At 35.5% G+C, this 72,089-nt stretch overlaps 1 protein-coding gene across 1 annotated transcript; it reads right to left on the reverse strand.

Moving 5' to 3' along the window:
- Positions 1–21,972: 21,972 nt before the first annotated feature.
- On the reverse strand, positions 21,973–24,332 carry LOC107852277 (thioredoxin-like 1-1, chloroplastic). Its single transcript, XM_016697343.2, has 4 exons — positions 23,630–24,332; positions 23,211–23,387; positions 22,922–23,086; positions 21,973–22,502 (listed from the first exon to the last, which is right to left on the reverse strand). The coding sequence occupies exons 1-4, from the start codon at positions 23,840–23,842 to the stop codon at positions 22,200–22,202; spliced, it is 858 nt and encodes a 285-aa protein (XP_016552829.1). The 5' UTR covers positions 23,843–24,332; the 3' UTR covers positions 21,973–22,199.
- Between the last annotated feature and the right edge of the window lie 47,757 nt (positions 24,333–72,089).

Here is a 72,089-nt window from a genome sequence, read left to right on the forward strand (position 1 = left end):
AAGAGAAAAAGTTAGTAGGGCTGAATGAGGAAGAAAAAGAAAAAGAAGAAAAATTGTAAAAAAAAGTGAAAAAGAAAGAATAAAAGGCCACCCACAACCTGAATGTGTATTAAAGAATAAAAAGGGAGAAATAAGGGTGGAACAAAAGAAAATTGGTTAAAGTGTGGACCCCAAAGTTAGTGTAGTGCGAAAGAGGCTATATATATTTGTATGTACCATACCGACCCCAAGCCTATATTACAAGACGAGAAAAATCCTATAGTGATCCTAGCCTGACGTCCAAAAACTAAGGTAAATAAAATAAGGGCAAGCTTATGGTATTTGATGCACATTGATTGGAGCTTTTCTTCTGAGTGCAAGTGTCTCTTGACTATCCCTACATTGGCATTCATTATTTCATATGAGTGAGTAGGACATCTTTGTTGTAAGGGCACGTGAGTCATATTGCTAGTTTTTTACGTGTTTGGGTATAGCAACTTGTACATATGCATGGTTGTCTATTGCTAATGTAATTTCATACCTTGATCCCATTGAGTCATATTGTTGTGCTTCTTATTTATGCACAGTTAGTTTTGAAAAGTTGAGATAGGAGGGGGTGTTCTGATTTGAGTTTAAACTGTTGATTGACTACCTTGAATAGCTTAGATTCTCCTAATTAAGCATTGAGTTTTGTTTGTTTTATTGTGTTTTGCTTCCTGAGGACATACTAACATTCTAAGTTGAGGGTGTTGATGTGCTATAAAAATATAGCACTTTTGATGATTAAAACAAGGAAAATATGCAAGTTTCTAAGGTTTTTTTGTTAGATATAATGCATTTTGGGTATGTTTTGTAGAAAACTAGGGTTTGGATGTTAAGTTCATGAAAAAAGATGAAAAATGGTGTTTTTGCTACTTATTTTATCAATTATGGGTGTCCGTGAAATTTCCAAATTATTTGTGACCTAACCATATGCCGGAATTGAAGAAGAGATGAAAAAAGACCTTCGGCCCCTACCTAGGTCAATTGTGGGCTGCATGTAGCACATGTAGACTTCATGTGGGCAAAGCATGTGTTAGAAGTCCAAAATCCCAAGATTAAACCTACAGGAATTTTTAGTCTGAGCACATGCGGTAGCCACGAGCGCCCAGCCTCAAGCCAGACTTTTATAAATATGGAGAACTTGTTTCAAAAATAAAATTATAATTTTACCCTTCTTTTTTGAAAACCTATTTCGGGGGTTCACTTGGACCCTGACTCAAAAATACGCAATATGAGTATCGTTCGCTTCGTTTTGATACATAGATTCTACATTTCTATGTTTTAGTTGATTTCGAGTTGGTTCGTGAGGAGTAAGGCTTTCGGTTAAAGACTTTCAAATAGGTTTTTGGAATTTGAGGTGCGTTATGGCTTAACTTTCTTTAGAATGAGTGGGGTAGTTAATGCCAATATAAAAGCATGTTACGGGTGTGGGAACTAATCATGAAAATGAGTATAATTATTCTATTATACCTTTGTGGGGGGCTATATATTATTGTATTTGGTGGTTTTGAAATATTATTTGTTATGGGTGACCATATGGGGTCCTATATGATATTGTTGGTTGTGAATACATAAAACTAATTGTGCCTTGTATAATGAAAAAGCCTAATATGATATCAATGGTGTATTTAATTCTATTTTACTCTCTTGGCATATGGTCTATGTTAGCATTCATGGATTGTTGGAAATATTGAGTGGATTATTGGCTCATTTGGTTGGTATATTGGTTGAATATGGAAATACTCATTCTGGTTGGTTGTAAGCTTTACATACTCATATCATACACATTATGAAACATTCATACCACTGTGGAAATTCTGGAAATACTGGGAACATGAGCTTTTCTGATAGAAATGTGACATCTTTAAAACCCTCTACCGATGGATATGCTGGAGAGGAGTTATGGATAATGGTATTGGATATTGGTGGTATATAGGTTGACGAACCCCCCATGGGTCCTATGTTGGGAGCTTTAGCTCTGTAGGTGTATACAGAGGTTGTGTGACAAGATCGGGCATCATCATCATCATTAACATGATCATCATAATCTCAATTGCATTTGTATTTACCTTGTAAATTCTGTGATATATTAGTTTCCTTAATGTGATACATGTCTATGTGTTTTTCTTCCTTCATATCCATATGTGTGATACATGTATACTTGTAATTCTCTTTCAAATTATTATGATGTATATAAATACTATAGAACTGTTAGTGGAGATGGTGTGGGCTTCCGTTTAGGACATTTTCTAGTTGCAGGCGACGTATCCTTAGTGTGTATTTCGTATGCTTTATTTTATACTTTGCTCTGCTGGCCTATGATACCTACTTAGTACAAGTGGATCGTACTCACCCATATTGTGCCCTTTCGGTGTAGATCCAGGTTTGAGTGTGCCTCGTGGTGGTTGACTTTGGGCGATACTTTGGAGCTATTCTAGGTAGCGGTTGGATTCTTGTGTTACGAACCAATTTCTCAGGTCATGATGGTGCCTACTATAACCAACCAGTAGAAAAGCCAACCCCTGTTCAGAACTACTAGTAATGGACTACCAAGAGAAATGGAGGAAATAATGCAGAATAAATGTAATAAAAGACTAAAATAAATAAGATAGTCCCAAAACCTATGGAATTAGTACAAGAGCTTCTACTGTGAACAAGGGTACAAATGAAATACTAAATGAATATACAGATACAACCATCTCTGAATAAAACATAGAGATCAGTCTAGTATATAAGAGGGAGGAAAGTGATATTCCAAATGATAGAAGCTTATCCTCTGTCTCCAAACCATAGCTGCTCTGCACGACACACAACAACGGCGATAACCCTTACTATGATCTGCAGGCTACAAAAGTGTAGTATGAGTACCAAACACGTGGTACTCAATAGGAAACTGTCAACTGAGCTCCAAAGGTAATGCAGATATAAGTAACATACAAGAAGAAATAGAAACTACACCAAACTATCCAACAAATACATAGTAAAGCTAACGAGTCAATAAGGATAAACTATCCTACTCACTTCTAAGAAACTAACATAGTAAGGCTTAGGAGGTATTAAGGATAAACTATTCTATTCCATCCATGCTCAAGAACCTCAACACTATACCATATACCACTATCTAATAACTAATAATGAGTGAAAAGAGATATATAATAGTATACAGGGTCAAGGAATGGATATACAACATGAATAAATATAGGTAAGAAGGGATATATGGTAATACCATAGCTACATATATATAGATATATATATATATACAAGGTCAAATCAAGGTACAGCCTAAATTATCAGACTAGAATCCTAAGGTCTTATAATTATTATAGGAACTAGTGCTCATATAATCAGGGTCTCTAATCCATATGTTTGAACATGAGATAATTACCATAATAAAGCAACCTTAAGGAATGGAATCCGAGTATCAGGGTCTAAATTCATAATGCCTAACATGTGGATAATTATGAACAATGATACAGCTGCAAGATAAAAGAACCACAATCATACCTCAAATATCAATACTAGATCATTACCAAAGCTATCAAATACTAGCCATAAACATAACACTAGCAATGAAAATACGAGTAATCGGCAAATCCGGGAAAACAATACCTAGCCGGGCCTTTCATAAATCACCACCGACATAGGCTCAAAAGTTTTAATCAATATACAACACACCACAATCCATACTCATCACCTATATCTATGCAACCCCCATAAGGCTGATAGATATTGGTGCATACTGGTAATAGGAAATGCACATGCAAGAATGAATGTCAAGATATAATCCATAATACCATAACGATCCATTACAATAAAGTTACCCAGTGTATATACCTCCTCCAGCTCGGCGACTCACAGAGGTAGTACCTATGGTGACCTCCCTTCTCTAGCATGACGGTGCACAGACGAATGGGTCCCTAAGGGTTCGGGAGTACCCATATACACCGACCTGGTCTAGATCTAGGATTTCCAATCATCATCATCATCAACATCATCAAACTTCTCTATCCATTATCAAAGAGATGTATATACATATATAAGAAATACAAAAACTCAAACCATGGCTAAAAAGAGTGTAAGCCCGTAAATCCATTGCTGGAAGTAAACTCCAGAACTAAATCATTATAGGGGTGTAGAAAAGGTCAGGAATCTCTTGTGATTGAAGTAAATAGTAGTAAAATCATAGATCGGAATGTATCTCGGTCAAATATTTATAATCATTTTCACTCTCACAGATCCATAAGTCATTTATTTAGATGGTAAAATTCCTGTTATGAAGATATCCATTTTGAAGATGAGAAATAGGATTTAATCCATTTTTTGGAAAAATAGAAGAAAAATCATGTTTGGGTTGGAATCGTACCATTTACCATTTTAGTGATCATGAATGTACAGAATCCATACATGTCATCACCAATATTGAAACAATGTAATCATAATGATCAGCACATCTACAAACTACAGGTATGTCCTTTATAAGGATAAACCATTCCACAGAATCCAACAAATATCATATCACGACCTTAGGCCCAATAATACATATACGACATAACCATAACATCATAATCCGAGGAAAAGATCATCACAATCCACTAGGTATCATATTAAACATCATATTATAGGTTCATTAGTTTCAACTATGCCTAACATGCTAACAACCTAGGTAATAGGATCCTAAAAGCATAAAAAGTATTTCACCTTAGCGGGCAATTTACCCCTCTAATCCCCAAACTTCAATATTCTCGACCAAGTCATGGTGTTCTACCAACAATCAACCCTAACATTATAATTTCACATACAATATATAAAACACACCATCTTGTGAAGAAGAGTATACAGAAGCCTACCTCGATGCCAAATCGCAGCTCCCTAAATCACGCCTAAATTGTCTGTTTTCATACCTCGATCTCGAAAGGCCACCATGCTATCAAAATCATAATCAAAAAATCATTAGGAGTAAAACGAGACCAATATTTCTATATCAAGGGTCAGGTCAAATTTTGGGTCAAGAAAGGGTCCACAAGGCCCATAAATGAAATTCAAAATTGAACCCAACACAAGGTCCCTCAAAGGATAAGGAATGTGTGCTCAAAAGTTGGGCACAAACCGAACACAAATCGGGTCTCAAATAAACCCTCAAATTTGGGAATTTAAAGCCCTAATTTCTAAGAATTCCCATGTAAACAAAGGAATCTAACCAGAAATTTGAAGGGAGATCACAAAAGAAATCATTGTCCAAGCTCCCCAAATCACTCACAAGCCTCTATCCCAACATTTTTCAATTTCTAGTGTTTAACACTCTTGTAAATGGTGAAGAATGGGGAAAATGGCCTAAAAAGGGTATTTATACCCTTTCAAGTAAGAGGGAGTCTCATTCATAATTTGTCGATTGCTATTCGTGATACCCAGCTAAAGGATTAGAAGTCCCATTTGCGACATGGCCATTGCTATTAGAAATATGGGCACGCTGGCAAGGGTGCCGCATTCACAACTAAGAATGTCGCATTCGCGACTCTTGCTGGGGCTGCCTCATTACTATTCGCGATTCATGGCTCGCCATTGCTGGTACACCATTTCAAGTCTCCGCTAACCCCTCGAGATTAATCTAGATTCCCATTTATGCAAACAGACCATGATATACTATCAAATTTAACGTTCTATACTCAATAAAATCATCAAAAAATACATCTGAGATCGTTTCGACTGAATATGGGACCCACACCTATAGTTTTATTTTTCACATAATCTGCTCAATTGCGCAAACTAAGTTTAGAAGTCTCGGGACCTGAACCAAGGGTTCCCTATCCTAAAATCAACATTCTAGAGCTAATGTCACTATCAAATTTTTCATTAGACATCATATACTAGAAGTTTTGGTTCGAGACTAAATCCTAAATAGCGAAAGCTCCAAAATAAAGAAATAAGCCTAAAATCGAACCAACTGTTCATTCACCGAACCGATAGTTCTGGCAAGTTATAAATGACCTGTAGCCATTGTGGAAAGTTTCAAAATACTGGAAAAGCATACAAATCAAGGAAATGACCTAGAGGGGAATTACAATATCCACTACTAAAAGGACTTTTGGCCACAAAAGTCAACGGATAGAAAGATTAAAAAAGTTTGATAAGATAAGGTACTGGGACCGCATTCTTTGAATGCGACTTCCTAGATGACCTCTGAGAGGAGAGAACACTTCCAAGGGATTTTGCCACAGATATCCCTTTTTCAACAAACTTCCTCACTTTACTCTTAAACATCCAAAACTCAACCTCAACCACCAACTAGCCTCCAACTAAACTGAGAAAGGTTGATGCACGCAAATCTGAACTTTAATACACTGACACCATACCGACTCTAGCACAACCAAATGAGAAATCATTCAAGACAGAGTCAAATCAAGGCATGAGTTATGCAACTAACTCCAAATCCAAATATAACCTTCTTTTGATATTCCACACTTTCTATCCACTCCAAACCATGAAAAAATCACCTGAGTCTCATCCATGCAATCTCAGCATAGAAAACTCAAGGAACTGAAGTTGATCCACTGAAAGTCCATACGACAAACATGAGAATAAGCCTATACGAAGCTACCTAGGCACACAAATGTAGATAATTAAGTTCTGCAATCTATGCCAATGCTACAACTGGTCTGGATAATCCTCAACATAAAAATTCAAGATTCCGAGGCATAACTGCTTACCACTGAATGATCCACTCTGAGATGTCCCATCAATCAATAATAAAGCAATGTTAAGTCCAACCCAAGCATACTACTGGTCGCTCAATATATCATCCAATAATCTCAATGAAAACTAAAACCCTGAGATCAAAGAAGAATGAACCAATACCATGTCCATGAACTATCATCTGAACACCTATCAACCATAATCCATCCAAACTCAAGTAAAATGAATAGGTAATCGCGGAATAGGCTCAGCCAACCTGTAGATGAAATCCTAACTGAAACAAAACTGAAACGAAGGTTATACTCAAGCTTCACAACTCTAAGCTGAAATCTCAATACCAAGGTAAAACTACAAGATCTCAACTACCTAACCTCATCCTGAAGATGGGTCAGCATTCATATGCTAAGTCTATCATAACTTCCAAATTTTTATTCTAAGGCATTAAATCCAAAACAAAGCTAATAAGTCTAAACTGAGGCTAAATACTCAAATCGACCTTAGTACTCAAATTTGATATATCCCTTCATACCAGAAACAAAATAGAAATGTAGTTGAAGAACAAAATCACCACAGAGGATAAATTACCGGCTGAAAACACAAATAATCGACCCCATATCTGTTGGAAAGCATGAACCACCAAAATATACTCAAAAACACCCTAGGGATGCAAACTGCACTAGTAATAGCAAAAACTTTATCAACTCATAGAAATGCAACTTTAGCTAAAAATAAATAGTCCAATACTCCATCTTTATAATGAATACCCAGGAACATATCACCAAGGAGAAGCACTCCACCAAGTCTCATTAGGCCAAACAAATTCTGAAATAATGATTTCTTGAATCCACCCAAATATGACAATCTTAACCCAATCAACCCATGAATCACCTTGCCGAAGAAGAAAATATCAAGCTCTCCACCAATACCAATGTCAAGATCACTACCAAAAAAGGAACCAAGCAACTCAAGATAAAGAATTTTTTATTTTCCAACTTAGGAAGAGGTCACAAGAAAAATCACTTAACTCAAACTCTCAAAACTCTACTAGAACATAACCATATCATTGCAAGAATAGAGTATGCAACTCTACACCAACACCAAAAGCACGCCATCACAAAGAGACGAACCTGACAATCCTAAAAATAAATCTAAAACCTCTTAAGGTCAACATCAAAACCACTATTGGGCGATGAACTAGCCCAAATCAAAAAATGGACCACAAATTGGCCAACCTCAAAAATGGGCTACATAAAGAGGGATAGCCAATACAATAACCTTCATAACCTAAGAAGTAAATCAAAGAATCCCACACTAAAAAATAGGCAATATAACCTAATTGCAAACTCTAGAACCATAATAGAACCACAGAAGGTCAACTTACCTTCCGCACCATAATTAAATCAAAATTCGGTCTAGCATATCCAACAAAAAAAAATGACCAACCTTACCATGCTAAACTTCTTAAGGTCAACATCAAAACCACTATTAGGCGATGAACTAGGAAAATTAGAAGAACGGACCCCAAACTGGTCAACTTCAAAAATGGGCAACATATAGCCAATGCAAAAAACTTTACAACCCCGGAAGCAAGGTCAAGAATCTCAAACTCAAGAATGGGTAATATAACTAAATTACCAACACTAGAACCATAATAGAACCACAAAAGGTCAACTTATCATCAATACCATAATTCATTCAAAAGACAGTCTAGCACAGCCAACAAAACAGGAAAATGACCAACCTCACCTTGTTATAGAAGAAAAATCATCCAGCCAATCTATAGCTACAAAAATTGACAAATAAGAACTGCATAGAAGGGAAAATTCTAACTAGATACTAACAAACTAGCCATCTACAAAGTGACGAGCAAGTATATCAAATAATGACAACAATAACATTAGAAATATAAATATCAATATAAGGAATAGGCGATACCAAAATGAATATCAATGGCAAGTACAACTCTAGGGCCACAATAAGGCTAGTATGCCAAGCTAAATAGGTTTCGAACCCAAATTTTGCACCCCCAAGAAAATATCAATGTTGATCTAAACCATCCACTAATAAAAGAAATAATCTCTGAGGGTATTCATATAATCATGAACTTTATAACAAGGCATGCAACAACCAATATGTACTTATCAGGCATCTAAGTATCAATGTGTATGAGAACCCTAGTACATATAAATAAAAAGGATAAAAATAAGGAAATAAAAGCATGCCTATCACGAAGAAATATGAAGTCACATGTCGGATGGGTCCAAGAAGGAATAAATATGAATGGGTCCAAACTCGAACCGATCGACTAAATCATCAACTAAGATGCCAAGCACAGTATCTTCAACAGACGGGGCCATAACACTATGAGAATGATCTGAATGACCAATAATACCATGTTGGAGACACTCTCTACACCAGTGATCGATCTGTGTACAATCGTAGAAAACCCCTAAAGCCTAAGCTAGAAAAAAATACAAACTGACCCTAACTTGCTGACTAACTAACGCTGAGAGCACCCTATACTACAATGATAATCCTTCCCATGATTGTAGCCTACCTAAGAAACTCTAGGCTGATGGAGAATACATGCTAACTCTGTGTGAACAACCAACTTGAACCTAAGCACTCTTTAGACCAATGTCCTATCTTGCCACAATATAAATAAGCTTCTAGAATACTCCGAGATGCTGCCCTTATTAATCCAGAATAGTTGTCATAGACTGAAGACCCATACCAATTTCTACATGAGGTCCGATGAGAACTCTACCCATTATGATCACCATGACTATCTTGAGAGACACTCATGGTCTGAAATACTACCTACATAGAATCGATAGGTAGAAAGTAAAGTTGGTCTCTACTGGAAGGATCCTCACCCCTAGATTGAATACTAATAGCACTAAACTGATGACATGGCCTCTTACCGCAACCTCTATAAGTCTCAATATATGTTCTCTCGATGGCCCTAGAATGAAATTAGTACCTGATGGAATTAGTACAAGATCTTTTACTATTAACAAGGGAACAAATGAAGTACTAAATAAATATACAGATACAACCATCCCTGGATACAACATAGAGATCAGTCGAGTACATAAGAAGAAAAAAAGTGATACTTAGAATGCCAGGAGCTCATTTTATACGTTCGAACCATAGCTACTCCGCAATAACAACGATAATAACCCATACTATAATTTGTAAGCTACAGAAGTGTAGTATGGTACCAAACAAATGGTACTTAATAGGCAACTGCCGATTGAGCTCCAATAATAATGCAGATATACATAACATATAAGAAAAAATATAAACTACACCCAAATATCCAAAAACTATATAGTAAAGATAACAAGGCAATAAGGATAAACTATCCTACTTATTTATAAGATACTAACATAGTAATGCTAAGGAGGTATTAAGAATAAACTATCCTATTCCATCCATACTCAGGAACCTCAACACTATATCGTATACCACTATCTAATATACAAATAACGAGTGAAAGAAGAATATATAATAGTATACAAGGTCAAGGAATGGAAATACAACCTGAATAATAAAGGTAAGAAGGGATATACAATAATAGCATAGCTACATATAGATAGATAAACATAAATAAACAAGGTACAACCTAAATCATCAAACTAACATCCTAAGGCCTTATAATAATAGTAGGAACTAGTGCTAATATAATCGGGGTCTTTAATCCATACGTCTAAATATGAGATAATTACCATAATAAAGCATCCATGAAGAAAGAAATCAGAGTATCAGGGTATAAAATCATAATTCCTAACCTGTGGATAATCATGCATAATGTGAGTAATCATAAGATAAAAGAGCCAAAATCATACCTCAAATCTCAATATAGGATCATTACCCAAGCTATCACAAACTAACCATAACAATGATAATGATAATAATAACGATAGCAATAACAATGTGAGTAACCAATAAATTCGGGCAAATAATAAGGCTGAAAAGGTTCAATCAACATACAACATACCACAAGCCATACTTATTACCTATACCTATGCAACCCCCATAAGTTTAATAGATACAGGTGCTTACTAGTAATACGCAATGTGCATGCAAGAATTAATACCTAGACATAATCCATAATACCATAACCAATCCAATACCATAAAGTAACCCAATGTATATACCTCTTCTAGTACGATGGCTCATAAAGGCAGGACCTATGCTGACCTCCCTTCTTCAGCACGATAGCTCACAAATGATCCCTAAGGGGTTTGAGAGTAACCATATACAGCGACCAGGTCCCGATCCAAGATTTCCAATCATCATTATCATCAACATCATCAACCTTCTCCTTCTATTATCCGAGAGAGATATATACAAATATAACAGCTGCACAGACTCAAACCGTAACTAAAAAGAGTACAATGTCGTAAATTAATTACTCGGGGTAAACTCTGGGACTAAATCATCATAGGAGTATTGAAAGGGTTTGGAATCTCTCACTGCTGAAGTAAATAGTAGTAACAAAACTAAGGATCAAAATATAGATTGGTGAAATATTTAAAATAATTTTTAGTCTCACTAGCCCCTGGGTTATTTATTTAGATAGTACGATTCCCGTTATGAAAAAATCCATTGTGAAGGTGAAACGTGGGATTTAATCTTTTTTAGGTAAAATATTAGAAAAATCATATTTGAATTGAAATTATACTATATACAGTTTTAGTGATCATGAATATATTGAATCTATGCATGCCATTACCAATATTCAAACAATGTAATCATAAGCATCAATATATCTACAAACTAAGTCCATGTCCTTTATAAGGATAAGCCATTCCCCAGAATCCAACCAATATCATATCATGTCCTTGGGCCCAATAATACATATACGGCATAACCATAACAACATAATTCGAGAAAATCATCACAATCCACCAATTTTTATATTAAACATCACACAAATGTTTCATTAGTCTCAGCTACACCTAATACTTTAGCAACCTAGAGTAATAGGATCCTAAAAGCATCATAAATATTTCACCTTAATGGAAAATTCACCCATCTAATCCCCAAACTTCAAAATACTAGACTAAATCATGGCGTTTTACCCACACTTAATCCTATCATTCTCATTTCATATCCATCTTCACTCCTCAATCTCAAAATGCCACCACGTTATTAAAATTATAATCTAGGCATCATTAGGAGTAAAATGAGACCCATATTGCTATATTAGGGGTTGGGTTAAATTTTGTATCAAGAATAGGCCCGCGAGGCCCGCAAATGGAATCCAAAATTGAATCCATCATGGGGTCCCTAAAAGGATAAGGAGTGTGTGCTCAAAAGTTGGGCACAACTGGAACACAAATTGGATCTCAAATAAACCCTCAAAGTTTAGGAAATTAAGGCCCTAATTTCAAAGAATTAACCATGAAATCAAAGGAATCTTACCACGAATTCGAAGGGAGATCATGAAAGAAATCATTTTCCAAGCTCCCCAAATCACTCACAAGCTTTAATCCCAAGCTTTCCCAATTTCTAAGTTTTAACTCTCTTATAAATAGATGAAAAGGGGGGGGGGGGGGGGAATATCCTAAAAAGATGTATTTATACCCTTTCCATCTAAGAGGCAGTTGCATTCGCGGTCTATCAATCGCTATTCGTGATACCCGGCTAAAGGACTAGAAGTCACATTTGTGACATAGCTATCGCTATTAGCGATACTATCCACACTAGCAAGGGTTTCACATCTGCAACTAACAATGTCACATTTGTGACTCTAGCTGGGCCTGCCACATCGTTATTCGTAATTCATGGCTCGCAATCAAAGGTGCACCAATACCAGCTGAGTCTTGGAATCTTCAAGTCTCCATTAACCCCTCGCGATTCATCTGGAATCCCATAAAGGAAAATGAACTATGCTACCCAATCAAATTTGACATTTCGAACTCAATAAAACCATCAAAAATTTCATTCGAGATTTTTTAAACTAAATATGGAGCCCACACCCATAGTTTAATTTTTTTACATAATTCGTCCAATAGCCCAATATAAGTTCAAAAGTATCGATTCCTGAACCAAGAGGCCTCTAGCCTAAAATCAACATTCTGAAGCTGATGGAACTTTCAAAATTTTCATCTAAGTCATCTACAATGAGTTTTGGTCCGAGACCAAATCCTAAATAGCAAAAGCTCCGAAATAGAGAAATAAGCCTAAAATCTAAACCAATTGTCCGATATCGAATCGAAAGTTTCGATAAGTCATAAATAACCTGCAGCCACTATGAAAAGGCTCAAAATACCGGAAAATCACACATATTGATAAAATTACTTGGAGGGTCATTACAACTTGCTTTTGAAGTCTACTACTACCTTTCTTTAATTAGACTATATTTTTATTTTGAATTCTGAGATAAAGTTATTCCTATTTTAGATATCTTATATATTTTGATCTGGTGTTGTACTAGTTATTTCTTACACCTGTGAAACCAAATTTTAGGATTATGGTATGATATCTTTGGTTATATTCTTTCATTTTTATTATATAATGTGGTTTAGCTTCGTTCTAGAAGCCTTACTTTGGGCTATTGTTATTGTTTTCCCTTTTTGTATCAGTTTTTGTGATAGGCTTACTTATCAAGGTTGGTCGCGATAGATTCCATCATGACCATTAGTTTTAGGGTCATGACAGAGACATTGGGCCTAATGAAACCCTTGTCTAAGAGATCTTTTAATTGTTCCTTCAACTCCTTAAGCTTGATTGGAGCTATTCTGTTTGGTGGAATTGAAATAGATTGGGTATCTAGAAGGAGATCTATTCTGAAGTCAATTTCCTATTAGGGAGAAAATCTAGGTAGATCTTTAAGGTACACATCTAGAAATTCATTCACCGCAGGAACTGACTCAAGATTTGGGGTCTGAAACTTTGAATCCTTAACCCAAACAAGATGATAGCTATTACCCTTTGGAAAATATTTTTCTTGCCTAAATATAAGGGATGAACGCACCTATAGGCAATAAGGTACTACCCTTCCACTTTATGACTGACTTATTGGGAATTAAAATTAGAATACTCTATTTCCACAGTTAACTGAGGCACAGCAAGAGTGAAGCCAATTTATTCCAAGAATAATATCAAAATATGTCATGTTTAACTCTACAATATCAATTGAGGTGACTTTCTAGGATACTGTGACTGGGCAATTTTTGTATACCCGCCTGGCTATGACTAAATTACCAACTAGAACAGAGATTAAAAAATGGTTCTGAGAGGATTTTGGGACTAACACCAAAGTTTCTCCTATATATGGAGTCACAAAAAAATGTGTCTCAAGGATCTAACAATGCATAAACATAAATATTAACTTATAAGGTATCGATGACCACATCAGGATAACCCTCTTAATCCTATCGAGTCTGTAGAACATAGAACTTATTCTAATGCTATCTGCCAACTGCACTAGATGAGGCATCCTACTGAGTTGGGCAACTTACTAGAGCTGGTAAAGAGATAGCCTAATTATGTCCACCATTATCACCTTTTTGGCTGTTGGATAATCTCAAACCTTGTGATCTAAATTTCCACAACCAAAAAACCTATCCTTACTATCAAACATTATCCAGGATGGTTATCCCTATACTTATTATAGTTAGGAAGGTATGACCACTGGAAGCACTAAATGAGACTTAAAGCCTAGTGCTCTACCTTTTTTATCCTGCCTTGGTCGCAAAGAATGAGCACTGGCAGATGATGGCATTGGGACTAAAGATCTCTATTGAAATTGAGAGAGATTACCACCACCCAACTTCTATTGAGAATAATCAAAGTTCTATATTTTATCTCTCTTATTCATATTCTTTCTTTCTTTTTTGTAACCTTCTCATTCTCAGTCTACACCTTGGCCTCCTTAGCTCAACTGGGAAAAACTTGTCCAAAAATATAGCAAAAAAATTATCCTACTTTATCGATTTTGCATTTGCACCTCTATGATCCTTCTATTTCTTGTACCAAGTGTGATCCCCTCCTTATAACTGATAACAAGCCAAGTCATAACTTTTAGTTAGAGTGACACCTATGATCTCAGGAACTTTCTGAATACTATCCAAGAACTATTGTGGATCCTATTTGAACTTAGACCTAAAGAATACCGAAGGATTCATTTGAGTAAAGTCTCAAACTCTAGCTACTGTCGTGTTCACTACTGGATTGGATGGTGCAATAGCCTATTGGTTATTTTGGGTGGTCATGGATTGCACTAATACTATGAAAGCAGGCCTAAATTTGGCATAGAAGACTTATTCATTCAAAGGGTTTGCTAGAGCTGGTGGTGGTGCTTGTTGATTCTCATTACCATTACTATTTTCAGTTCTCATAGAAGATATATTCTCTAGATATATAGAGCACAAAATAGAAAAGGGTTTTAATAAAGTTCATACTCTATCACATAATATGAACCTGAAAGAAGTGAAACTTTTTCAAAAATATTTCATGGTCTCTCACTCATAAGTGTGGTCACACACACATGAATAAGACTATACTTAACATGGATTTTAGATACCCTAGGACACTTTAAACTTGATGCTCTAATACCAAGTTTGTCATGACTCGAGAGTACCCCCTAGTCATAATAGGGTGTTTAGAGTCACAAGTGATTCCCAAAGCTAACCCATGGCCTGGCATGACACTATGAATATTGTATAAATTGAATAACACTGTGCGGAAGCTAAAGTCTGAATGCTATATAAATAATCAAACTAAATGTCAATGATAAAATAAAAATAAAAATATCTTAACATAACACAAAGTTGGGCCTCCACTGCCTGTCTGAAAACCTTTACTAAGTTGAGTTGTTGGGATAAGATCCGCTAACTCTAACTATCTGAATATGAATACAGAATACAAATGAAATACTAATAACTAGTCCTTGAATTATAAGGACACCAAAACACAGTTGTTGAAGTGATGCTAGATCAAGCTGACTACGATTGGGGTGCTAAATATTTTGACCTATATTATAAGATAATATAGCACAAAGGAAAATATATGATCGGTATTTTGAATATATTAAGCATGTGAGATATACACTACACAATATAAAATGAATATGCCAAAATTGATATGATGACCTTAACATGGGACTGAAACTGTAAACTAATGTTGTGACCATGTAATAATTATGTAACACTAGACGCTATTGAATAGACTGGAGACAAGATCAAAAGATATATCAGACTAATCTGTGGGAGGTTTCTATAACCAACATAGATTATGTGAGCAACATAAAATCCAACCTGTAACTCAAGTTGGGAAGGTGTTCGGTACCTTACCAAGGGTACAAACCATGATTGGCATGAATTCACTCATGAGCCTATTAAGGACAAGGGAGATATTTTCAACTAATGAGGACCCCTTTAACCTATGATGGCACATAGTTTGGGACTTAGGTTATCTGAACCCTTGTCTTCTCAATGCTAAGTACTACTCCCAACCGAAAGTAAACTAATATACTGAAATGCTCAATAATAATGATAGTCTCAAATTAAAGATAATTTTTTATCTGAAAGCACTCTAAATCATGAACACTAAAGAACTAAATATTTAACTGGCAGTGCATGATATCCTACGTCATCAAATGTTCATAATCCACCATCTTTGAAGAACACAATGAATCATGAAAATGTTATAATCTAAACATAATAAGGAATTTCATAACTCAAGCTCAAAATTAAGAATTATCAATATAATGAGATATCATAATCATGGGTATGAAAATATTCTCAAATTTATGGGAAAATATATATTCATAATTTAGTCAAAGAAAAAAACTAAAAACTAAAGAAATTCACACTTTTTCATAGAAACCCTAAGCTTGAAGACTGAATTAAACTTGAGGAATTGAGTTAACTTTGGGAGTCAATGGGTGAAATGAATCCCATTGATGAAATCCCACATACCTGGAGATGAAAACCTTGGTGAAACCTTTGAATTTGAAATTTGGAGTTGAAGAACTCTAATTTTGTCTTAGGAGAAGAAAATTGTCTTTTTCTCTATTTTCTCTCCATGTGTTGACTAAATTTTAAGTTAACGGAGAATTTGGGGAATTTTATCCTTATATTCCATCCTTAGAATATCCTAAAGAACGTAATTTTGGTGTTAAGAGTGTGAAATAGCCCAAATAACCCCTTTGAAAATATTATAACAGTGCAGAACAGTTTCGACTGATGGTTTAGATGACGGACCATCAATCTTTTGACTAACCATCACTTAAACCACCACAAAATGACCAAATTTTGGTCTTACTTCTTATTCCTAGAAGCTTGACCTGATGGGCCATCAGCAGTGTGATGATTCGTCACTCGAGCCATCACACTCTGACAGACAGATACCTTTTAGTAAACTAAGAATAACATTTTACTCCAATATTTAATTAAGAGGAAACTAGATGCTTTGAAAATATAATTCAAATATTTATCATTTTTTGGGTCTTGATCTCAAAGTACTTCAAAATATAAGAGTTATGCTCGTTGAATTTGACTGTAGTAAGATACTTCACAAAAAGTCAATCGATAAGGGAGGTTTTGACTTGGCTAAGAGTTAGGAGTTACTTGTGGCCTTAATACATGTTTAATATTCTCATACTATCAAAACATGAAGTCTTATTTCTATATGCACTTATAATCATTGTTCTAATCTTGGGGAATTTTTGGATGTTACATATTCAGATTCAAATTAGAAAAAATTTTCTTTAAAGTATTCACTTAGGACTTTTATTGTGATGTGTGGACTATGGCTCATAAGATGTTGACAACCACATGTGTGCTACTTTTCATACTTTCTAATGCAAAATTTGTCAAATTTTGTAAGCTTTATATCTCTCAGCCACCACTTACACTCAAGATGTATAAATTTGACACAATATACATAAGGTGGTTCGATCACCTTCTTCAATCTGTAATCTCTCTTTACACAAGCAATTTTTAGTATAACATCTAATTTTTGCTTATTCTTAAATGCATATGTTGTAAACATCTATTTCATCAAGATCTATTTCATCATCTTGAGAGTGACTGGCTATTTTGTTTGTGTAACTTCCAGTGTAATCCTGGCAACTTCAAGAGAAGGAGTTTGTTCACCTAAACTTTCTTTATCTGAATTATCATATCCACCCATTTATATTTATCATTTAATATTTATTGGTCTTGGGAGTGATTATCTACCAATCTTTCAACCATATATAACCTTACAAATAAGTATGCAAATTAATTTGACTTTTTATCCTAAAAGGAGTCGCCCTTTGTTTTTCACCATAGATATTCATGTATGTTATGGAAAGATCTTTCAACTCAAAATTTAATTCATAATTGGTAATAATTTTCTTTGAAAAATCATCATACACGACATTTGATGCATAGTCATCGCTATTATCTATTTCATTTCTCTACCTTTCTAACACTAAACATAATGTATTCAATTTATTCACCATGACAATCAACTCTACTCGTTATTTTATCTATCACTAATGGTGCTGAACGTACCTAATGATATTAGAATTTGAAACATAAATTAACCATAAAAAGAGAAAAATTTATGCTAAAATATACCATTTTAATGGGAAGGGGGGGGGGGGGGGGAAGTGAGGTAAAGTGTTTTACATAGGACGGAGCGAAGGCGTAAGTCCCATGGCATGAGACGTATGCTCCATGGATCTTTAATTTTTAATCTGTAATATAATAAAAATAGTATAATAGCACAAAAATTATACAAAAAATACTAGTTTTAAAAAAATGTAAAACATGACTGAAAAAAACTCAGAGAAAATAACACTTTTAACATCATTTTACTAGTAGAAAGAATGCAATGATATAAAATTATTATGCGATGCAAATCAACTCTAACATCTTAACTTTCATATAATAGAATAATCACAATTTCTTAAAAATAATATGATTATTATACTGTGCAATTTAGCTACCTACAAGAAATAATCATTAAATTGCTACTATATATTTTTTGGTAGATGATGAACTGTTAATATTATAATTGAAACATCACTCTTTCATGAATAAAAATAAAATATTATCAACCAAAATAATAAATATAATAATTTGAGATATAGGACCAAAACGTGAAGATCAATAACAAGAGAAGATATAAAATTTGGATATGTATTTCAAATAGAAATGTTGAGTGATATTCATCCTCACAAACGTTCTAAAATAGTAAATAAGCTAGTTACTCTCAATATTATTATTTCTATAGATGAAAAAACTACTAAACATCATTCATTTACTAAAAAATTATGACGATCAATAGTATTGACTAAGTAATTTGATATAATTTGTGCAAAAGTTATTAGGTGAGCCCCGAACATTTGGCGTTAGCAGTGTTTAGGGTGTAAAGTCAAGAGCTTAAAGCGTAAGCCTCGCAGAACTAAGTCGCACACATGAGTCCTAGGGCGTTTTGCTAGTGCCCTGTCCCGGGGCTCATCCCAAAACTACATTTTACAACACTGCTAAAATATAACAACAATTGTAGTTTATTAAGTAACGATTGCATCAATCGCAACAACGGATGCAACCACTACTGAAACATATTCAATAGTTGCATCTGTTTCAGCAATTTTTGTGTTTGCTTTAACAATTGATGCATATTTCAGAAACTGTTGAATCAAATGCGAAAACAAATGCAATAACTGCTTTATTTGTTTCTACAATTACGAAAAATATAAAGAGAAACTAAAAGAATAAGAAATAACAACAGTTGAAATAGCAACAATGAAAAAGCAGAGAAGAAGATAAAGACACACACATAAAGAAGGAGAAGAAGAAAATTGTGTCAAAAAGTTGTTTGAGGAGGAAGAAGCACCTCTTTCTTTTCCCTTTCAGGTATTAGGGTTTTATTTAAAGTATGCCAAAATATAAAAGAGGAAGCTCAAGAACTTATTTAAAAATGATCAAATATCATTAAATACTAGGAAAAAGATATTAAATATATCCTAAATTTATACGGAAAAGTCGATTGCACTTTCAAACCATTATGGCAATCTATTACACACCTATATTACTTAAAAGTAAATTGATTTTCATCTCAAAAGTTAATGTAGAAAAAAAAAATAAAAGAAAGTTTAAAAATTTTAAAAAAATAGAAAAAAAGCCCATTCTCCATGGCTGACTTCTCCATGGATATCATTAAGCCACTTAATCTTCTTCATGTCATTTTCATCTTCTCTTCTTCTTTTTTCTGTTCAAAATCAGTTTATTTATTTTATAAATCGATTATTTATTCTTCATCATTCTTCGCCTTGAGCTTGAATGAAATTTAAAATGTTGATAATATTTGGTGATGGGTGATAAAATTGGAGGTGATATATCGTTTATTTTTTATAATTGACAATGAAACTGGTGTGATTTTGATGGTGGATAATAAAATTTGTGGTTAGGATTGTGATCAAACCCGATGGTGGCAAAGATGGTAAATGTGGTGATGGATGATTTGACCATGAAATGAGTGTGTTAATAGTGCAATTATATATTGATTAAAGAATTTATATGCAAGAAAGTCCAAGGACTTTCAAAGTTCTAAACCAAATAGAGGGAGAAGATGAGAAAATGAATTAATTTTTTGGTAAATTCCGATAATGAATTTTATTAAATATTGATTGTTTGTAACTTTGTTATGGTGTCAATGTTTGTGGGACGATTCCAATAGTTAATTTAGCCGTGCACAGTGAAATCTACGGTGGTAGAGATATGAATTTGATTATGACGGCGATAATGGTGGTAATTTAATGGTGAATTTGGTGGTGTATAGTGAAGAAGCAATGGAAATGACATGAAATTTCTTTTTGAACTCTGATATAATAGCTTTTGTGGCAGTGACATGACGATAATGTGAAGGGAGAATAATATACCTCTCATTATGTGGTTGGTTATATGTGTGTTAGGATGAAAATAAATTTACTTTTAAATAGTGTAATTGTAATAGATTATCGCAATAGTTTGAGTGGGTAATCGATTTTTCGGCACAAATTTAATGTGTATTTAATGTCTTTTTCCTTAAATACTGACCATAATTTTGTCACATACTCTCTTTATATAAGACTTGAGTTACTCTATTTAAGTTTTAATATTTTTTTATCACCGTTAATTCATTTTCCCAAGCAAATGATGGGAAAAGGTCCATTAAAATTAACAGAAGAAAAAACAGTTAGAAGACTTCTACTCCCATCCAACTCAGAGAGAATTCTAAAATATGTCACTGTGAAATTTAACGTTAAAATTGGTATTTCTTTTCAATTGTCTTTAAAATTAAAAAATAACCCAAATGTATTTTTTAAAAAGCATTTAATGAATATAATTATCTCAATAAATTATACTGTACCTAGTTACGTATAGCTTATTTTCTTTGTTCATGAATGTGTAAAGAGCCAATCAATATTTAAAATGAAATAGAGAAAGTACTATAAAAAAAGTAAATATCAACAATTCTTACTTTGCCAGATAACTAATCCCCGAATAAACATGCCAAAAGAATTTGGTGATTGACAATTACATCCAAAACTAATGTCAAGGAGTCCTATAGAGACCCTTGAGATTAGGGATGGCAATGAGGCGGAGCTCGTGCGAGACAGTACGGATTTTACACAATGCAGACGAGGCAGATTTTAGACTATGTGAATGCAGGGCGAGTGTGGGGCAAGTTTAAGTAAGTTTTTTTTTAAATGATGTGGGACGGCGCAAATTGCGGATATATGCAGATTTAAAACGACATGTATAACACTACAAATCAACATTTTTACAACTTTTAAAATTTCTTTATTCATCGTATTAAAAATTTGATATTTAATTTTTACTTGTACACGTAATACTTTTCTGACAATTTCTTAAAGTAAAGTGATGTAATAAAAATTGATTGTTACTATTTCCTAGTATCGAAAATATTATGATTTTCAGTGGAGTTACAAATTTTTCAAAAAAAAAAAAAAACATGGAGCAGTTATGAGTGTTGGCCAGATTTATGCAGATTTAAAGGTGATATGAGGCGGGGTGGGTGGGACGGTTTTAAAATTCAAGGGTTTAGAAAAAACTCACACCACACTCACACCGCACCATTGCCACCCCAACTTGAGATTCCTAACGACTTACCACGAAATTATTTATAGCTTATGTATATTGCCATATTGGTGCAACATACGTAAACAAAAAAGTAATTCTCCAAACTTCATATTATCAACAATTACTCGCTAACAAAGAAATCAGAAACCAGTAGAACATGCTACACTTATCTTAGAACCATTTCGGCAAACTCCAATTAAAATGGGAGAATCCAAGGAAAAGGAAGAGTGAGCTCTGTACAAGACCAGATAACGCCCAACGGTAGCCACTAAATATTTGGCATTCCCTATACTAATTCTCAATTCCTTTCCGACTGCAATATTAGTTTTATAACTCAACAAAGCATATAATATAGCTGTACAGATATCACATCATTTACCACAAATTTCAAAACTATCTACCAGAAGTAGCATACGCTTCTTTCTCTGTATCCTGTTTGGGCTTCAGTGAGCTAGTTGAGCTAATGGGTAGAGGAAGAGGAAGTGGTAGAGGGGACTCTTTATTTGGAGTTCTGTCCTCAACTTCCTCTTGTGAGGCAACAAGGACAGGTTCTTCTTCTGTTTTTGGAATGTAATTAAACGAGAGTTCCTTGTTAGCTGCCAATGCAAGTAGCTCTTTCTCCTCAAGCCCTTTCGGTGGTCCAAAGGTGCAACGATCTGTACCATACTTTGCCAATGCATCTTTAAATTTTTTTATCTGTTCCATAATATGCATATACTTCTATTAGACTGCAGTTTCAAACAAAGATAGCAACTACAACAAAAGAAGTGCAAAACCAATAATAGCATATATGTTATAACATCATAGAGAATCAAGCTCAGTAGATTGCAAATCTAGTGGTTGACATTTCAAAGAAGCAAGCTCAATAATATCCAACTAGCAAAAGAGTATCTCGAAGACATCAAGGAGATGATCTATCAACTGAAGAGTTGATTGTGGATAAAACTTGGAGAAAGATCTAGAGAAGAAAACTGAGAACCAACAATTTTGAGTGAATTAAAAAGAAAGCATTGCCAGCTAAAGGAATCCATCACCTCACTTTCTTATCCGAAACACAATCAATTGCAATGGCAGAGGTAAAGCAGAAGCAGGAAATAAGTTCATTAAAAACTAACCGTGGCATTGGTACAGCTAAAGCTGCAAACACGACCTTCAGCTCCTCTATAGAAACGGAAAAATGGGAGAAGGTGCACGTTAAGAGAGTAACACATGGACTTGTGTTCCTCATAGTTCACCTGTAAAAACTGCACATCTGGATTCATCTCTGCCAGCTGACACAACTGTATTTATCAACTCCACCAAGAAAGTCAGTTCAAAACTAATAAAAATACAGTTTACGGGACACTGTTGTTATATTGACATTGTAGATACACAGACACAACCAGCTCGAGAAGGAGTAATTACCTTAGGGTGAAGGGCTTTGCAGCCACCGCAGCCAGGGGAAAAGAAATCAACAACTACTAATTTATCTCCTGCACTCAAAAGAGAGTCAACAAGGCCTTGAGCACTGTTCACTTCTTTCATGTTAGGTTGAACCCCTTTCTCCCACCATTTCTGTACTTTCCTGATTCCCATACTCATCTGTCCATAAAAACAAATTTAATAATCAAAGACAAATCCATTCAGGAAAACAATTAATACCATTCAGCAAAAATGACCTAACCCAATATCACAAAGTTTGATTTCAAACAGTAACCAAAAAGGAAACTTCAACCCAAAATCATGGGGAAAAAATATGATCCTCGATTTTACATTTAAAGATAGACCGATACCAAACATAACAGGACTCACAGAAAGAAGATCTAAAACGAAAATAAAGAAACCTGGACAGTGATTGCAACGTGGGCATTTCTTTTGGGTAGGGCTTCATTTATGACCAATCTACGACCATAAAAATAGCTTCTTAGCAGACAAGTAGATGGAAGACAAGAAAGATTGACCGATTTATTGGGGAAAGAAGAAATCCCATGAGGGCGATGATGACCACAATCAGAAGATGAAGGAAACACAAAACCTTTGTTCATCAATTTTGCCATTGAAAAGATGTCAAATTATCAAATAAACGCCTCAACACAAACCCCCACCACCAAAGAGACACCACAACTTGCAATCGACCCTGACGAAGAAAACGAAAATCTGTTAATCGGTTTTGTAGTTTCTTGTTAATGGAGAATTCAAGCTTGAATTGAATTGAAGGAAAAGGGAAAACTTGGGAAAAGGTAGAGATAAAGCGAGCGGGTCCCAAAAACAACAGATGAATTAAACTTGGGAATATTTTAATCTTCCGCTTGACTTTATCACAATCCAACGGCTCCAAAAAATTCGTTTTGTGTGATTGATGTGACCCGTGTTCCAGGTTTCAAATACATCCAGACCAGAAAAATAATATTTGGATAAATGGATATAATGCGGTGTTGATTACGCCTCCTCCAATAAAAACATGCCATAAACAGCCTATTCTCCGTTCCTATTTTTTTTTCTCCCCAAAAAATATTTCATCTTGCAATACAAATAAACCTCTTAATATTGGCAGGTTTGTTTGAAGATTTCATGTCTGTTATAGAGAGGCATAATTAAATATGTATGTTAATATTTAGATTTCATTTAATTATTATAAATAAAAGCATGTAAAATTAGAAGCAGCATGAATATAAAAAAAAAAAAAGCAAACATCGAAGGTTTTTTCTCGTGAAATTATGAAATAATTAATGTGAACCATTTTAATGTAATTTTTTCGTTTAAATTAGCAATTCGTTTGTGAAAATTACTATGTGCATGATATTGATGATTATTACGAATATTTTGATATTTTATTTTGTACATGATATATTTCTTACAAATATGACTTTATATAGGAATAATTTTACAAAGATTATACTATTATAACGAATGTTATTGTTGTTATTAATAGAATTGTGATATAGAAATAAAATATAACATGAAAAGTCGCTTCCGACAAAAGTAGACTGTTATATTGAAATGTCATTACAACAAGGTTGTTCGAGAGAGGTTTGATAATATTTTATTTTTCAAGTTAAGAGTATCGAATTATATTATATATCTTACTAATTTTGTGTGGCCCGTCCTAAGCCAATGTCCAACTTTTTTTTTTACTAAACGACCCTTGAGGGGGTCTGGAGCTCAGCAACACCCCCAGGCCTTATCATAAATAAAAATAAAATAAAATAACTATACAAGGAGGGAGACATAAACCTTACCTTCGATCCTATAACGATTTATGAGTTGGCTAGCTTATTAAGGTCGGTTTACTCATCTCCAATTACTAAAAAGAAAACTTAGCAACTAAACACCTATGAGAGGATTCGTCTCAGAACAAAGCAACTAGGAAAGCATAAATAAGGGAGATCTTCCCCTTACAAAGTAAGAAAAAAATCAAAACTAACTAAGAACTTATTCAGCAAAGGTATAACTAGCAAGAAAAAGCTTAGGTGAAGAGAACTAGTAAAAGAAAAAAAGTATAGGCAAAAACCTATACAAGACCTGAGAAAAAATCTAACAAAAAATAAACTCAAGGTATTTTCGTTATCCTTTTCAGCTTTTTGTTTCTGAAATTTGACATGCCTAACTTGTCCAAAGTGAAGTGACCTCCTGCCGCCTTTGGTAGATGATGCTTATCATAAAAATATTGAGTAGTGCGCAAGATATGACTATATTTAGACAGAATATTTGCTACATGATTAGCCTCGTTATAGGTGTGTATGTGTTGAAAACTATCAAACTTGTTACATAGCTGTTGTAGAGATGCTAAGTCTATCTAAATGCTGGGTTAACTACTTTGTGAGTAATTCAGAGTTCACTTCAAGTCTAACCCAGCTATAGACACCAAGTAACACCCCACATAGCTGCTTGAACTTTGGATTGGTTATTAGAACCAACTTCTAAAAGTGGTGAGAAAAAATAGATAAAATTACCTTCATGATGTTTTGATATACCTTTTGCTCCTATGCTGCCAGGGTTTTTTAAAACACTTCTATCAGTATTAAGTTTGACTAAAAAAACACTAGGTTTAGTTCAGCACACACTAAGAATCTCTGACTTTGTGCTAACAATTTTCCACTATTAAGATCAAATCTATCTAGCTAGTGGGCCAATTCAAATAAGAAAAAAATGTATGGGTTAGGTAAGAAATATCTTTGATAATGAAATAAATAACTCTACTTGTACTGGACTTCTTTCTTCTATAGTTACTAGAGCATATATTTTTTCAAATGTTCCAGCAAATGAAAATAGAAGTAGCATGTAACAAAAGCTTGTGAACTTCATTTTTGTGGTCAATAATCCACCACCTTATCAGGAAGTTTCTTAAAAGGACGATCTCATAATGGATGCCTATAGGATCAGCAAATACCTTCCAAGTATGCTTAGAAAGACTACCAGACATAAATGTGTGATTAATAGTATTAAGACCAGGTCTATAGCAGCATAAGCAATCTGTTGGTTATAACCAAAAGAAGTAATCTCATTAGTTAGTAGTTTTTCTCCAAGAGCCCTCCATAGTATAAATGAAACTTTAAAAGAAATATGCTTATGCTATATAAAGGAATTAGTTAAAGACTTGTTCTTATTTCTTCTCACTAACTCCAAAGATGAAGAACAAGTAAAGTTTTCATTAGTATTAGGTTTTCAAACTGCTTGATCAGGGACCCATTCTTGAAAAAAATTTAGGTGTTAAGAATCTGATGAACAAGTGATGAGTCAACAATACGTGATTCATTGTGCGTACAATTAATACTAAAGTGGTGTCATCAATGCTTAGTTTGACTTGATTTTTATGTTAATTTGGTTACATATAGATAATAAGACTGAAGAACCAACCAAAGAAAGACAAAGGCCTTAAGGGAGCAAAAGCTTGGAGAAAATTATGGAGAATGTTATATTAAAAGAACAAAGTATGGCATCACGCAAGCCGAGTGTGTATTGCACAATGTGCATGCTGGATGCATAATAGGAGAGCAATCACAAAAATAGGCAGACTCTGAAGGAAGCTTCCAATGAAAATAGTGCAAACATAAAAGTAGTTGTATGTCACGGAACATTTGTGCGAGCCTTGCAAATAGACGCACAAGTCAACAGAATTCTTGAAGAGCCAAACACTGAAAAGGAAAATTATGTGTTTAGAGAAGCTAAAATTATGTATCACACTTATTTTATGCAACCTTTATAGTGCATACACAATGTGCTCCGATGGCAATTTTGTAATTTCTTGGGTCTATTTTGTAGGTCATATAAATGGAATCTTTTTAAGAATTGGAGGATTATTTATCATTTTTTTTCTGAAATTGAGAGTGACAATGTTGTAATTAAAACCCTCAGGTACAAATTAACTTATTCCTTGATTTTTCATATTAGATTGGGACTTTTTACTTCTGAATATTTGGATCTGATGGAGAATTTCAATAACTATAATGGTATAATTTCTTTTTCTATTAGTATGCTTGGCTAATTTTCCCAACTTGGGTTAAGTGATGATTGAGTAGTGATTAATGCATGAGTAGGGTTTATTTGCTTTTCTAATTAACTGTTTGTTATGGTTTAGCCATTACTTCACGCTACTAACCCAAAATTGGAGGTTTAAAACTCTAACTGAGCTTAGATCCTTTATCATCCTTGAATGAGGGGATATAGGTGAGGATTAATGGTTAATAATGACTTAATTCTTGTCATTTAATGGTAGATCTTCGAAATAAGGCTATAAAATTAGGGTCATTTATTAGTTATGATGAAACACATGTGATTGTTTGAAAGAACCCACATGTGAAATTTAGTATTTTATTGAAAGATTAACATTAAGACTCAAAATCCAGCCTATCCACGACTTCAATTGAATCAAAACAAAAGTACACTCACCCATATATATGCATTCGAACTAATTATAACATAACCCCAGTTTACCTTTTATTTGATTACTACTATTATGTTCTCAATCTTGCAAATACTCTCTTGTAATAACTATATTCTAAAGCATTTAAAAATTAGTTACAAAATGCCCTATTTGTTGTTACTGCATTTTAATTATGCAAGAAAATATTTAGTGAATTCTTACACTCCTTGTGAACCTTTGGGGTCATTCCCTGCAGGATCAACCTCAATTCATTGAGTTGGATAAAATATTACTAGAAACAACATGCATATATTTCAGGTGTAATTCAACATTGTATAAAATGGTGTCATTGTTGGGGAAGAAAAGTATAGTGTTCCTTTATTGAAATGTTTTAAGTCACTTTTTGTTAGTCGTGGTTTAAATTTACTTTCTTTGTTATCTTTTTTTGTTTAAGTGAAAATATGAGCCAACACGGTAACATGAATCAACCAATAATGATACCATAACTTATGATGGGTAATGCGAGGATAACGACCATTTGGGAGATGCCGGAAGGGTTAGTGCAATTCATCTCTACCCATAATAGGCTATGCAAGCATTCCATGCTACTAGCACTATGCTTCACTTTCTCTAATGAAGGAGATATTCTATGGTCAATCTCATAAAGATGAAGACATATGTTTAAATCATTTCATTGATGTTTACATCTCTTTTGACATAGCAAACATCTCCCAAGAATCCAACCAGATGTGATTATTCTTTTTGTCATTGAAGGGAGATGCAATTAATTAGCTAAAAGAGTTGCCCAAAGGGTTCATTACTTCATAGGTTTAGATAACATAAGATTTTCTTTATTTCTTCTATCTCATGTGCTTCAACCTAGAGATAAAATCACAAACTTCCGCCAATTGAGTGGTGAAACCTTACATGAAGCTTGGCTAATGTTTAAGAAGAAGTTACTCGATTGCACAATACATGAGCTACTAGATAAGTTATTTATCTAAATCTTTTATCGGTCTTTGGACTCTTTGAACAAGAACTTAGCAAATAACTTAGTCGGTGGATCTATGATGAACTAAATATTTGGGATTGTTATGGGCTTGCTCGACCAACTAATAAAGCAAAATTAAGTTTGTCACACATGAGATGTTGAGGTAGTTGTAGGGTATCCCTTCTCATATTTTGTTAGCCAAGAACAAAGAAAAAGGGATAAAAAGGGATGAAACATGGACAAGATTATGACACAGTTGGATCTCTTGACAGAACACTTTATGGGATCAAACCCCAAGACAGTTAATGCCTTAGCTACAAGAGGAAATAAAAAATATGAGGATGATGATACAGATTCACTAGACGAAGATATCCACTTCTTGTCTAATCGAATAGGGGGTTCTCGACCTACCTATTAGAGGTAAGGCAGGAATCAAGGTTGGAAGAAAAGAGATCAAGGTTAGAAGGATAGAAATTGAGATTGGAGAGATCGTGATCTTTATCATGATTGGAGGGACAAGGACCATGAGAGAGATCATAGTTGGAGGGACAAGATCATATCATGATAGATATGTTCTACCTCATAATAGACAAAAGTCTAAATAGTCTGCCTCCATATATCTGGAGAGCTACAAAATAGAAGATGTATTTGCGGGAATTCTCAATAAAGCTGAAGGTAGTGATAAAATGCTCAAAGAAATAGAGAGTGACTTTTTTTCATTGAACCAAATGATCACTTTCCATGCGGTCTCTATCAAGCAACTCAAGATCTAATTAAATTAAATCTCTTCCTATTTAAATCAAAGGTTGAAAAATAGACTCCCGAGTGACATGGTAATCAATACTAAGAATGGCAATACTCTTTGTTTGGTGATTATCACTAGGAGTGGGAGAGTACTTGGTTATAAATCAATTGATATTTATAAAACTCCTAGAGAGGAGGAGAATAAAGAACGAAAAAAATATGAAGAGAAAGCGGGTTGAGAAACTGATTGAGCCAAATCATGATATAGTAAACTCTAAAGATGTGAATGTTGAAGAACTGATAGTAGTTGATGATTCAAATGCAAATGGGGATTATAAAAAGAGGGTTAATTTAGATACTTTAAAGTTAGAGACAAGCTCATCCATTCCCACACTAAAGATAAAAGTTCATCCTCCATACCTACAAAGGCTTAGAAGAATAAAAAATGATGTTAAATTTAAGAAGTTCCTCTCTATGTTCAACAATTTTCCAGTCAATATTGCATTGATGGATGCCTTGCACGAGATGCCTAGTTATGCCAAGTTTATGAAGGACTTAGTAATAAAAAATCCAACGCTGAACTTTAAAATAGTAGAAGTGTCACACCATTATAGTACGATCATGACTAGTAATATGGTAGTGAATAAAAAAGGCCCGGAGCATTTTCTATTCATTACACCATTGGGGTATACAAATTTGGAAAAGCCTTATATGATTTAGGAGTTATCATAAACTTGATGCCATTGTCCATTTTCAAAATGTTGGGTTAGAGGACTCCTAAGGCTACCACAATGAGGATATTGATAGTAGATTGATCTATCAAGAAACCGGTGGGAATCCTATAAGACGTGTTTGTTCGAGTTGATCAATTTTGTAATTCTTAATTGTGAGATAGATAACAAAGTCCTAATTATTCTTGGTAAGCCTTTATTGGATACTGGAAGAAATCTAGTTGATGTGGAGTGTGGAAAATTAAAATTTACTATCAATGGTGATGAAGTATCCCTTAATTTATGCAAGTCCATGAATCAACTGAGGGACATGCAAGTGATATCGGCTATCGATTTAATTGATTATGAGGTGACTAAATCATCAAAGGTTGGTTTTATTAGTGAACCATTAGCAAAGATCCTATGGAATTATGGAAGTGAGGATATATCTTTGATTGGGTTTGGTTCATACAGTAAGAACTTCCATAAGATAGACCTTGACTTAAAGAATAACGAGAGTCCGCCCACTAAACTATCCATAGAAGATTACCCAAATCTTGAACTTAAGCCTCTTTCTCCCCATCTTTAACATATCTTTTTAGGGGCATAATAGTACTTTGACCATGATTGTTATAGGAACTTGCTGGCATGGAAAGTAGAGACATTGGTGTACCTCTTGAGAAGGTTTATAAGATCTATTATTTGGACCATCATTGATATCATCAAAATCCCCCTAGGGATTTGCACTATAAAATACAATTGTATTTCGAATGTGCATTAGGTGTTGAGCACCAAATGAGGTTGAACCCTTTTATACAAGAAGTTATAAACAAAGAGTTCATTAAGTGGCTTGATGCAGGGGCTATTCACCTAATCTTTTATAGTACATAGGTTGCCTCGGTATAACGAGTGTCGAATAAGGGATGAATCACCATCGTATCGATCGAGAAAAATAAACTCATCCCTATGAGGCTTGTCACAGAGTGAAGGGTATGTATGGATCACTAGAAACTAAATTCATCAACTGAAAAAATGCCACCCCATGCCATTTATAGATCAAATGTTGGATAGGATAGTAGGGAAAGATTGGTATTATTTCCTCAATGGATATTTTGGGTATAACCAAATATCTATAGCACCTAAGGATCAAGAAAGGATGACCTTCAATGTCCTTATAGAACATTTGCTTTTAAGAGAATACTATTTGGTTTATGTGGTGACCTAACCTCATTCTAAAGATGCATTTTATCAATCTTTTCGAACATGGTGGAGAATACGATGAAGGTACTCATGGATGATTTTTTGGTTGTAGGCAACTTCTTTGAAGCATGATATGAGCATTTGTGCAAAGTTCTCCAAAGGTGTGTTGAAACAAACATTATTCTAAATTGGAAGGAATGGCACTTTATATGTGGGAAAGCTTTTAAGTTGACCAAGCCAAAGCTAAAGTTATTGCCAAATTGCCTCCTCCAATCTTCATAATGGGTGTGGGAAGCTTCTCAGGGCATGCCAATTTCTACTAGAGATTCATCAAAGACTTCTTAAAGATAACACATCTAATGTGTAAGCTTCTTGAAAAGAAATCCAAGTTTGAATTTGATAGATATTGTGTGAGGGAATTCAATTACCTTAAAGAGGAGCTTGTAAACGACCCTGATTATTATGCCCCCAAATAGATCACTTCTCTTTGAGCTCATGTATAATGTAAGAAGATTGGCATTGGGTACGGTTCTTAGCTAAAGAAAGGAGATCTTTCACCAGGTGTATAATACAAGTAAGTCCTTTACACAAAGGAACTACACAATTACAGTGCAAGAATTATTAGCTGCGGTATATGTTTCTTGGAAAGTTTTCTGCCTACTTTGTTGGGCACCAAAGTAATTGTTTATACAAAACGTGCTTCCATTCGATACTTGATATCCAATAAGAAAGCTAAATTATGACTATTCCTACCGATATTTTTACTTCAAGAATTTGACTTTGACGTGAATGATGGAAAAAGGTACAACTATCAAGAGGTTGATTATTTATCCCACCTTGAATTTAATAATGAGAAGTTGGGCAAAATTGACATTAATGATACTTTTCCCAATGAGTTTGTCATGACTCTTTTAGGGGGTTTGGAATCATAGTATATGGACTATGTAAACTAACTCCCTAAAGACTTGACCCCATTATCAAATAAAGTATTCTCTCCATGATATAAAGTAATATTATTGGGATAAACCCTATTTATTTAGGGAATATACGGATGGTGAGATCTGTAGGTATGTTATGAATCAAAAACATAACCCATACTTAAGGTTTGTCACTCTTCTTAATTGGTGGTCACCATGGTGGTATAAGGATAGTTGATAAAGTCCTTCAAGGTAGTTTATATTGGACTATGCTTCATCGGGATGCTAATGAGTTAGTCTGGCCTTGTGCGTAATATCAAATGCATGGAGGTATCTTAAGGAGGCACAAAATTTCATTGAGACCTAATCTTGAGGTCTAATTATTTGATTTATGGGGCATTAATTTTATGGGGACTTTGTGAGCTCATGTAATATGTATACCTAGGTGGTTGTTTACTATGTATTAAAGTGGGGTGAAGAATTGTATTACCTAATAAGAATAGCAAAAAGTGTCATATTTTTCTCAAATAAGCATATCTTTACAAGGTTTGGGATCCCCGAGCCATAATTATTAATGTTGGTTTTCATTTTTGCAATAGGATGTTTGGTGCATTACTTGAAAAATATAGGATCAAGTATAATATTGCTACCTCGTATCACCCTAAAACTAGTATCCAAGTTTAAGTATAGAATAGGGAGATTAAAATAATCTTGGAGAAGACGATCATTGTGGGTTAAACTAATAGGGCAAGACAATTGGATGATGATCTGTGGGCATACTGGATGACCTTTAAAACACCAATTAGGAAAGACAATTAGATGATGATCTTTGGGCATACTGGACGACCTTTAAAACACCACTTGAAATGTCTCCCTATTAGCTCTTCTTTGGGAAGGCTTATCATTTACTGGTTAAGCTAGAACACCATACTTTTGGGGCTTTGGAGAAGCTAAACATGGATTAGGATAAGGCATCTAAGTCTAGAGTGGATCAATTACATGAGCTAGATGAATTTTTCCTTGTGAATTTTAAATTCTCCACTCTCTATAAAGAGCGAATAAAGAGGTTTCATGACATCAAAATCTTGAAGAAAGAGTTTTAAGTTAGAGATAAATGTTGCTTTTTAACTCAAGGCTTACACTTTTTATGGGTAAGCTCAAATCTAAATGGTTGAGTCCTTTAAAGGTTGTGCAAGATTAACTTATTAGTGTAGTGAAACTATAAGATCACGAGAAGAAAAAGTCCATGGTAAATGGAGAACAGTTGAAGAATTTCTACATTTGTGGGCCCATGAGTTGCTAAAGTTGAGCCAATCGACTTCAATGATGTTTGATCATTAAGAAGAGACATTGTGCTATGATGCTTTACAATCCACTTTTTACTTTTATTGTTTTGAATAATGTATGTTAAATGGTACAGGTGTGTAAAAGGAATTAGGTAAAAAAACTTGAAAATGGTGGCTTTCCAACACTTGTGCGATGTGATGTAAAACTTCTGTGTATTGTACATGAGTAATGGGGATCACGCAAGTTTCTCGAAGAAAGTTATAGTTTGAGCAAAGATCTAGGTAGGTTAACACTTGTGTGAATTATATCACACATGAATATCACCATAAGTTACAATGGTTACTCAATTGGAGTCCCACACCAAGGCATCACACATGAGTTATGCTCATTGCACTAAAGTTGTGCAACCTTAAGCGTGTGCACACAATCGGTCGGTAAGTAAAGGGTTACTTTTAGTTGAATAGAAGACTAAGAGTTTTGAATTTTTATTTGCTTCTTCATTTAAACCCTCAACCCTTTTTCTTTTACTCTCTTTACCTAATATTCTCCATTATCTCCCTCTCACTTGCATATTTTACAATTGATCCAAACAAGCTTTGTTGAACACAACAGAACACACTCGCTAGAGTTCACACTACCAATTACATTCTTTGATCACTCATTAGTTGCCTTGGTCAATTTGTTATTTGTTTATGTGCTTTGGTGATAGTTAATCTTAATAAATTCCTAATTTGTGTTTCCTCTTCATTATACTGTTAAATACCCTCATGAATATTATGCTTAGGATCTTTGATTTCTCCATGATTAGTTTGTCTTAGGTGAAATTTAGTAATATCATACTTATTGTTGTGGTTTAAATCTTATTTTAGGAGTTTAAATCGCATAGATAAGTGATATTAGCTACTAAAAGGGAAGTCTGAGTATTCTTGGAATTGAATTTGTGATAAAAATTATGGTTGGTATTGAACTATATTTGATTGGAGAAGATGATGTAATAGTGAAATGACTTTGAGACCTTGAGTAGTATACATTATGATTGTGCAATAGGGAATCACATGAATATATATTTATTCAATAGCTAAAGGTTAGATATGTTTCAAATATGCAGTATTCTTCATTAGCATATAACATATATGCAATACACATAAAAGTCCTCTTGAGCGCACAATGTTATAGATTTACTTTGGTTAGAGATTTGCAAGTTACACGCTCTCAGTAGTGAACACATAAATCATGTGTGATATGCACAACTACCTCTCACCATCTCACAAAGGCCAACTAACTTTAGGTTGAGCACAGTTTATTATGAGATGCACACAACTACTTACACAACTATCCTGTAATGCACATTACTCTTGTGTAATACCTTTAAAATATTTTTTGTGTTGTTGTTAAGGTTTGATTATATCTAATAACCCCATACTTGAATGTACATTGCTCAGTTGTACAGAAATAGCTCCCAAAAAGACTTTTCCATCTGATATCTTCCCCTCTAAATCTCAATCTCGCTCCATAAGAAAAGAAAGGTTCTATCCCAAAATATTTAACCCTGGTTAGGGGAACATAAAAGAAAGTTAAAATAAATGTAGGGTTGAAAAATCCAGATCAACCACCTAGACCTCAGCCAGGGCAAGTGACTAGTAAGTCTAAGGATGAAAGAGGTTCAAGCCCTGAGATTGACTGGACCATCTTTTTTGAGCATAACTAAGAAGAGGTTCTCATTCATATTCATGATACAATTGATAGTACCCAAGAACTCTCAACTAAATTAAAGAGTTCTAAAAATGGAAAACACTAGTATCCATTCTTTCCCCAGGCTATTCCTCGACTACTTAATAGGTACAAATTATTTTTGGATAGGACTATCTTAGAAGAATAGGTTGTCATTCAATGTTTTGATTCATAGATATCCATACATTTGGTCCAAGGTTAAGAATTATGAGTTTTATAAGTTTACAAAAACATTATTAAATTATAATGTTATGAGCGTGAAAGAGTTTTATAGGGTATATACACTATTGTTGCCTTATAAGAGATACAAAGACCAACCTCAAGTGGTGAAAGATATGGTAAAAGTTCATGGAGTTAATGTGAAGTGTTGTTAGTCAAATATCAATTACCTTCTCAAGCCATAATATATTCAGACTATAGTCACTGACCACCACTACTCTACCATATTGAAAGATGACTTTGATATTTATTGATTATGTGATGACTCTTAAGGTAATTTTCCATATTTATACTTATTTTCACTAGTAGAGATTTTCCACAACTTTCTCAAGCCATTTATGCCTTTTTGGAACTGATAGCTCGATTACCAGGTAGTTCATTTGATTTTTAGAGGCAATTTCCTATTTAAAAGTCTCCGCTGCTTCCAAATGGCCATCGGGCAAAAAATTTGTAAAACAATCTCGAAAGTGAATTCTGACTATGCTAGAATCTTTGGAATATAAATTGTAGGATAGGCAGACCTTTGGTTTGGGTCCTAATGCAGCCAAACTCATTCGAACCTATTGGTCTGAAAGTTGAAAAATTGGAAATTCAGGTATGATACCGATATTTGATCGAAACAACCTCGAATGGAGAATCCAGTTTCGCTAATACGTCTAAATCATTGAATTTGGTATGGTTACATAGTTCATTTATCTTTATTGGATTTCGAATGAATCCCGAGGCATTGGCTGAAACTTGAAAGAAATTCCAAGTTTCAGCTGTTACATGGTGAAAAAGGAGGATGTCGCGATCGCACAAGCATGAATGGCCATCGCCATACCATGATCATAGTCCATGGATAGCTATCTTGACACCTCTTTGCCTAGAAAAGGTATTTAAAGGCCTTTTAGGCCGTATTTTGGGCATTTTTCTCTCATCTCGAAGACCAAGGAACCGTAAAATAGTGTTCTAAACTCAAATTGAGTCTTGGGAGTGTATTGGGAGCTTAGTGAACATAGATTTTTGTGATTAACAATGGATTTGAGGTATGAATCGTTCTATTTCATGCTTAAATTTCTTGAATTATTGACCAAAACCCTAAATAGCTTGGAGGCTTGATTTAGCCCCAAATAAGCTTAATATTCACCTATTTATTTAAGGATTATCATTCCTTGATAGTGTATGAACATTGGGTTGACCTCAAAAACGTGTATTCCATAGGTGGAAACCACTTGGGGTTTTTGGTATTGTTTTTGGACCCAAAGCACAATGGTGCAATATGGGTATAATGTTCTCATAGTAATATATAGATTGTGTTTTTGACAGTTTGGCACCTCAAAGGAGCTTCTTGGAAGGAAAAAGTGAAGGTTTGGCGATTTGTGAGCTTTTCTTGGATTTGAGGTAGGTTAGGCTTATTCTATTTAGATTGAGCTATGTCATAGTATAATTGTGATATCTTGTTAGATTTGGGAGGTGTTTTAGGTGTTGGATTGATAAATGGTAAGACTTGGGTTTCGTTGCATCATTTAGGTCATTTAACTTATTAATTAAAATTCTTGACTTGTAGGCTTGAACCTTGGTGAATTGGACTTCATGTCTTATGGATAACATAAGGATATCTTAGTTACTCTAGTTGGATGAGAGTGACCTTATCACCCATGTTATGGGTATGCTTACCCTAGTGCTTACATTAATAGAAGTGCCTTAGATGCTATGGTATAATTAGGTGTCATGTTTGGGAAAGACCTTTTACTTACGACTATTGGTGGCTTGCTATGCATCTAAAAATTGATTTAGAAACCTTAGTCTAGTATTGGGTATAAGCTGGAAGTAGAATGTATTTAGGGAATTAGAAGGGGGTTCTTGACCCACCTTAAGCTTGGATTGATGTATTTCTCTTGAAGACCTTATTCAACTACTAAATACCTAGGAATTCTCTCTTGGAAGCATGTTGGCTAAATTGAGTAATTAGATTATGGTGATGACATTAGAAGTGATATATATATATATATATATATATATATATATGTATATATATATATATATATGGCTTGTTGACTAAATTACCATTAATTTTATGAGTAACTTTGATTTATGCTACTAATTAAGCCAATATCTATGTACCACATGAGCCATTGATTAAGATATTGTTTCAGGCCTTAGGCTATGCTATTAATCATGTTGTACTCTTGTGTAGTAACCAAACTAGTAACCATTCTAGGAAGCCCTCATATTGCTAATATTGTGATTCATGATACTAATGATTCTAGAAGGCATATTGTTGACAATATGGGAAGTTATTTTAATAATTGTGCTTGAGACCCAATGATAAATATAATACTCATGTTACCTATATATATGTCTATTGATAAATTTACATTGAAGATGAATGTTGAGTATTGGAGGTATGATCTTCTTTACTTCTCTGTTATGTTTATTTATTTTAGCCCTAGTGGGGCTTGTAATTTACTTTAGCCCTCGCGGGGCTTATCATTTACTTTAGCCCTTGTTGGGATATTTCCTTATGATTGATATTAAATTGCATATTGTGATGATATTGATACCTAAAATGGCCGGAGGAGTTTGTGATAATAATATTAATACTCAGTAAGGTCGGAGGAGTTTATAATGATGATATTGATACACGATAAGGCCGGAGGATGTTATGATGATGTTATCAATGCCCGTCAAGGCCGGAGTGTGACTATGATGATATGCCCGGCAAGGCCAAAAGATTATTATTTATGTGCTTGTGTGTACATCTTCCGGTTCGAGTCCGGCTAGCCCTATGTATGGAAAATATATGCTCCTTTGTGTATATACTTGTTTATATGTAATGTGGGTAGATTGTTGATGTTTGGATACCAGTTGTTTCCCGCTAGTGTTAATTGCTTATAAAGGGGTGTAGTTAACGATTACTGATTACTAAGGATTAGTGATGGATATTGTTTAATTGACCAATCAAGACTATTCTTTTGATTTACTTACTTATTATATATAGTGATGACGGGGATAATTCAGGTTCAATTCTGTACCTTGACTTACTTAGGTTTCTCTTGCATTATATCATCTTTATATCATAATTTGGCTCAGTAGGCCGATGATGCCTACTGAGTACCTGTTGTTTTGATACTCATACTATACTTTTGTATCTTTTTGATGAATCTTTGAGTACTAGCTGTCATTGTTGACTATTGCTTGTGCGGTGATTGACTTTCGGAGATAGAGTGAACTTATGGAGTTTGAGTCGCCCATTTTCCCTCTATCTTTTATGTTCTATCTTTAGTATTTGGGACATATGTATTGACTATATTCTAAGTCTTTTGGGTTGTATTATTGATATTATATGCTCTTGTACCGGCTTTACCAGGTCGTGGGATTGGTATCTTATGATGACTCTTTATTTATGTTAGAATACTTTCTTTATATTTTTATTTATGTTCATTAAATTTGGCTGATGTTGGAATTTCTTACTGAAATAACCCATTATGATAGCTTCAGGTTATGGTATTTGCTTACCTACTCACATGATTTAGTAGGTTTCATCATGACCTATAAATAAGATGGTGAAAAATTGGTATTAGACCCTAGGTTTCACTGGTACTGTTGGTACTAGAGCAAGTGTCTAGTAGAGTCCTATGGATCAGAACAATGGCATCCATTTCCTATCTTCGGAGGCTATTGGACATTCTTAGGAGTTATTCACTTCTTTTACTCATATCGTGCTAAGAGTCTGAGTTGGTTTGTAGAATATTCCTTTGACTTTTCTCTTTTACAGATGGGTAGAACACGTGCTACCTCTATACGAGATAATACGGGTCCCGAGACCAAACCCAGGGATCCTACTCGTATTTGTGGATAATCGATAAGTTGAGGAACACCTCGTTATAAGTCACCAGCTGGGGACCAAGATAGGTTGCCTTCCCCAGAACTTATACCTTTACCTGATCCAGAGATTCTTCCACCACAACAATAGTGGGCTAGAGACCAGCTCAGGCTCCACCAAGTTTTGTTCCTTCTTCATTTCTTAAAGATAACTTGATTCATCTTTTGGGGATTGTTAGTTGTGTTCCATCTGATGGTGCATAATTTACTGATCAGAGTGCCACTGAGGTGGGGGCACAACCTATAGCTGTGGCTCCTAGAGTTCAAGTTCCCCCTATGCTGACAGTTATTCAGTTGGTAGCTAGTCATCCAGTTATAAGCCAACCTGCTATGTCTTATTAGGAGTAGAATAAGTTGGGTAGATTCTTAAGGTTGGATCCGCCTAGGTTTTCTAGTGCCCCAGGCAAGAATGCGTATGAGTTTCTTACTGCTTGTAAGGATAGGCTTCGAGGTTTGGGGCTTGTTGAGAATCATGGTGTAGATTACACTATATTTCAGTTACATTTGTCTGCTCGTCATTGGTGGAGAGGTTTTATGGAATCTAGACCAGCTGGATCTTCTCCCTTATCTTGGACCTCAATTCTCTACGATGTTCTTTGAGATGTATATGCTACACAACCTTAGAGATCAATTGAGAGATTAGTTCACTAGATTGATGCAGGGCTCTATGATAGTTGCTGAGTATGAGGCCCATTTCCATAAGTTGGTGTAACGACCCGAGACTGCCCCTTAGTCATTACACGATTCTTGCAACCTCGAAGGACCATAAACTAACCCATGAGTTGGTACCTGCTCTGACCACTAAGTAATAATACTGTAATAATTGCGGAATAATAGGCTGAAATGCCATAAGGTTCATAACATCTAAAATACTGATAAAATATAACATCTATAAAACTAAATACTGTCTAAAAGTCTACTATGAAAAGCCTCTAACTGAATCTGTCTGAAAAATGGAGTTGATAGGACAATCCCCCAACTAACTCCATTTACTAAAATACTTCTAAGATGAAGTACTGAAATAAAAGCATATCCTCGATAGATGAGGACTCACTACTAAGTCTGCTACTGCTGGCTGAATCTGGCTAAGCGCGGTTAGGAACCTGTGCATCTGAACCTATGATATGAAACATCATAGCGCAAGAAACGGGTATGCAATCAGTACGTGAGAATGTTATGGTATGCTAAATGAGGTAAGGCTGAATGAATGGGTTTATATGTATAAACAACAACTAACTGATTGATATGCAAGAGTCGGATAACATACATGGAGATCTGTAACTACTGAACATACTGTGCATACTATAGTTGAGTATACTGGAACTGAATCTGATAACTCATAATTAAATATACTGATAATCTGAGATCACTAATAATCTGAATTACTGATAACTAAGTGACTGTATCTGACAATACTGATTCTGTAGAACTAAACTAGATTCTATTATGAAGGCTGAGACTAAAAATGGAACTATGGGAGGTAATCACCTAACCGACATGCCCCAATCTGAACTAAAAGGGGTCCAATATGTAACCCCAATTAGAAGGGTGTCAGTACCATGCCACGGGTAAAAACAAGCTGAAGATTAACCCTCTACTGGTAATTCTCTAAATGAGAATGGTGGTACCCTCTACTGGAAGGTAGAGCACCTCATCAACCCTCAACTGATAGGTTTAATGTCTCAAACTACGCTGGCTACGTAGTTCTTGAATGCAAGGATTTCTTCTAAGGATCACACCCTCTATTAGTAGGTGAGCCCCCATCCTTGGGTTCACTCGGTGCTGAATCCTACTCCTAACTGAAAGACACTGAACTGTTACATTGGACTAAACTGGACTGAATTCACTGAGATTATTGAGTTTTCCTAAGTTCTATAATGACTGAGTTCTATTGAGTTTTATAACGGACTGAGAGTACTAATCGTGACCTGAATGATACTATTTGTAACTAACACTGGCTCTAGATAAACAGCTAAATTATCGAGTATTAAATACCCCCAGGACTCGATAGCATCGAAAGTAATGAAAAACATAATCTTGAATATCATAACAATGTTCCCTTGGTCATAATTCATTCATAGAGATATTCCATCAAACACTTGTAATGCATTAACTTGTACATGAATAGGTAATACATGTTAGCATGCTATAATGGCATTATTTCATTCTCATAGACAATTTATCAAACACATAGAAACATAGTTGGTTCATTAAATCATAAACACTTAGGGTTAACATGGTTACAACAATCAATTTGCAAATTGAAGGGTTTATCATGAATATCATGTAATTTAACACATACTATAATCAATTCTCGGAACTTATAACCTAAATCATGGATTAAAACTCAAACAACATCATGAACATGAATTCAACCTATCTCAAACATGGAAATAATAAATCATAAATCTTATATTTTGAGAAAGGATTCTTAGGCTCCATGGAAGGTAAGTATCCATGGATGAACATCTAACATACCTTAATTCGTTAGATTATTGAAGTTCTTGGAGAGATTCTTGGGATTGACCTTGGTTATTGAGAGCTAGGGTTTGTTTTCTTGAGAGAGAAATACCTTTTGATTTTGGGGGAAAGTGAATAATGAAGGTTTTTACATGTGTTTAGGGATTAAATCCCACATCTAGGCGGAATAAAATCATAGGAAAGGACTATTTTAACCCAAGGCACAACTTTAAATTTTTGTGAAATTTTTCCGATCTGGACCCCTAGTGCGACGCGGAGCTATGATGCCGTGTCACTAGAAAATGACAACTGGGAAATTACATAGTGGTGCAATGCGGTGGTATCGTGTTTCCACTTTGGTTGCGAATTGATAGTGCACCGCTATGTAGTGGTATCACGTTAGAACACTGGAAAAGGACAATTGTGAATTGGGTCTATGGCGCGACGTGCCAATATCATGGAGCAATACTGGAAATTGACAATTGCTATTTTGACACACTCCGTGATGCGCTACTGGCCTGAATGACGATGTTTAACGATTGAAACTTAAAATCTCCATAACTTCTTACCCGCTTGTCGGATTTAGGCAAATTTTATATTGTTGGAAAGCTAATTGAGTCTCCTATCCAATGGCAGGCTCTAATATGAAAATTACTAGCGTATTTAAAATTTTGTATCGAGGATATCCCATGTACTGAGCGTTAATCTAGGCTAGGGTAATACAGGGTATTATAATATCTCCTTCTTGGGAACATTCTTCCTCAAATATGGCTACTTAAGCTGAGAGAGTACATACAGACTGAGTTATGTACTGAACTAGATATACACAACTGAAGCATGATTACATGACTGGTTTGATAGACTGAACTTACATACTGAACATGCATATCTGATGCATGATTACATAGCTAAAATTGATTTATGAAATACTTGACTAACATGAGAATGATATACGATGGTAACTGATACCAAGTTTGTAACGGTACTGAATATGGGACTGAGTAGGTTTATGGAAGACTGTGTTGATGTATAAGGCACCATGTAACTAAAAGATGACTGAATGACTTTGACATGTTACTAATACCAGAGGAACACATGACATAAAATAAACTTCACAGACCATTTATAGTGTAACATGAGTCATGAGAACTGGGCATACTAGGAAATATGAATACATGTGTCATGAACTGCATGACCTGAGTTTGGAATTTCTGAACTTATGGAATCTGATTCTTACTACAGAGTAAACTGGAGCTCCTTATACTAGGAACTGTAATCATGCATGGTCTTCTACCATGTACTATACTACCATCTCCCCCTTATCTTAAAGTCATCATTCTATGTCCGTGGGTCACTAAATTAATAAACCTTCTACTGTTTCAAGGTTTAACCTTTGTATGGACTGCTATGTAGGAAATTATAGAAGATAGAGAAGTTCATGGATCTAATAAGGCATAAACATATAAGCAAGAGATTTCTAACTTACCAGTTACCATATCAGGAGGAATTTCCTGATCCTGTTGGGACTGAAGTTCATAAGATCAGTTTAGGCGTTGCCCACTATTGGCACTGAAAGAGCCACCTTGTTGATTCAGGTGACCTAACTGAGCTGAAGGACGACTATACTGACCCTGAGAACCTGACTGAGCACAATCTCTGACTCTGTGGCCTAGCTTGCCACACCCAAAACAAATATCACTACCAGCTCTGCACACACCCTTATGATTCTTACCATACTCTCCACAAAACGGATTAGTACGACCATTTTTTATGCTATCTTGGGTCATCGGTACACTGGCTGAGGACGGAGCTGGAACTGAGAACTTTAGATGAGACTGGGAATGGTTATCGCCTTCTGACTTAGGCTGACTGAAATTAAAGCTACATGTTCTAGCCCTCTTATTCTCTCTCTCTTTCTTCTTAAGCTTTTACTCCTTAATTTGTTGAGCATGGACCATAAGCCTAGATATGTCCACCTCTTTAATCAAAATTGCTCTTTTGCATTCCTTAACCACACTATCTGACACCCCAGATACAAACTTGCTCATTATGGACCTATTGTCTGCTACTACATAGGAGACATACCTAGCTAACTGAGTAAACTTGAGGGAATACTCTTTTACACTCATACTACCTTGCTTGAGATTAATGAACTCTAATACTTTGGCTTCTCTCAGCTCTAAGAGAAATAATCTATCTAGGAAGGTAGTAGGAAACTCTTCCCACTCTATGGGCTCTGCATCTATACCCCTTTCTACTTTCCACTGCTTAAACTATGTATGGGATACATTTTGTAGATGATAGGTGGATAACTTAGCACTCTCACTGGAAGTCACTCCCATGATTTTTGTGACTTTCTGAACCTGATTGAGAAACTCCTGTGGATCCTCTTTTGACTTAGATACCGTAAAAAAATAAGGATTCATTCAGGTGAAGTCACGAATTTTGGTTGCAGCAATATTTGCCACTGGGTTGGCCAAAACAGTAGCTGGCCATTCATTCCGGGCTACGACTGAATTGGCTAGAGTAGTGAATACAACTCTAAATTCTGCATGAGAGACATGTTCGTCCAGTGGATCTGCCTGAACGGGTTAAGGGGCTGACTGGTTTCCAGTTCTTCTTTCGTTAGTCTTTTTGGGAGGCATGTTCTGTAAATGAAAGGAAGAAGTGTATTAGACTGGTGTGTAACTTGATCTCATGCTCACTCCCATGACATAAATACTAAAAGAAGGGAAACTTTTCCTAAAATATCTCATAGCCTCATATCCATAAGTGTGGCATGCTATATACCTATGCACAAGACTCTACGTGATACGACTGTCAGACTCCCTAGGACTCTATTGAACCTTAGGATCTGATACTAAGTTTGTAACATCCTGAGACTACCCCCTAGTCATCACACTGTGCGTACAACCCTGAAGGACCTAACCCATGAGCTGGTACCTGCTGTGAGCATTGAGTAATAATACAGTAATAATTATGAAATAATAGGCTAAAATGCCATAAGATTTAAAACATCTAAATTACTGATAAAATATAACATCTATAAAATTGAATACTGTCTAAAAGTATAGTCTAAAAAGCCTCTAACCGATTCTATCTAAAAAGTAGAGTTGATGGGACAATCTCACAACTAAATCCATCTACTAAAATATTGCTAAGATGAAGTACTAAAATAAAAATATATCCTTGATAGATGAGGAATCATTGTTAAGTTGGCTACTGGTGGCTGAATCTGGCTAAGCGCGGTCAGGAACCTGAGCGTCTGAACCTATGATATGAAATATCATAGTGCAAGAAATGGGTATGCGACTAGTACGTGAGAATATACTGGTAAGCTAAATGAGGTAAGGCCGAATGCATGGGTTCATCTACATGAACAATAACTAACTGAATGATATGCAAGAGCTAGATAGCATACATGAAGGATCTGTAACTATGGAACATACTGTGCATATTGTAACTGAGTATATTGGAACTGAATCTGATAACTGATAACTGAATATATGATAATTTGAGATCACTGATAATTTGAATTACTAATAACTGAGTGACTGTATTTAACAGTTCTGATTCTGTAGAAATAAACTGAGTTCTATTCTAAAGATTGAGACTGAAATGGAACTATGGGAGGTAATTATCTAACCAACATACCCCAATCTAAACTAATAGGGGTCCAATCTATAACCCTAATTAGAAAGGTGTAAGTACGTGCCATGGGTAAAGAAAAGATGAAGAGTAACCCTCTACTAGTAGGTTACCTACACGAGAATGGTGGTACCCTCTACTGGCAGGTAGAGCACCTCATCAACTCTCAACTGGAAGGTTGGATATCTCAACCTACATTGGCTACGTAGTTCTGGAATGTAAGGATCGCTTTTAAGGATCACACCTCTGCTGGTAGGTGAGCCCCTATCCTTGGATTTACTCGATGCTGAATCCTACTCCTAACTGAAATATGTTAAACTATTATACTGGAATGAATTGGACTGAATTTACTGAGATTACTGAGTTCTCCTAAGTTCTGTAATTGACTGAGTTCTACTGAATTCATTAATAGACTGAGAGTACTGATCATGACCTGACTGATACTATTATGTAACTGACACTGGCTCTAGGTAAACAGCTAAATTGTCGGGTATTAAATATCCCCAGGACTCGATAGCATCAAAAGTAAAGAAAAGCATAATCTTAAATATTATAACAATGTTCACTTGTTCATAATTCATTCATAGAGACATTCCATCAAACACTCGTAATGCAGTAACTTGTACATGAATGGGGAATACATGTTAGCATGCTATAATGGTATTATTTCATTCTCATAGACAATTTATCAAACACATAAGAAGCATACTTGGTTCATTAAATCATAAACACTTTGGGTTAACATGGTTACAAAAATCAACTTTCAAATTGAAGGGTTTATCATGAATATCATGTAATTCAACACATACTAGAATCAATTCTGGGAACTTATAATCAAAATCTTAGATTAAAACTCAAAAAATATCATGCACATGAATTCAACCTAACTCAAACATGAAAATCATAAATCATAAATCTTGTATTTTGAGAAAGGATTCTTAGGCTTCGTGTAAGGTAAGGATCCATGAATAAACATCTAACATTCCTTAATTCATGATATTCTTGAAGTTCTTTGAGAGATTCTTGGGATTGACCTTGGTTCTGAGAGCTAGGTTTTGTTTTCTTGAGAGAGAAATACCTTTTTATTTTAGGGGAAAGTGAATAATGAAGGTTTTATATGTTTTTAGGGCTTAAATCCCACATCTGGGCGGAATAAAATCATGGAAAAAAACTATTTTAACCCTGAACACAACTTTAATTTTTTGTGAAATTTTTCCGATATGGACCCGTTGCGCGACATGAAGCAATTCACTAGAAAATGATGACTGAGAAATTGCATGGTGTCAAGATGCAGTGGTACCATGTTGCCACTTTGGCTGCAAATTAGAAGTGCACTGCGATATCGCATTAGAACTCAGGAAAAGGACAATTGTGAATTGGGTCTATAGAGTGAGACACCAATATCATGGAGCAACATTGTAAATTTACAATTGCTATTTTGACACACTCCCCGACGTGCTACTGGCCTGAATGACGACGTTTAACAACTGAAACTTAAAATTACCATAACTTCTTACCCAATTATCGGATTTAGGCAAATTTTATATCATTGAAAAGCTAATTGAATTTCCTATGTAATGGAAGACTCTAATCTAAAAATTACTGAGTATTTCAAAAATTTTATCTAGGGTAAACCATGTACTGAGGGTTAATCTAGGCTAGGGAAATACAAGATATTACAGCTGGATAGACATACGACTTCTATTTTTGATAATGAGTATGAGAGAGTTTGTTACTTTGTTTAAGGGTAAATACTCTTGATTCTTATGGCTACTTAAATTTTACTTGTTACAGGTAAGACTTTTGTCGAGGTTTTCAATCATGCTAAGGTGATAGAGGAGATGCATCATGAGGATTGTCAGGGCTATGATAGGTGGCCTAGATTTTAGGGTAGGTACAGTGGGTGCTATAGTGCTTTTAGATTTAGAGGTGGTATTTTTCATGTTGGGTATTCTCCATGTCCATCTTTGCAGCTTCAAAGTCAGCCTAGTCAACCAGTTTAAGTAGATCTTTAAATTATTATTGGAGGTCAGTCTGGTACTATTGGTTTCCTTGGTAAGGGTAGTGACCAGTCTTTGAGAGGTTCATCTTTGGGTCAGTTTAGATGTGGTGGCTATTCTGGGTTAGCCAAATTTGTTGATTATGGTTCTTCTTAGATTTCTTATTTTACTTATAGACTTCTTGGTCATTATTCATTGGATTACCCTAGTTGTGGGGAGATGGTTATTTCAGCTCAGGGTGCTACCCTTATTAGATTAGTTCATCGCTTAGGTAGAGGTGGTTCCCATAGTCGCACAGTTAGTTACTAGGGTGCTTAAGGAGGTTCTTAGGTAGGCAAGGTAGGAGGTCGGTCAGGTGCCCAACCAGGTGGTGAGCAGTGGTTAGTTATATACAGTACCTGGTAGAGTCAAGGCTGAGACTTTGGATGTTGTAGTTATAAGTACAATTTTAGTATTCTATAAGTCGGCTCTTTCTTTATTTGACAGGGGATCCACTTATTCTTATATATCTGCTTATTATGCACTGTGGTTTTGAAATACCCTGGTTTCTGAAACTTAGAAAATTTCTTAGAATTTTGGTCTCTAGACCCAATATAACTCATAGATACGAGCCGTATATTGGGGTACAAATGGTATGGTTCCGTCATATACTAACTGTGTTTGTTGGTGGGATGTATTTTGGTCACTAGAATGGGTACGACTTTGTGGTACAAATCGTATGGTTGGATACAGATTGTTTGGTTTCTTCACTTAACCTTAGACTTGGTAACTTAAGTTGGATCTAAGTACGAGTGGCTTACCTGGAGCCGTAAGCTAGGGTACGAGTCGTACCCACACTATATAGGAACCGACCATTCTAGTTCTCCATATAGTGATTCACTCAGGGATAACCGTTAGATTAAAGTGGTGAGCTTTCATCTTTCTTGAAGGATCCATTTCATATTATGGATATTTTTAGATATTTTGATTTATTTATGGATGTTTGTTTTGGCTATGGTTGTGGGAATGTCCCAATTAGATATTTTTACTCTTTTAGTTTGAGGCTTTATGGTACTGCTATAGGTTGGAATGGGTGAGATCAGTATTAGTGTCAACCTTAGCATTGGCAATTGTATTAAGGATGATATCGGCTGATGATATTATTGATTGTTCCCTTCGTATTTTATTTTAGGATTAATTATATTTTGTTTTGGATCTTATTTGGTTTTGGCTTTATTAATGGCCCTTGGTTAGGTACTGGTTGGGCTTGGTGGTTTGGTTGGTGGGATTTAGTGGACGGGATAACTTGGTAGGGTTAGTCTAGGAATAAACATATCCCAAAGTCAATCCTTATCTAGTTATACTATCTTGCTATTTGTTCGGTATTCAATCAACTTAAGGTATACTGATGGTGGTTGGGTTAGGTAATAAGGGGTGGTCCCCAGTCTTAGTTGGACTTGGGATTCCTATTATGATAAGGTCCCCGGTTGGGTCATGTTAAGTGGGTATCAGAGCTTTAGGTTCATGGTAAATTAAGAGTCCTTAAAGCGGTATCGAGTAGAGTCTCTTTAAGGGGTGTGTAGTGCTCCACACTTATAAGAGGGAGGCTACAAGATATTTAGGAATGTTTTGCTTTCTTGGTATTCTATTTTTAAGCTTGGAGTCTATGTACTGGAATTCTTCTCTAATCCTTGGTTGTTCAGTTTTTAGATCATGCCTCAATGATCAGGAGCACAAGAATACTCTTTAGTCCTATCTGGGGTAAATATTGATGAGGTACGTCCTATGTCTAGAGTTTGTCTTTGATCTCAGGGTCCTATCCCTAATAGTTTTAGAGTTTCTCCAGTTGCTACTAGTCCTTCTCAGGGTAAGGTGACTTATACGGAATTTTGCTTGCCTATTCATACTATTGCTCAATTGGTTGTTTCTCAGGCTGAGCGAGATATGTATGATATATTGTCTGCTAAGGCCACAAGGGTTGCTCAGCTTATAAAACTGAATCCTCCTACTTTTAATGGTGTGAAAGTGGAGAAGGATCCTTACTATTTATAGGATGAGGTAGAGAATATATTCAGGGTGGTGTAGGCTACTAATGTGGAAGGTATAAACTTTTCAACTTATCAGCTTAAGGATATTGCGTACCAATAATACAAAGAGTAGGATAAGAATAGAGGTGATGTGGAGGAGATGTCCTAATGTGATGCCTTCTCCGGTGATTTTTTGGATTATTTCTTTCCTCAATAGCTGAGGGAAGCAAAAATGGAAGAGGTCATGAATCTTAAGCAAGAGAGAATATCTATCAAGAAATATGCCTTAAAGTTTTATCAGCTGTCAAGGTATGCTTTTGATTTGGTGGCTGACATGAGAGAGAGAATGAAAAGTTTGCTTTTGGATTGGATCAGGATTTGATCTTAGAAAGAAAGATTGTTTCTCTGATTAATGATATGGACATTTCTAAGTTGACTGTTCATATGCAGCAGGTAGAGAATAAGAAGAGGAAATAGGTAAAGTTCAGAGATCGATAGGGTAAGAGGAGCAGGTTTTCTGATCATGGAGGTTATCAGTCTTAAGGTAGATGGGATGATAGAAAATGGTAGAAAAAAAGTAGGGGGAGGGAGAGAGGGAGTTTTGGATCCTTATCTACTACTAGTGCTCCTTATCCAAAAAAGTCGGGTGATAGGCGTTATCAGGGTGGTGATAATTTTCAGGCACAGGGTGCCTAATCATAGGTGAGTGGGGCTCAGTTAGTTTCTTTATGCCCTTTTTTTTATTCTGTGGTTGTCCTTATTATTGTGATAAAGAAAGGGACAAATGCTTCAAGTATGGCCAGAAAAGCCATCGGCTCAGGGATTGTCCATTTAATAAGGTTGCTACAGGAGAAAATAAAGTACCAGTGGCTTCATCTTTTGCTCCTATACCCGGTGGTGCTGCATCTACTTCTGTTAATACTCCTGGTTCTAGTGTTGGCCAAAATAGGTTGTATGCTTTGGCATCCCAACAGGAATTTGAGGCATCGCCTATTGTCATTACTAGTAAGTTACAGCTCTTTTATTGTGATGTATATTGTCTGCTTGATCCATGGTCCCCTCTTTTTTATGTGACCCCATTTATGGCTGTAGGTATTGGTTTTAATCTTGAGGTTGTTTCTAATCTTTTTTCTTTTTGTACCCCGATAGGTGACTCGATTATTATTAAGAGAGTCTATAAGGGGTGTGTGGTATCTATTAGTGGTAGGCCGACTTTGATGAATTTTTTTGAACTTAATATGGTGGATTTTGATGTTATTCTAGGGATGGATTGGTTACACTCTTGTTATGCATCCTTGGATTTAGACTCATAAGGTTGTCTTTAGGTTTCCTGGTGAACCGGTTATAGAGTGGGAGGGTTGCTCCCTAGATCCTAGGGGGAGGTTTATTTCTTATCTTAAGCTCAGAGGTTAATCTCTAAATGTTTTCTTTATCACTTGGTCTTGGTTAAAGATTCTAACTAGAAAGGTCCTTCTTTACGGTCAGTCTTAATAGTAAAGGAGTATCCTGAGGTCTTTTTGGATGATCTTCCTGGTGTTCCTCTAGATAGAGAAATAGAGTTTGTATTAACTTGGTTTCAAACACTCGTTCATTATCTATTCCTCCTTATAGAATGCCTCTGGCTGAGATGAGAGAACTCAAGGAGCAACTTAAGGATCTTCTAGATATGGGGTTTATTCGTCCTAGTTTATCTCCGTGGGGTGCATCGATATTGTTCGTATGCAAGAAGGATGGTTCCCTTCAAATGTGCATTGGCTATCGAAAGTTGAATAAGGTGACAGTTAAGAACAAGCATCCTCTCCCAAGGATAGAATACTTGTTTGATCAGTTGCAAGGTGCCTAGTTCTTTTCTAAGATAGATCTTTGGTCTAGGTATCATCAACTAAAGATTAGGGAGGTGGATATCCTTAAGATGACTTTTTGTACTCGGTATGGGCACTTTGAGTTTTTGGAAATTTCATTTGGGTTGCCTAATTCCCTAATGGAATTTATGGACTTGATGAATAGGGTTTTTAGGAAGTTCTTAGATCTCTTTGTTATTATGTTTATTGATGGAATTTTGGTTTATTCCAAAAGTGAGGGGGATCATGCTAATTACCTCCATATGGTATTGCAGATCTTGAAGGAACATCAATTGTATGCCAAGTTGTTTATTCCAAAAGTGAGGGGGATCATGCTAATTACCTCCATATGGTATTGCAGATCTTGAAGGAACATCAATTGTATGCCAAGTTCTCTAAGTATGAGTTTTTGTTGAACGCTATGACTTTTTTGGTCATATTATTTCTAGCAAGGGGATCATGGTGGATCCATAAAAGGTGGATGTGGTTAAGAGGTGGCCTAGACCCATGAATCCAATCAAAATCTAGAGCTTCTTGAGTTTGGATGAGTATTATACGCAGTTTGTGGAAGGCTTTTCACTGAAAGCTACTACTTTGACTAAGTTGACTCTGAAAAAGGTTAAGTTTTCTTGGTCGAATGCTTGTAAATGGAGTTTCAAGAAGTTTAAAGATAAGCTAACTTTAGCTCCAATTCTGACTTTTCCAGAATGCAATAATGGGTTTGTGGTCTATTATGACGCCTCTCGGGTAGATCTTGGTTTTGTTTTGATGCAACATATAAAGGTGATTGCCTATGCTTCTAAAAAGTTGAAGGTACATGAGAAGAACTATCATACTCATGATTTGGAGCTATTGATGACTGTGTTTGCTCTAAAAATATGATGGCATTATTTGTATGGTGTACAAGTGGACATCTTTTCTAGTCATAAGAGTCTACAGTATGCGTTCACTAAGAAGGAGCTAAATCTCAAGCAAGTGAGATGGTTGGAGCTTCTCATGGATTATGATATGAGTCTTCACTATTACCCAGGTAAGGCTAACATTGTTGCTGATGCTCTTAGAAGTTTGTCCATAAAGAGTTTGGCTCATGTGGAGAAAAAATAGCTGGAGTTGGTGAAGGATATTCACCGTTTGGCGAATCTTGGAGTTCTCCTTTTGGACTCCAAGGATTGAGGTATAATGTTATAAAAAGTGGTTCAGTCATCTCTTGGTGTAGAGATTAAGGAGAAATAAGTTATGTATCATGTCTTGATGATAATCAAGGGTGATGTTGGTGGGAAAAAAGTGATCGTTTTTGAGATTAGCGATGCTGGTACTTTATAGTACTAAGGAAGGTTTTGTGTTCCTAATTTCGCTGTTTTGCAATAAAGGATTTTGGCTGAGGCTCATGAATTGTGCTATGTTGTTTATCCCAGTTCTATAAAGATGTATCATAATATTAAGGAGATGTATTGGTGGAATGGTATGAAGAGAGATGCAGCTGATTTTGTGGCCAAGTGCTTGGTATGTCAACAAATTAAAGTTGAGCACATGAAACTTGTTAGATTATATCAAGAGATTATTTTTCTCAAATGGAAATGGGAGGTACACAATATGGACTTTGTTACTGGTCTTCCTCAGTCTCAGAATAATTATGATTCGATTTGGGTCATATGGATAGGATGACAAAGTCTGCTCACTTCTTGCCAGTAAGGACTACCTTTTTGGTGAAGGATTATGTAAATTCATATCTTCAAGAGATTGTGAAGCTTTATGGGGTACCTATTTTGACAATTTTTGATCATGCTATGCAGTTTATGTCTCCTTTTTTGTGGTTTTTTCTAAAGGGATTGGGTACTAAGGTGAGTCTGAGTACTGCTTTTCATCCGCAGATGAATGGACAAGCAAAGAGAATTATTTAGACATTGGAGGATATGCTTCAGGCTTGTGTGATTTATTATGGTGTCAATTGGGTTGAGCATCTACCTTTGTTAGAGTTTTCTTACAACAATAGCTATCATTATAGTAGTGTTATGGCTCCTTTTGAGGTATTGTATGGTAGGAGGTGTAGATCTCTATTGGTAGGTTTGAGCTTGGTGAGGTGGATATGTTCGGTCCAAATTTTGTTTATCAAGCTATAGAAAAGGTGAAGGTAATTCTGGATAGGCATAAGGCTGCCCAAAGTCACCAAAAGTCCTATGTAGATGTTAGGCATAGAGACTTAGAGTTTGAGGTTGGGGATAAGGTTTTCCTTAAGGTATCTCCCATGAAGGAAGTAGTGCAGTTTGGTAAAAAGGGAAAGCTTAGTACCTGGCATATTGGTCCTTATGAAATTTTATAGAGGTTTGGTAATGTTACTTACGAGTTAGAGTTACCTTCTAAATTGAGCTCGGTTCATCCAGTATTTTATGTCTCCATGTTTAGGAAGTGTCTTTGGGATCCATCTTTGATTATTCCCTTGGAGGGGTTAGGTATCTCAGACTCTCTGTCCTATAAAGAGCTCTCAGTTGAGATCTTAGATAGGTAGGTTCATCGATTGTGAACCAAGGATATGACATCAGTTTAGGTTCTATGGTGGAACCATAAGGTGGAAGAAGATATATGGGAAGGGGAGTAGGAAATGAAGTCCAAGTATCCGTATTTGTTTTCTGCTCCTCAAATTCGTGTGGAAGGTATGTGTCTTCAACACATCTTTATTTTCTAATTTTGTTAAAAGATTAATATCTTGCCTCTTTGTTTTTAAACTTTGTTAGAGATTGGAAATATATTTGATAATGCAAATGACTCGTGCATGTGGTTACCCCTTCCTTACCCATCATTCGAGGATGAATGTTCCTAGTGGGGGAGACTAAAACACCTTAGTTTCTAGACCTTAGAAAATTTCCTTGAATTTTGGTTTCTGTACCCAATACGACTCATGGATACAAGCCGTATGTTGGGGTACAAATAGTATGGTCCAGTTGTATGCTGACCAGTGTTTGTTGGTTAGATGGAATGTTGTCACGGGAATATGTACGACTTGGAAGTACGAGTTGTATGGTTGGATATGGATCATTTGGTTCCTTCACTTAACCTTAGACTTGGTAACTTATATTGGATTTGAGTACGAGTGTCTTACCAGAAGCTGTAAGCCAGGGTATGAGTCATACCAAGGACTTATATGGTGGTCAGTGTTCAAACCTTCTGTGATTCTATGTTGCCAGGGATATAGGTGAAGTTTATGGACCGTATGCTATCAATATGACTTGGGTAGGATGAGTCGTACACTGGATAATGTTGAGTCTAAGGGTTAAGGCTTAGGATACGAGTGGTGGGTACCACTTGTATCAAAGGGTATGACTCTTGAGGGTCAGTCGTACCTCTGTGATGGGATTTTGTGCAACTTAAGTAGGGGTATTCTGGACATTTTCCCACTTATCCTAATAAGGTCCCACGATTTCAAACTCACTTGGGAGGCTATTTACTCTATTATTCTATTCATCAACACTTACAAACTCTTCCTAAATATTCTATAATTCTCTCAAAAGCTTTTGGGACCAGAAACTAGGGTTTCAACTAGAGGACTAATTTGGGGATTTTGTTGGTGGTTTCTCTCTATCTACTTTGTCAATTAAGGCCTTCTCTCATCCCACATTGTTAGTTCCAATTAAAGACATAGTTTTATATAATTTTTTTATGATTTAAATCTTGTATGATTTTGGGTTTTCAAATATAATTTGGGGATTTTGGTTATAAATGCTTGGTTATGGTCTTTTCATGTTTTAATTATGCGTTTATAAGCATTAATGGTGGTTTTGGATAATTGATTGCATGGAATTGTTATTTGGTAATGGAATTTGGTTTTGGAAATACTATGCCCCTAATGTGTTTGATAAAATGACTTTAACAATGTTTTCACTATAATATTGTTTTTTTAATGCAACTTATGTATGGTTTAAACTTGCTAATGGAACCTTAAATAGTATGAATGATTTAAATGGTTCTAAATGGATTGGAAAGGCCTTGGCGGCCATGGTTTTGGTTAATTGGAAATCATATGGGGTGCATGGAATCCCCTAATATTTGGCTAAGGATAATACTTGCAAGTTATTGTAGGTATAATGATACCACTACTAATAGCCTAGGTTAATAATAACGGAATAATGGTTTGGATAAAAAATGGTGTTAATTAGACAATAATGGCAGGGTGTGCTACAAAGCTATGGAAGGTAGAGGTCCCGGCGGGACCAAAACTGGAAACTCATATATGATGATGTGAGGTTGGTCTTGGTGATCGTGTTCATGATGTCACACTTTATATTTGGAGTATGTACTAATCATCCTAAGTTTTCTTCCCTGATCGTGTTGCTTCATGCATTGGGGCCCTTTTAGTAGGGGTAGCTGAACCTATATAGCCCATGGATGGTTTCGGACAGGAAAGCTACCCAACCCAGGTAAAAGTTTTAATGGCATGTTAAACCTGGTCCCTTTTCTCGACATGTATATATATATGGTTTGGGTGCATATATATGGTCTTACTTGGTTTTATAATGGCATTATTTTATCTTTACCTTTAGTTTATCCTAGCGATCACTTGCTAACCCATCTTTGGGAGGCTGTATGCCCATGCTATGGAGGAATCATCCATTCAACTCCTCCTACATAGTGATTGACTCGGGGACAACTGTTGGATTAAAGTGGTAATTTTCCATCTTTTTGGAAGGCTCATTTTATGTTATTAATATTTTTAAACATTCTAATTTATTTATGGATGATTATTTTTGCTATTATTTGGGGCATATCCCAATCGAATATTCTTATTCTTTTTGGTTAGGGTCTTTGTGGTACTGCTATGGGTTAGAATGGGTGGGATTGGTATTGGTGTCAGCCTTAGCATTGGCATTGGTATTGGGACTGATAGCGGTTGATGATATTGTTGGTTGTTCTATCGTATTTTATTTTGGGATTAATCAAATTATGTTTTGGATCTCATTTAGTTTTGGCCTGGTTTACGACCCTTGGTTTGGAACTGGTTTGGCTTGGTGGTTTGGCTGGTGCAGTTTGGTGGACGGGATGACTTGGTAGGGTTGGTCTAGGAATAGAACTATCTAAAGTCAGTTCTTTTCTAGTTATGCTATCTTGCTATTTATTCGGTATTTAGACAAGTCAAGGTATGTTGATGGTGGTTGGGTTGGGTAACAGAGGGTGGTCTCTCGTCCTGGTTAGACTTAGGATGGCCATTACAACAAGGCCCCTGATTGGTTTGGGTCAGGTTTGTAATGCCTCTGGTTTTTGGTCCTTGAATTTTTTTTGAGTTTTAAGTTTTCTACCCTGAGCTTTACTATGTGTTTGTGTGGTATCTCGTGCCTTGAGCCGGGGGTCTATCGGAAACAGCCTTTCTACTTCATCAGAGGTAGAGGCATGGACTGCGTACATCTTACCCCCCCCCAGACCCCACTAGGTGGGAATACAGTGGGTTTGTTGTTGTTATTGTTGAGTTTTCTACCCTGACAATGACTCACCTGATTAGTCGTAATGTGTCTTTACGGGTCATGGGACCCAGTTGTAATGAGCCCAGCAGGATTTTCCTAAGTCACTGCCTTGATTACGACTAGACTTAACGAGTTGTATAGACTCCTAACGAGTCATAAGAAGGGTATTTTGTAATGTGTCCAGTGTAGTGTCTCGATTGAAACTGTCTAAACTATGACTTGACCCTATGAGTCATAGTGTCCCATTATGAGATGTACAGTACTAGTCGTAGGGTTCACTGTGAAGAGCCCAAGGGGTTCTAGTTTGGTTATGACTAGATGGTCTGAGTCATAGAGTGACTCTGGGAGTCATAAGGTCACACGTAACGACTGGCGGATTATTTTTCAAACTTTTAACGAGGGTATTTTAGGCATTTCTCACCTATCCCACAGATAACCCATGACTTATAATCTTATTTGGTACCCCGTTCTCAACCATAACTCAACATAAGTACATTTTTCTCTTTCAAATTCTCTCAAGCAACCATACTTAGGGTTCTTAAGAAGTAGGTCATCCAAGGGCTAAAGGGTTGGATTCTTTCAATGAAAATTGGTATTTCAGGCATGTTACTCTTCCCTCATTGTTAATTTGTAAAATCATCTGATTTAAAATGTAGTTCATAAGATATTGATGTTGATTTTGAAAACACAGGTTAAGGGTTTTTGTATAACTATTATTTATATGATATTTAATGTTTACCCCTGTATGGGTCAAGTTTAAATGATGGTTTTAAAGTAAATTTGATGCATGGGAATGGTGAATGAACTAGGGATTGTGATTTCACAAACTTGTGACTTTTGAAGTGGTTATGACCCCAACACTATATTGTGAAATTGGTTTTCAATTATGAGAAATATGGGAATTTGTAAAATTAAACCAAAGGGGTTGTAAATTCCCCCAAGTGATGTAATTGTTTTGGCATGTTGTTGTTACCTTACTAGTGCAGTTGGTTTTGCAATACCAATAATGTATGACTTAATATTTAATATGTTTCAATGAATGGGAATATGAGATGAATATTTTAATTGGGATTTAATGAGAGTTGTGTAGCTGAGTCATGAAAGTAGAGGTGTGAGTGACCGATATTGAAAATCATGTTTGCTGATGCGGGGGTCAAAGTGACCAGGGAGGTTTGAGTCCCCCTTATTATTATTACATGATTATGGAGGTTCACGTCCCTCGTACATCACTACATGATTGCGTGCTTAAGTCACCTTATTATATGATTAGAGGTTCGAGTCCCCCATGCATATATATGAGATTATTCTCTGGTTTTTGCGGCTACATGTATTAGGGCTCGACCAGGGGGTGAGAGTTGGGGCCCATATAGAATATGGGTACCTTGTATGTTATAAAGGTTGAGCAACACAATCCAAGCTAAAGTTTTAAGTGCATGTTAAGCCTTGTTCCCTATCCTGACATGTGATATATATATATGTATATGCATTTGATTATATGCGTTGAATTTTGACTAAATTTGTCGTGTTTATCATGGTATTATATTGTCCTTTTCTTTGAGTTACATGCTAGTGTTCACCCCACTAATTGTCTTTAGACGCTGTATCTCCATGCGTAGAGTTAGGTCGATTGGTTTGGCCCGTTGGTTCGTGGTGTTGTAGTGCGGTGGTGAGCTTCTATTCCCTAAAAGACTTAGGCCTTTCACCAGTTTTCATTCGTAGATTTAAGTTGATAGTTATTTTCATTATCAATAACATTATTATTTTTATTCTCATTGCCCTCTATCGGAGTCGGGGACATGTCCAACAAAAATTGGTTTTAGTTCTTTGTTTAGAAGGCTTTATTTTTATTATTGTAGGTATTGCGTGGTGTTGGTTGGTCATCGATAGTAAGTTATAGACCTATTTTGATTTTCTTTAAGCTTGTTGAATGTTATCTTGTTATTTATTAAGAATTCATTCGACATTGGGGAATGTTGTGTTTGGTTTGGTTAGGTGTAGGGGGTGATCTCCGGTCCACATAGGACTTAAGATACCCGTCATGGAGAGGCGCTAGTTTGGGTCATGATAAAGATGGTGTTAGAGCCTAGGTTTTGTGTCATTAGGTGTCCAACAAAGTTGTGTCAAGTAGAATCTCATTTATGAGTGTGTAGCGCACCTCACTTATAAAGGAGAGGCTATAAGGCATTTAAGAATATTTCCCTTTCTTTTTGTTCTATTTTCAGGATACAGAGTCTAAGGTCTTGAATCTCTCTAATCCGTTTATTTTCCTTTAAGATCATTCCTCTAAGAAGATCTGATAACAATGGGAACTCTTCTGTCCCGTCATAGGACAATGTGGATGAAGCTCATCTAACCCTAGGAGTTTAGAGCTGGTCTAGGGTTACTGCTTCTGATTTCCCTAAGGGAGCTCCACCGGTTCCCCTATCCTTCCTCAGGCACCCAAGCTGGTGTGTCTAATGTCGAGTTTCACCAGTCAATTCATTTGCTTACCCAATTAGTGGCCTCCTAGACTGAGCGTGTTGCTTTTCTTTCTCCATTATCTGAGGCCACTAGAGTTAGCCAATTCATGAGGTTGAGTCCTCCTATTTTCATTGATTCTAAAGTTGATGATGATCCTTAAATTTTATTAATGAGATGGAAAATATCTTCATGTGATGTATGCTTCTGATGTGGAGGGTGTAGAGTTCGCTGCTTATCAGTTGAATGTTGTAGCATGCCAATGGTATGAAAAATGGAAAAATCTAGGGGTGATGATACTGAGTCTACTTTGTGGGATGATTTCTCTAGTGCTTTCCTTGATCGTGTCTTTTCTTAGGTGTTCAGGAAGGTGAAGGTTGAGGAATTTGTGAATCTGAAGTAAGGAAGCATGTCTGTAAAGTAGTATGCCTTGAAATTTCATCACCTATTATGTTATGCTCCTCAGTTGGTGTCTAGAATGAGGAAGTTTGCCTTTAGGTAGTCTCGTGAGTTGATCTTGGAGAGCAAGACTGCCTTGTTGAATAAGGATATAGATATCTCTAGACTTGTGGTGTAAATGCAACAAGTGGAAGGGGAGAAGAAGAAGCAAGCAGAAATAAGTAAAAGACAGAATAAAAAGCTTTACTATTTAGATTAGGGTAGAGGTCAGCAACAAAGTGGTAGAGATAGTGGAATGTGGTATAATAAGAATTGGGGCAATTTTTGTTCCTACTCTATGGCTAGTTCACCTTATTTGAAGAAATTAGGTAATTGTCGTTCTCAACATGATAGTGGGTCTAGAGCACCAGGATTCCAGCATTAGGCTAGTGAGGCTCAGTCGACTTCATCATATGCTCCTTATAGATTTTTTGGTAAGGTGTATCATGGTTTTTGTGAGAAAGGGGGAATAAGTTCTTTAAATATGGTCAGACTGCTCATCTACAAAAGGGATTGCCCATCAAAGGTTGCTTCAGGGGAAAATAAGATTTCTATTGCTACTTCATCAACTCTTGCACCAAAAGGTACTACTTCTGCTTCTGGCTTCAGTTACCACTCACCAGGATTTTGAGGCATTCCCTGATGTTGTTACTGGTACGCTTAAACTCTTTTCTAGTGATGTATATTGTCTACTTGATCCTGGTTCTACTCTCTCTTATGTGAACCCTTATGTGGCTATCCAATTTGGCTTTGATCCTGAAAGTATTTTGGATTTTTTCTTTATTTCCCCTCTGATGGGTGACTCTATTATGGCTAGAGGTATCTATAGGGGTTGTGTGATGTCGTTCCATGGTAAGAAGACATTGGTTGATCTGATAAAGTTGAACATGTTAGACTTTGATGTAATTTTGGTGATAGATTGGTTTCATTCGTGCTACGTGTCTCTTGATTGTCGGATCCATAGGGTCAGTTTCCATTTCCCTAATGATCTGGTGATTGAGTGGAAGGGTAGTTCCCTAGTGCCTAAGTAAAGGTTCATCTCGTATCTTAGAGCCCAAAAATTAGTTTCTAAAGGGTGCCTCTATCACTTAGTTCATATTAAGGATCTAGATCCAAAGGTCCTTCTTTAAAGATTGTCCCTGTGGTCTGTGAGTTTCCCAAAGTGTTTCCTAATGATCTACCTTGTATTCCTCTCGATAGGGAAATTAATTTTAGGATTGATCTTTTTCTGGACACTCGTCTTATTTTTATCCCTCTTTATAGAATGGCTTCAGATAAATTTAAAGAGCTCGAGGAGCAGTTGAAAGATCTTTTGGATAAGGGTTTTATTTTCCCTAGTGTGTCTCCATGGGGTAATTCTATTCTTTTCGTTCATAAGAAGGATAGTTACCTTCAGATGTATATTGATTATCGCCAATTGAATTAGATGACCATAAAAAATAAGTACCCATTTTTGAGGACTGATAATCTATTCGATTAGTTTTAGGGTGATAAGTTCTTTTCTAAGATTGATCTTCTATTGGGTTATCATCAGTTGAAGATTAGGGAAGTGGATATCTTGAGACTGCCTTCCGAACCCGGTATGGTCACATTGAGTTTTTGGTGTTGTCCTTTGGTTTGACCAATGCCCCAAAATCATTTATGGACCTTATGAATCAGGTTTCTCATCAGTTGTTGGATATGTTTGTCATTGTCTTTATCAATGATATCTTGGTGTATTCGAAGAGCGAGGTGGATCATGCTGATTACTTTTGCCTTATGTTGTAGACCCTAAAGGATCAACAATTATATTTAAAGTTTTCTAAGTGTGAGTTCTGGTTGAATGTTTGACTTATTTAGGTCATGTTATTTCTAGTGAGGGGATCATGATGGATCCAGAGAAGGTTACGGTGGTTAAGAATTGGCCTAGACCCATGACTCCAACTGAAATTTAGAGCTTCTTGGGTTTAGCCCATTATTACAGAAGGTTTGTGGAGAGTTTCTCTTCTATTGATGCCCCATTGACTAAGTTGACTCAGAAAAAGGTGAAATTCTTATGGTCTGATGCTTGTAAGGGTAGTTTCGAAAAGCTGAAGGATAAGTTGACTTCGGCTTCGCTCTTTACCCCGCCTGAAGGTATTGATGATTTTGTTGTCTATTGTGATATGTCCCTGTTGGGAATGGGTTGTGTGTTGATGTAGCATGGCAAGATAATTTCTTATGCTTCTAGGCAGTTGAAAGTTCATAAGAAGAATTATCCAACCCATGTTTTGAAATTGTTGGCTATAGTGTTTGCATTAAAGATCTGGCGGCATTATTTGTATGGGGTCCACGTTGATATTTATTTTGATCATTAGAGCTGCAATACGTGTTTACTCAGAAAGAATTGAATCTCAAGCAAAGGATATGGCTCAATTTGCTCAAGGACTATGATATGAGTCTTTACTATCGTCTAGGTAAAGCTAACGTAGTTACTGATGCTCTTAGCAAGTTTTCCATGGGAAGCTTGTCTCATGTGGATAAGGATAAGCGAGATTTAGTGAAGGATATTCACCGTTTGGCTAATCTCAGAGTTTGTCTCTTGGATTCTGAGGATAGTGGTGTGATTATTTAAGAAGTAGTAAGGTCATCTCTTGGTGCTAAAGTAAAGGAAAAGAAAGTGTTGAAACCTATTCTAATGCAAATCAAGAATAATGTAGGTAGGCAAAAAGTGATTATTTTCCAAATTGGTGCTGATGGTATCTTAAGGTACCAAGGCAGATTATGTGTTGCTGATGTTAATGGGTTGCAAGGAAGAATTTTGGCCGAAGCTCATGAGTCGCGTTATACTATTCATGCTAGTTTGATGAAAATGTACCATGATCTTAAGGAGATTTATTGGTGAAATAACATGAAGCAGGATGTGGCCAATTTATTGGCTAAGTACATGGAATCTCAGCAAGTGAAAGTAGAGCACTTGAGGCCCGGTGGGTTGACTCAAGAAATTGAACTACTGGTGTGGAAATGGGAAGTAATAATACATATTTTGTTACCAATTTTCCGCAGCTTTGCCAGTAATTTAATTCAATTTGGGTCATCGTGGATTGGATGACTAAGTCTGGTCAATTCTTGCCAGTGAGAAATAATTTCTCTTATGAGAATTATGCCAAGTTGTTCATTGAGGAGATCATGAAGTTGCATGGTACTCTAGTCTCCATTATATCTGATCGGGGCACCCAGTTCTTGTGTCACTTTTGGAGGTCGTTCTAGCGAGGCTTGGGGGATATGGTGATCCTAAGTACCACTTTCTACCCATAAATGGATGGGTAAGCAAAAAGGATAATACAGGTCTTGTAAGATATGTTGCGGGCTTATGTTTTGATTTTTGTGGTAGTTGGGTAGACCACTTGATTCTCATAGAATTTGCCTACAATAATAGGTATAACTCTAGCATTGGCATGGCTCCGTTTGAGGTCTTATATGGTAGGAGGCGTAGATCTCCTATTGGGTGGTTTGAGGTTAGTAAGAATAAGTTTTTGGCCCTGATTTGGTTCACCAAGCCATGGAGAAGGTGAAGGTGATTCGGGATAGACTTAAGCCCTAAGTTGCCGAAAGTCCTACGTAGATATGAGGCGATGGGAGTTGGAGTTAAGTGTCGGTGATTGGGTATTTTTTAAGGTGTCCCTTATAAAGAGAATAATACAGTTTAGTAAGGGGGGGGGGGGGGGGAAGCTTAGTGCCCGTTATATCAGTCCTTACTTGGTTTTGAAGAGGGTTGGTAATGTTGCATATGAATTGGAGTTGCTTTCTAGTTTGAGCTCCGTTCATTTGGTGTTTCAAGTTTTGATGCCAAGGAAGTGCGTGGGTGATCCTTTGACGGTTTTTCCCTTAGAAGAGGTGGATATTTTGGATTCTTTGTCCTACGAGGAGGTCCCAGTTGAGATTTTAGATCGGCAAGTCAGTTGGTTGCGGACAAAGAATGTGGCTTTGATAAAGGTCCTTTGGAGGAACCAAAAGGTTAAGGAAGCTACTTGGGAAGCCGAGGAAGACATGAAGTCCAAGTACCCATTTTTGTTTTCCATTCCGAATAATTATGCTTGGGGTATGCGTATTTCTTAACATCTTTGTTTCTTACTTTGTTAAAGAAAATGCGATTTCCTTGGCATCTCACTACTAGAAATTACCCCTATTGCGATGAAAATTTTGGAAACGGTTCCAAAAGCATTGCTATAGAGGGTCTATTGCAACGGTTTCAAGCATTTCAAAAAAAAAAATTCTAGTAGAACAATCTGGTGCTATAACCGTTGTTGTTGTTTGATAACCGTTGCAATAGGATGTTTTATCGCAACGGTTGCCTGAACCATTGCCATAGAGTCACTATGGCAACACTTTTTTAGGAAAAAAAGCTATTACAACACTTTATTCATTTATTCCACCTAAATTATACCTTTTTACATAAACAATAACAATCCATCATAACCGCAATCAGAATACACCCACTCTATTTTAGTCTTCCCTTTCCCCTTTTTCTTATTCCCATTCCCTTCAACTTCATAATCCCTTTCCCAATCACTAGCACTATCAACTTTACTAGAAAAATTCCCCGAATGATAATAGAGAAAGTACAATTAGGAAGAGGAATGCATCTGCATCAGATTCACCAACTTATAAACCCCCACTCAACATTGGCGACGAAGTGGAGGTCACCGGAGAATAAGCCGGTTATAGTAGAGTTCATTACATAATTGTTATTATTGAGGCTATAAATCCAGTTACTCACACTCATTACCCTAAAAGTGATAGCAAGAAAGTTTTAGGTTGTGTACAAGCATTTGTTATTTGACGATGGTCAATCGGTGGCCAAAAGGGGGTTTGTTAGGAAGAATTATTTAATTAAAAGTGTTTGGAGTAATTTGTAGTCAATTTAGATGAAACATTTTCAGCATTAGGGTTTTCACTAACTGTTGGAGGAGTTATAATAACATAGACCACCACTGCTACTGCTCTGACCAAGTCTTTTCTTCAGCATTGTTACCACCATACCTCATTTTCAAGAACTCAGAAAGTACAACAACCGTACCTCGATTTCGAAGCTACTCCAACATTATCTCCTCCACTACTTCGACAACCACATCAATTTCACTTCAATTTCTGAGAAAATTTGGGATTTTCCTTTTAATTTGGTGATTTTAAGGTTAGTTAATTCTTCTAATTTATGATTTTAACCTAATTTTATGAGTTTCTATTTTGGAGTTTTCTTCTCCTTCACTTTGATTGTTGATCGAACATTTGGGTATGGGTTTAATTTGGGTTTAAAGCTGTCAATAATGCATTTTCTTATTTCTGCTCGTATTATGCTAAATAGATATAAACTAATAGTGAGTACTTGTCTATTCATAACATCATTGGCAACAATGTTCATGAAATATGGAATACTTTTGGATATTATTCATGGTAGGCTTTGTTGTAAGTTGCTCTTAGGCTCATTGTTGACAACCTTTATACCCTTTGGCAGATGTCCAATCTGTGCAACAAAAGAATATTTAGACTCACATAATAAATTTAAAAACAAATGGAATTAGAAATTATGCATATTACTCACAGTTTGGATTGCATGAGTCTCATTTTTAATTAGGTATCTTATGATAGTCGAGATAATAACTGATACTAATGGAGATGCTGCCAAAATCTAGAAGAGTTTTAGGCTCCTTGCACTCTATTATGCGGAAGAAAATTTAGATCATTGGTTAGAAAATGATCAATGAGGACATATGAACATCAAGAGGCAACTTTTTCATCCACACAAACCAAAAAGAACTTAAAGTTTTTCTTGTAGCTAGCAGGAAGACGAGGAAACAAACACCCATAACAAAAGTTTGCCAAGTCCGCTGCAAATAAATGATAATAATTTGTACCTTCAATAATTTTTGGTCCTTGTGATATATGACATAACATATTCCACCTTTAATTAGTTAAAATGTGTGTTTGTTTATGATCCCTTTATGACATGAACATCTTACATTTGGATAATTTTAGAACTATATAGTTGTCAAATATGAAATAATAGTACAAACCTAAAATAAAAACATGGTCATTAAGTGGTGAAATAGTTTAAAGTGATGATAAATTTATGTAATTCACAAGAAAATGGATCAAACGTGTACATTTTAGTTAGTTGAAGATTTAAAATGCTTAATAAAGGTTGGATTGAGATGGAACACTAATTGAGATGAAGTTATCATTATATATAAAGGTTGGTTGTCAGGATTATCCTCCCGGCTAATCTTTCTTTTGTCCAGATTTTATAGAAGCATTTTCTTTACTTGATTCTTTTTCCTCCCTCATGATGATTTAAGTAGTTGCATCTAAAAAGACTTATGCTTATGCTATTTCATTTTCCATCAAATTTGTAGGCTGTAGATGATTTGGCAGAGAGATTTAATGAGACACTACTTCTTGACGTTCTTGATGTTGGTGGAAAGGTTTTTCTGACTTTCTATATATTAGTACAATTTCTAGTTCTGGTTTCAATGAGACCTCGACGTGTATGGATGACCAAGTTTCATTCATAGAGAACCTTGGAATTTTCTACAATGAAGCATGGAATTATTCTAAAAGCTTAGTGTGTGTCATTTTGTCAAAATATATCTTTCGACAGTTGGGAAGTGGTAAAGTAGGCCTTGTTCTAGCATAAGCTTGTAGTTAAGCTTGACTTAGACTGTCTAAATTAACTTGGTAAGCTAAAGGTGGTAGTTATTTTTGAAAGGAGAAGGGGAAGAAAACCTGGCTGGACCAAACAATAGTAAGTGACTCAGACTCTGTGTACTCATCGCATTTCTTCAGGGACTTTGTTTCTCATCCCTAATATAATTATGGTAGTATTGTTTCTCTTCCTTGATATGATTATGCTAATACACTTTTAATGTTCAGAGGATACATAATTAATGGTAACTGAGACATCCAAGTGGACCAATTTGGTTAGAGCATGCTAGACTTTTGAGTTATAATAGGTTTGAACACAAAATTCATGATATGATCTAGAGGATATAGTAGAGGAGATAACTTTAATTGAATAATAACAAGCTATAAGGGTATATAAGAACTAAAAAGTAATGTGCGAAACTGAGGCTAAAAATATTATATGCATGGGAAAAGAAGACTAGGAGACGGAAATAACCTTTCTTTTCCAGATGAAAATCAAATTCCCAGCTGGAACATATGGGTTTTGTGAAATAAAGACAGGGTAAAATATTATTAAGATTCATAACTCTATTCTGTTAAATGATATGACTCTTTGTTTGTGCATGTATGAGAGACCACTTACAATTTTTTTGAGTAGAGGGTCCCGAGGTAGAGGTAAGGTTTGCATATTCTCTACCTTCCTAGACCCCATGTATGAGATTAATTTTACACTGCTTATGTTACAGCTGACACTGTAATTTTATGATTAATGTATTATTTTATAGCACTTGAATTATCATATTATGTTGTTGTATTTGTGTTTCTTTTTTTTCAGAATCCTTTGACATGATCTCTATAGTATTTTTTGCCTTCACACCATTTTCTTTTGAGTTGAGGGTCTATCAAAAACAACCTCTCTACCTCCCAAGGTAGAGGTGAGTTCTGCGTGCACTCTACCCTCCCCAGACCCCACTTGTGAGATTTGTAATACACTACATATGTTATTATTATTGTTGAGTTTTAGTTTCTTGTATTAATTTGAGGGTTACTGGATTAATTTTCTTAATACCAAGAAGTTTTTCTTGAGGGTTATTATTAGATTGTACCGGACTAGTGAAATATGAATTGGATCACTTAGGTTCTGGAAGGACTATTTTTGTCGAACATAAATTTGTACTGAAGTCACTTAAAGAAGGTCTTTGAGTAAATAAAAAACAATTCGATAATGTATTTTTTCTATGTTGGAATATCCAATTGAAGGTTAAAAGTACTTGTCTTTGTTATGCATTTGTGCAAGTTACTCCTTTTTCACGTCTTCTAAGGAAAAGATACCAAAAAATTTGTCCTTGATCATTGCCTATTATGAGTATGAGTATTCCTGGTCACAACCATAATGTGTTAAATCCAATGACATGGTGGCCAATTACTATAGAACCAAGAGAAAGAGATATAACTATGGCAAAATTGAGAAACAATGATGTTAAAGGAAGAGTTGGTGTATCTCTCTCGATGCCCACTCATTGACTACCTATGTTCAAATGATTTACATGGTAATTATAATACCATATTTGTGGTTTTTCATATATCAAGTAAGATGCATACTTATCAGTCATCACAGGATGACCATAGCATGTAAGGTTTATTTTAGTCAATGCCTTAAAACTTCCATTTCCATCTTGATAGTGTATGCTGTTGGATTTTTATTTCTTTATGAGATGTTAATTCCCCTTTTGATATTAATGATGACATTGGACCTAATTTTCAATGTGGAAAGGACTTAGTTTCAGAATCCTTTTGAACCTCATATTATAGTTGAAATGCCACTGTTGTAGGAACACCAAATATAGTTTTTTTAACTTCTAGACTAGTATTTTCTAGAATATTTTGTGGGGCATCAGAAAGATAACTATGGGCTGCTTAGGTTGTTGTGACGATGATGACATGCAAAAAAATACTGATCATGGACCATTCATGGTCAACAATGCAGCAGGTTAATTTTCTCCTTATACTATTTCTTTTTTTAATATTTTAAATTTTGGGGAATCATAAGTTTAGTAGCAGGGGAGGGGAAGGAGGGGAGTTGGATTCAATCTAAGTATCTCCTGGATTGAAGGTCAATCTTAACCACAGAGTACTAATATATAGTCTATTATTCGTTGAGTTGGCAAGAAGTATGTAAATTAGTAGTTTTTAGTATCTTGGAAGCTCAATGATCATGACGTTTGTGGTTAGTGTCTGGGTAATGATATAGTATGGAAGATATTCCTGCTTTACAAACATGTTTTTCACCTTATTCGTTCAATTTAACCTTAGTAAACTGACACTCAGGTGAAAGTTGTCGTGTTTAGTTCATTGCTTTGGCTTTACCCCTATTCCATAGATATGTTTGCTCTTGATAGCATCTTGATTTTATTTACTAAGATTCTATTAATTCTTTACTTATCTATATGATTTCTGGTTTTCCTTTTCACTAACTAAGGAAAAAATTTAGGCTAATATACAAGGAAGCATGCAACATAAAGTACGCATAGGGAGATGTAGACTATTACCATTCAACCCATTATTGTTCCTTCTATAGCTGTTGATGAGTTAAAAGACATCACAGACAATTTTGGCACAAAATCCTTAATAGGTGAGGGATCATATGGAAGAGTTTTTTTACCATGGTTTCTTGAAAACTGGGCAGGCTGCAACCATTAAAAAGTTAGACTCAAGTAAGCAAACTGATCAAGAATTTTTAGCACAGGTCAGGTTGATGTTGTTCTCCTTTTACTATCCTTATATTATTATACATAAACGTCTTACCTTGATTAGATATGATGTAACTATTTCATGTTTCCATGGTATCAAGATTAAAGCATAAAAATATGGTTGAGTTACTCGATTATTGTATGGATGATGGTCTTTGTATACTGGCTTATGAGTATTCCCCAAGTGGATCTCTCCATGACATTCTTCATGGTTAGTTACTTTGATTACTATAAGCCTTTGCGTATCCATTCTATGATTTCTTTTTGAATCTATACCTGTTGATCTATTGATACCCTATACCTATTGATCCACTCTTTATGGATTTGGATGTTCTAATATATATATACGCATCAAATTCTTATTGAATCTCATGATGCGTTGTGGTACATTGCGTTTGGATATGATGGCATAATCCATATTCAACTAGGTCATACGCATATAATGGGTACCTTAAATACTTGACTACTGCATTTTCAACCCTCAAAAAGTTGTCAAAGCTCCTCCCTGATTTATCCCCCTTCTTGAAGTACCTCACTATGGGTCTTTTTTTTTATATGTGTCATGCTAGATTTTCTGGGGTTCTATTAGAAACAACCTCTATACTTCATCTGAGGTAGTGTTATGGACTTCGTACACTTTACCCTTCCTAGACCCCACTTTGTGGGAATACACTAGGTATGTTATTGTTATTGTTGATGATGTGTTTGTTAAGCTTCCCAAGTTGCTATTTTTTAGCTACAAATTGTGTAATGCCTCAAGTATTTATAGACATCTAAGGAGGTTAACTGGGTTGTCCGTCCCATTAAGGAATTGAAATGTATTAGCCCATTTAAGACCATGAAAGGTCAACTTGAATGTTGGGGCAGGGAGGGGTAATTCTTATGGAGAAGCACAACAAAGTTGCCCAATTTTTTAGACTATTTCTTCTATTAGGAAAATTCATTAAATATCACATGAGTAAGTTTTGCATGCTGTCACCTTTTAGTTTGTATAGATCTTTTACACTTTCAAGTTAAGTTCACTTTTGATAATAGATGAGCTTTCATAGTGAAAACTTGAAATAATTACTATTTTCCATTCCAATTGCTTTCTAATAAAAAATGAAAAGGACGGTTAAGATTTAATGTGGGCCTAGCCTCTTGCATCTATATAGTTAATTGAGTTGTGAGGAAGAATCTGGAGAAATATCAGTCACCACCCTTCATAGACATTTATTTATAAATCGATATAGCCTGTCTCAGTTTGAAATTAGAAAGTTAAATAATCCGAGAAATTTCAGACTATTCACACTGTCTTTTTAACTTCTTTATTTCATTTACTTGAGCACATTGTTTCCTTTTCAAGATGTAATATACATCTCATCATGCTAACTAAAGAAAAATGGAATATGTTCTCTTCACGTTAACTTGTTCTGTGTCATTTGCAGGGTAATGGCAATCATATCAGTTATTCTTAGATGAAATTTCCACTACGTCGATGACATCCTCTCTTTCAGGTTTAACAACTACTCTTTTTGTATAATCATAAATTTTAATTAAGTTTATTTATTCTATTTTTATAGGTGTCCAAAATGAAGAGGAGATGAAGAAAGAAGTGATGAAGAAATTGACCTTACATGAGAAGATTTTTGAATTATTGATAGATGCTTTAGTATAGATCTTTTTGATATTGAATTTAGTGAAACTTATCATCACTCGAACTTGATTGTATATGGGAAAGCTAATAATCATTTTACTTTATACATTTTGCTTTTGCGTTTAGATTACTAGTTTGTTGCATAAAATTTTAATTTAGATTATTATTAATGAAAGATTTTGTTGTGATGTATATATATATATATATATATACACTAATATATTCATCTAAATTGTCAATTGATATTGGAATTAGTTGCAACAAGGGGCAAAAACCGTTGCAATAGCTAATTAAAATAGTTACAATAGGTTGAACAACAATATTGCAAAAGATCCAAAAACTATTGCAATAGGTGTCAAAAAGCATTGTAATAGATAGTTAAAAACCATTGCAAAATGCCAAAAACTGTTGCAGTAGATATTCAAAAATTATTGTAATAGAGTTATTGCAATGCTTTTCTTTCGTTGCAATATAGTCTATTGCAATGGTTCTTAACCATTGCTATAGACAATATGAAGCGTCCCAATATGAATTAAAAATAACTGTTCCAATAGATAGACCTATTTCTACGGTTATTGTAACCATTACAAAAGCCATTGCGATACTTCAATTGCAATGCTCACCTATGCAACGCATGCCAAATCATTGTGGTATCTCTATCGCAACGATTTTATTATCTATTGCAACGCTTTTTGAACCATTGCGATAGGGGTAATTTGTAGTAGTTTCTTTATTTTCTATCTTTATTAAAGGTAAGAGTAGTGGTATGTGGAGTCAAATCATGGTAATAAATGCCTTGTCCTTTCATTAAAGGATAAATAATCCTAAGGAAGGAGTATGTAATGCCTCGGGTTTTTGATCCTTCAAAATTTTCTAAGTTCTGATTTTTCTACCCTGGCAACGACTTACTTGATGATTTGTAATGTGTCTTTACGGGTCATGGGACCCAGTCGTAATGAGCCTAGAAAGATTTTCCTAAGTCACTGCCTTGAAAATGACTAGAATTAATTAGTCGTATAGACTTCTAATGAGCCATAAGGAGGGTATTTCATAATTTTCTAGTGTAGTGCCTCTATTGAAAATCTAAAGACTACGACTTAACCCTATGAGTCATAGTGTCCCATTACGAGATGTAGGATGCCAGTCATAGGGTTCACAGTGAAGAGCCCAAGGGGGTTCTAGTTTGGTTATGACTAGATGGTCTGAGTTATAGGGTGAACCTATGAGTCCTAAGGTCACCCGTAGCAACTGACGAGTTATTTTTGAACTTTTAATAAGGGTATTTTTGACATTTTCCTCATATCCCACTGATAACCCACGACTTATAATCTTATTTGGGACCCTATTCTTAACTATAACTCAACAAAATTACACCCTTCTCTCTTTTGAATTCTCTCAAACAGCCATACTTAGTGTCTCCAAGAAGTAGGCCATCCAAGGGCTAAAGGGT

Source organism: Capsicum annuum, chromosome 3, assembly GCF_002878395.1.
Source record: "Capsicum annuum cultivar UCD-10X-F1 chromosome 3, UCD10Xv1.1, whole genome shotgun sequence".
In the NCBI taxonomy this organism is placed as follows: Eukaryota; Viridiplantae; Streptophyta; class Magnoliopsida; order Solanales; family Solanaceae; genus Capsicum; species Capsicum annuum.

Coding starts and splice junctions, on each gene's coding strand:
- LOC107852277 (XM_016697343.2), bottom strand. CDS start 23,842: ATGGCAAAATTGATGAACAAAGGTTTTGTGTTTCCTTCATCTTCTGAT. Junction 23,087..23,210: donor GCAAAGCCCTTCACCCTAAG/GTAATTACTCCT, acceptor TGATAAATACAG/TTGTGTCAGCTGGCAGAGAT. Junction 22,503..22,921: donor TTAGCTGTACCAATGCCACG/GTTAGTTTTTAA, acceptor ATTATGGAACAG/ATAAAAAAATTTAAAGATGC.